Below are 72,089 nucleotides of genomic sequence, written 5' to 3' on the forward strand. Positions count from 1 at the left end.
GATAGCCAGATTTCATCCCTAAATACCACACAAAAAGCCTTTAGCAGAACTGCAAATATTGTTCTCTGCTTAAACCCTGGAGACGGGCCACCACAGTCTTCATTCCTCTAAAAATAATAATCTTTCAGCTTCGGAGAACGAGCCTCTAAACTCTGACTAAAGCACTTCCTTAGTCCAAAGTCCCAACATTTCCCACATTCTATGGTCATGCTCTTCAAAGCAATAGCCCAAACTCTTATACACATTTCTGTGTTGTTGACTTATCTATTGCTGTGGTAAAACACCATAAGCAAAAGCAGCTTATGGAAGAAAGAGTTTCTTTTAGCTTAGGTTGTTCATCATGGAAAAGAGACTTGGCAGAAAGCAGAATGCTAAGCAACCACATCTCCATTCACAGTCAGAATACAGAGAGAGCACACTAGAACTGGCATGAATCTATGAACTCTTAAACCCTGCCTCCAGTGATCCACTTCCTCATAAAACTCCCCAAATAGTACCATCAACCAAGGATCAAGTGTTCAAAGGCCTGAGCCTAAGGCAGGCATTTCTTATTTAAAGCATTCATGCTGCCCTTACTCACATTCCAGTTAAGCAAGCATGACTGTACAGAACACTGAGGCAAGTATTGAGATGGAGGAAATCACACTGCAAACCTGAAGAACGTTGAAAGATTCTCTGTGGTAAATAATTGCAAACCTCTATTTATCTGTGCACCCTCTAGCTACGGTTGTAGCACCAGCATTAAGTACCAGAGATGGCTTGCTTAAAAAGACGCTTTGTAACTACATTTTTATGCAACAGAAGAGTGAGTTAAATAAAAAGCAGGCACAGAGATTGACACATGACAAGATTAAATGTCAGAGATCCACATGACAGAAAAATGAACCTCAATGTCTATGACGAATTCGGGGATAATAGTGTATCAACATCAGTTCATCTTTCTAATGTTCAACACTCATAAAATATTAGTAACAGGACAGTGCATTGAGACTGGGAATGAGAAGAGGCCGTAGGAAATTGTTTTCCATTCTTTTTCTATAAATCTAAAGGTGTACTACTAGGAAGGATCCATTATCACTTTTAAATTATTTTATGATGCAGGGACATGTGCTACCATGCAGGTGCTTTACAGTGAGCTGCAATTAGCTCTACAGTTCATGATTTTTTAAATAAATTTACAGTGGAGATGCTATTGACACAATACAATGAAAGCATGTCAGCTTAGAATTTATACTTAAGGGAAGGACAGCACAAAAGGAATCTCAGAAGCAGATATAAACCCTGAAGACTCATATAAGGTATTCAAAGTATTAGAGTCAAAGACTCTAAGATACTGAATTATTTCATCTATGGTTGTAACATGGTCATGCTTGTATTTACTCTCTTTCTTCTGACATCCTTTGAGGAACTATTAAGAAACACAAAGAGAATACTCAAGAACGAAGGATGAGACGTCTCAGAGAAAATCCAGACAGCGGCCTTGCCAAAAAAAATAGTGAATTGGGTCTGGCTGTAGAAGTTAGTGAGAGCTTCATAAGCTAAGCTGAGTAAGAACATGTTACTACCTGGAGGAGCTGAGGACATCCGCTCTGCACTAGTCATTTTTTCTTTGTTGGGATAAAAATCAAACAAATGGACAAAAGAAAGAACTAATTAGAAACAACTTACCAGGAGGATTTTGTTAGCTCACGGACTTGTGACAGAGCAGGGGTTACCTCTGAACATGTATCTGAGCTGTGGTGGAAGATATTAGATAACCCCGCTGTATCTAAATGGTGAGGAGCATCGAGTAAAATTAGATCAGTCACAAAGGACCAAGCTATCACACATAAGCCTGTTTGGAGTGTGCTACACACCTGAGACAGACTTCACAGTTCTACAGCCTCCCAACTAAGAGCCACTAGCTATAGACTGTGATTTCTTTTATGTGAGGGTTTGAATGTGGGAAAGTGTGCAGTTGGGATGTGTTTCCGCCAAGATATCTAGCAGATATCTTGGGGCACTGCGGTGCAGGACCTAGCGAGGTAAAATAAAACATACTTTTTTATATTTATACTTTTACAACAACAGATGGCGAACCAATGTGATGGGCAAGAATCCACTTGTAATCCTAAGAGTTGGGAGAAAGTTTTTATTTTCTAAGTAAGAGGAGGCCGGCGCCATGTTAAGTCTTGTGATATCTTAAGGGCGGGATTTCAAACAAAGAAACAGGGAAGTAGCCTGGACTGGCTGACTGTAGGTCCCCTCCTGTGTGATAAGTAATGGAAGCTCAGAGAATTAAAGATTAAAAGCTGCTTTTTAAAGAAAATATTTTAGAAAGTCTTTCATGATACTCATATTCTTTTTAATGTGGGCTCCACAGGAATTTTGGGTTGAAATCCTAGTTAGATAAGCTACTTCTTAATTACAGGTGTTATTAAAAGGTGATTAAGTTTGTTTTTAGAAAGAAGAGAATAAAGAGATTACCTGAATCAGGTGGGGATTTTCATCCATGGTTCAGAACTTAGATAGGGAAAAATTAGTCACTACCTCCAAGTAGAGAGTTGTGATTAAATGTCTGTAACACCAGGGAGAGTGAATGCAGGCATATATTATAGAAGTTATTAAGGTTAGAGAAATCTGTGGCTCCAGGTAGAGAGCTAAACAGATGGATATATTTTGGGCTAAAGTCCTGAGTTTTAAGTTGCTTATTGTTTTTAGAATTGATAGAAGGTGTTTAAGTTTCTTTTAAGGAGAGTAAAGAGATTTACCTGAATCACGTGAGGATTTTCATCTATGGTTCGGAACTTAGATAGAGAAAAATTGGTCACTAACTCCAAGTAGAGGGTTGTGATAAATGTCTGTAATACCAGAGAGAGTGAATGCAGACATATATTATAGAAATTATTGAGGTTAGATAAAAATCTGTGGCTCCGGGTAGAGAGATTAACAGATTGAGATATTTTGGGCAGAAGTCCTGGTTTGATATGTTGCTTATTGATATTGGAATTGATAGAAGGTATTTGGTTTGTTTTATGAATTACCCTGCTACAGGCCATATGGCTCATTGATACTGGCTATCGAGGGTTTGTGGTTACTTTTGATATTTACCACAACAGGAAGCTTGGATACTCTTAACGTGGGCTCCACGGGAATTTTGGGTTAATTTCCTGATATCACAGAGGACAAAAGCCTATCAGACTCATTCTTTAGCTTACTTCCTTTTTAAAAAATTGTTTAGTCTCCATGATGGGTGTGACTTTGAGTTTTATGGCTATATTATTACTCTGGGAGGGAGTACAAGATAAAAGCTTTTCTGGTTTCGGACTATGGAACATAGTATTTTGGGAGAAAGATTTTGTCTTTGTGCTTTTAAAAAGTGTGATTAGGCTCTGGAATATGGAAAACCATCAACGCAATCCATTATATAGACAAACTGAAATAAAACCACATGATCATTTCATTAGATGCTGAGAAAGCATTTGACAAAATTCAACACCCCTTCATGATAAAAGTCATGGAAAGAACAGGAATTCAATGCCCATACCTAAACATAGTAAAAGCCATATACAGCAAACCAGTAGCTAACATCAAAGTAAATGGAGAAAAACTTGAAGCAATCCCACTAAAATCAGGGACTAGACAAGGCTGCCCACTCTCTCCCTACTTATTCAATATAGTTCTTGAAGTTCTAGTCAGAGCAATCAGACAACAAAAGGAGATCAAAGGGATACAGATTGGAAAAGAAGAAGTCAAAATATCACTATTTGCAGATGATATGATAGTATATTTAAGTGATCACAAAAGTTCAACCAGAGAACTACTAAACCTGATAAACACCTTCAGAAAAGTGGCTGGGTATAAAATTAACTCAAATAAATCAGTAGCCTTCCTCTACAAAAAAGAGAAACAAGCCAAAAAAGAAATTAGGGAAACGACACCCTTCATAATAGTCCCAGATAGTATAAAATACCTTGGTGTGACTTTAACCAAGCAAGTAAAAGATCTGTACAATAAGAACTTCAAGCCTCTGAAGAAAGAAATTGAAAAAAATCTCAGAAGATGGAAAGATCTCCCATGCTCATGGATTGGCAGGATTAATATAGTAAAAATGGCCATTTTACAAAAAGCAATCTACAGATTCAATGCAATCCCCATCAAAATACCAATCCAATTCTTCAGAGAGCTAGAAAAATTTGCAAATTCATCTGGTATAACAAAAAACCCAGGATAGCTAAAACTATCCTCAACAATAAAAGGACTTCAGGGGGAATCACTGTCCCTGAGCTCAAGCAGTATTACAGAGCAATAGTGATAAAAACTGCATGGTATTGGTACAGAGACAGACAGATAGACCAGTGGAATAGAATTGAAGACCCAGAAATGAACCCACACACCTAAGGTCACAAAGGAGCCAAAACCATCCAATGGAAAAAAAGATAGCATTTTCAGCAAATGGTGCTGGTTCAACTGGAGGTCAGCATGTAGAAGAATACAGATCGATCCATGCTTATTACCCTGTACAAAGCTTGAGTCCAAGTGGATCAAGGACCTGCACATCAAACCAGATACACTCAAACTAATAGAAGAAAAAGTGGGGAACTATCTCGAACACATGGGCACTGGAGAAAATTTCCTGAACAAAACACCAATGGCTTATGCTCTAAGATCAAGAATCGGCAAATGGGATCTCATAAAATTGCAAAGCTTCTGTAAGGCAAAGGACACTGTTGTTAGGACAAAATGGCAACCAACAGATTGGGAAAAGATCTTTACCAATCCTACAACTGATAGAGGCCTTATATCCAAAATATACCAAGAACTCAAGAAGTTAGACAGCAGGGAGACAAATAACCCTATTAAAAAATGGGGTTCAGAGGTAAACAAAGAATTCACAGCTCAGGAATGCCAAATGGCTGAGAAATACCTAAAGAAATGTTCAACATCTTTAGTCATAAGGGAAATGCAAATCAAAACAACCCTGAGATTTCACCTCACACCAGTGAGAATGGCTAAGATCAAAAACTCAGGGGACAGCAAATGCTGGCGAGGATGCGGAGAAAGAGGAACACTCCTCCATTGTTGGTGGGATTGCAGACTGGTACAACCATTCTGGAAATCAGTCTGGAGTTTCCTCAGAAAATTGGACATTGAACTACCTGAGGACCCAGGTATACCTCTCTCTTGGGCATATACCCAAAAGATGCCCCAACATGCTCCACTATGTTCATAACAGCCTTATTTATAATAGCCAGAAGCTGGAAAGGACCCAGATGCCCTTCAACAGAGGAATGGATACAGAAATGTGGTACATCTACACAATGGAATATTACTCAGCTATCAAAAACAATGACTTTATGAAATTCATAGGCAAATGGATGGAACTGGAAAATATCATCCTGAGTGAGGTAACCCAATCACAGAAAAACACACATGGTATTTACTCATTGATAAGTGGCTATTAGCCCAAATGCTCGAATTACCCTAGATGCACAGAACACATGAAACCCCAGAAGGATGACCAAAATGTGAATGCTCCACTCCTTCTTTAAAAGGGGAAAAAGAATACCCTTGGCAGGGAACAGGGAGGCAAAGTTTAGAACAGAAGCAGAAGGAACACCCATTCAGAGCCTGCCCCACCTGTGGCCCATACATATACAGCCACCACATTAGATAAGATGGATGAAGCAAAGAAGTGCAAGCCAACAAAAACTGGATGTAGATCTCTCCTGAGAGACACAGCCAGAATACAGCAAATACATAGGCGAATGCCAGCAGCAAACCACTGAACAGAGAACGGGGCCCACCGTTGAAGGAATCAGAGAAAGGACTGGAAGAGCTTGAAGGTGCTCGAGACCCCATATGAACAACAATGCGAAGCAACCAGAGCTTCCATGGACTAAGCCACTACCTAAAGACTATACATGGACTGACCCTGGACTCTGACCTCATAGGTAGCAATGAATAGCCTAGTAAGAGCACCAGTGGAAGGGGAAGCCCTTGGTCATGCCAAGACTGAACCCCCAGTGAATGTTATTGTTGGGGGGGAGGGCGATATTGGGGGGAGGATGCAGAGGGGATCACCCATAGAGAAGGGGAAGGGGAGGGGTTAGGAGGATGTTGGCCTGAAAACGGGGAAGGGGGATAACAATCAAAATGTAAGTAAGAAATACTCAAATACTCAAGTTAATAAAGATGAAAAAAAAAAAAAAACTAAAACAGAACTAGAAGCCTATAGGGTATACTTCTCATTCGAAGTATAGCAATGTCTAAGCAGTGTGCACATGCACGCACGTATACACACACACACACACACACACACACACACACACACACACACACACACACAAACGCCTGTATGCACACAGAGTTTCTCTCCCTTACTGTCCCCATGGTTCTCTTCCTCTCTGTGGTCATTCTAATTAGTAGACTTGATCCATACTATTTCAGTCGACACCAAACCCTGGGAAGTAGCTGCTTCAATTATATGTAGGTGTGGCAGGTCTGGCTCAGACCTGTTAACGATTTACTCAAATATTCAACAGAAATGAATTTCCATAGGCTATGATGCAGATGTCAAGAACTCAATTTAGACACTCACTATCTGATAAAAATGGATGCTAATAAACAACAAGCCATGTGCTCCATTAATGGAAAGGTCGATTGCGGTAATATCAATAAAATGTCCCCTCCCATATGCACAGGTATTTAAAGATTTTGTAGTACTCTTTGGGGCAATAAAATGGGATCTTTAGGATGTGAGTCCTGCTAGAAGAAGCGTATTGTTGAGGGTGGTCTTGAAGAGGTTATAGATTCCCCCCACTTCAAGTTGACTTTGTGTTTGTGGATGGAAATGGACTCTCTCACGTTCTGTGCTTCAGACACTTAGTGCCATGCATCAGTAACTATTATGAATTCTTCCTTCCTATGGAACTATAAGCCAAAATAAAATCGTTCTTCTAAAGGTCACAATTGGCCATGGTGTTTTATCACAGCAACAAAAACTCAACTAAAACACAGACCAAGTAAATTTCGGAAGGATTTCTATCTGTTCTTGCAATAAAGAGAGGGATTGCTAATGGAACTCAAGGAGCCTAAGACTAAAAATAGGATGCAAAGGACCTTAGGAGAGGAATGGGGATTCAAGGAGTGGGCAGAGAACAGACTCATGAAACCTCATATTTTGGCTGGAGAAAGAAGACAAAATTCTTGGGACACTTGAATGGGAAACTTTGATCCTAGTTTTAGGGTCACACAACCTCTGATAGCAAGGTGACATGGGAGTGCCTGACTATACAAAGGCAGTCAGCAATAAGAAAAAGGATGGGACCACCCACCCATCTCAACATTTTTAACCCAGAAGTATTCCTGTCTAAAGGAAAAACAGGGACAAAAGAAAAAAGAACAGAGACTGAAGGAAAGGCCATCCAGTGACAGGCCTACCTATCTACAGACACCAAATACCTACTCTATTGCTAGTGCCAAGAAGTGGTTGCTGACAGGAGCCTGGTATGGCTGTTCCCTGAGAGGTTCCACCAGCACCTGAGCAATATAGATGCAGATACTCAGTCAACCATCAGTCTGAGCCCCAGGGACCCCAGTAGAAGAACTAGGGAAAAGACTGAAGAGGATGAAGGGGATTGCAATGCCATACAAAGAACAATATCACTTAACTGGACCACCCAGAGCTCCCAGCAACTAAACACCAACCAAAGAGTATACCTAGAGGGAGCCAGGACTCCACATATATGTAGCAGGGGATGGCCTTATCTGATATCAATGGGAAGGGGAGAGAGGCTTGATGCCACAGCATAGTGGGATGCTAGAGGGGTGAGGAGAAAATGTGTGAATGGGTGAAGGAGCATCCTCATAGAGGTAAAGGGGATGAAGCAAGGGGGTATGGGATGGGGGTTGTAGAAGGGTAACTGGGATGAGAGATATCATTTGAAATATAAGTGAATAAAATGATTAATGAAAAATGTTATTCATAAACGTTAGTAAAGATATGTCAAAACCTTAAAACTAATAAACTCCTTGGTTTAGGAATTAGCAAGAAAAGAAAATTAGCAGCTACTTTGTGACAGAAAATCCATAGGGTGACTATTGGAAGAGAGGATGACAGTTGGCACTGACATTCGACTTGGGAAGTTTAAACAGAGCCTTAAGGATAAAGATTAAAGACTGTAGAGCTAGGTGACTAGACAGGATGTCCACTCCCAGGTGTGTGTCTAGTGTGTCTACCAACCACAGTGGCTGATAGATGCTATTGGGTCCACAGACTTGGGAATCAAATGGTTGTATAACCTTCCTGTCCAGCTACTAATCATGCAGTCTCAATTTCATTAGTAAACCTCGAAATCTTTTTATCTTAAAGTTAAGTTGACAATACATGGGTCTTAGGTTGTAGAAATTTAAAACATATATATATCCAAAAAGAGTTTCTACGTTTCTCAATGTTGCCCATTTTTCATTAAAAGTAATGTCTTGTTTATGGGAGTGACCACTTTACAAAGTCAGACTAAATACATATTTTTAGAAGAATGGATGAATGAGTGAATCAATGAATGAATGAACAAATGAATAATCTAAGAGTGTTCTAGCTGGTGTCTTTCACTTGACCTTGCAGCTTTGTCTGATCCCTTGGGCTCTGCCTGATTCACACTGTCAGTTCACTAGTACCGTGACTGCTTGTGGACAAATCTGGCAAAGTTGATACTTGTAGGCAACCATTTTGTACTTTTTGTCCTTTGATTGCAATTAATGAGATTAATTGTTTATCTGCTTCCCCATTATGCTTTGATGAGGCCCGCATGAGTGCATTTCCAGGAATGTAAGTATTCAGTATTAGTGTGTTGTCTTATTGGGAGAGCAATGTTATTATACTGCTTCATTAATGCCAGTACATGTGGTTCAATTAAGATTTACAAATTAGGTTTAATTAAGGTTTATAAGCAGAGAGGTGAACTCCTGGCTGCACTCGCGCTGCTGATCTCTTCTCTTTCTTCTCTTTTCTTGTACACAGTACTGTTTGTGATTATAAAAATCAGATAGTTTCTGGAGCTGGGAAACGAACGGTATTCTTTGAGCATCTGATTCCACCTACTGTCCCATTATTTCTTTTCCAAATGAGATCCGAGACTTTGGCAGCAGAAAGTATATTACATCTGGGAAATGCTAAATAGTCAATTCATATTAGCAATTAAAAAATTTAAAATGAAACAACAAAAAACAGACACTGCTGCCAAACAGCTTACAACGGTTGTGTTTTGTGTCAGTTATACCTCAGAGATTCTCAATGTCTAAGTATTGAGAGGAGAAGGACGCAGATGAAGGAGAAGGAGAGAGAGACAGAGAGAAGACACAGAGAAGGCTTTCTGATGTACTATTATTCAAAAAATGTATTATTATTCAAAAATGGTAAAATGGCTGAATTTTACATTTACGAAATGACAGCTATCATATTAAGAGAGAGTTTATTTTGGCTTACTGTTTCAAAAAGATGAGATCCACTATAGTAGGGGGTCATGGCCAGCACACGCCAGGCACAGCTTCAGTAACAAGAAGCTGAAAGAACATAGCTTCAACTGCAAACACAAAATGTGGACTCTCCTGGGTCCCCTGCAGTGTTTGACTCCTGCTGAAGCCCTGCTGATGTACTTAGAAGCCTTTTGTTCCTAACAAAGGAATGCCCTGGCCCAGTAGCAACACATGGGGTGGGTGTACACCTGGGTGATGGTCCATTCTTTCCTGTCTTTCGTTCTTAGTCTTTGTTCCTGGGACTTAGGCTGGTCTTCCTGGATTTCTCTTCAGTAAATTTGGGGCACAAATTTGGTCTTTTGTTCCTGAGGCCTTAAGCTGGTTTTCCCACTGTGCTTCCTGGAATTTTCCACCTGGTGAACTTGGGGTATATATTCAGTGAATAAAGCTACAGATTTGGCATTCTCTCTTAACACGAATGACCCAAATATGTGTGTTTTTTTAATCCCACAGGCTTACGCCCAGATCTTGGTGCCATGTTAGTGCAGACATCGACAACAAAGCAAAGAGAGAACTGGATATGGGATAGGTGCATAAACTCTCAATGCCTTCACTCAGTGATGTATTTACTATAGCTAGGCTGTACCTCCCCATAAACTCCCCAGACAAGGCCACCAATCTGGGACCAAGAGTCCAAATGCCTGAGCATATGGTGCATCACATGCTACAAATAATTAAACTTTGCTAGGTCTTAAGTTACTGAATTTAACTCTTTCATTTTTTTTAAAAGGCAATCTTGCTATGTAGTGGTCGTTGTCTGTAACTGCCTCTGCCAATCAAGTGCTGAGATTAAAGGCTTTTGCTATTATATCTGACTTAATTTTTCTTAAAATAGTGTCTTTAACTTTTCTTCCTCTGTGATGTTCAAAGGTACTTGATTCATTCATCAAGTCATTCATTAAAATGATAACATTTATTAAATGTATACCATTCATTAAAATGATAACAGGAAGATTCCTAGCCATGCCTTTCTAACTCATGTAACAGGTTTTTCTAGTTAGTATAGTTAACAAAGGATAATGACCTGATGAATGTTAGGAATCACAAAGCCCCGAGGGTTTGTTAATTCAGTTTACATCTCCTCACTGCCTCTATCCTAGTCACCAACTCTCACAATCCCCATCCTCCACCTCCTCTCTTCTGAGAGGGTGCATCTCCCCACCCCCCCCTCTATTAACATGAAGTCTCTGTCAGGCTCAACAAATGCTCTTCCACTGAGGCCACAAGGCAGTTCACCTAGAAGAACATATCCCACAGACATGCAACAACTTTTGGGATAGTCGTCTCCATGCCCCCATTATGGTTGTTAGGGACCAACATGAAGACCAAACTGCACATGTGGTACATAGGAACAGGAAGGCCTAGAAGAGACCTGGTGGTTCAGTCTTTGAGAGCCCCAAAGGTCCAGGATAATTGATCTTATTGGTCTTCCTGTGGGGAGTGTATCACCTTTAAGGTCCCACAATCCTTCACCCTACACTTCCATAAGAGTCCCAAAGTTCCATCCACTCTGCTGTGGGTGTTTGTATCTGTCCGAGTGGCTGCTAGGTGGAACCTCTCAGATGTCTGTCATGCTGTCTGCAAACATAATGGAGTACCATTAACAGTGTCAGAAATTGATGCTTGCCCATAGGGTGGGTCTCAAGATGAAAGGCCCCGAATTTATGTCACACTTTGAGTCTACTTGTTCACATTCGTACAGTCGCTTCTTAGTGCGTTTAGAGCGTAAGTAGAGGGAATTATATCACAGTTTATACTTGTCGTTTTGTATAAATATGAGAAGATGGTATGAATAGTGCTATACTGTGAATATTTCTCACCATAAAAACATCAACAAGAAGAGAAAGAAGTATGACTGATACATGGTTCCAGATGATGAGCAAAACAGCACCATGAATGAGATTGCTTTGAAAGACATGACCTGGACATGGTATTGCCCACTTCACAACCCTATGGCCTGAGAGTGCCTGTCTGTGAGTCATGAATTTCTTACCTCAATAAGAAAGAAATGTGGGGACATTGCTCACTGCCTTGCCTTCTCCTAAACATCATTAACAAAGTTGAGGGAGATAGTGAACTAACACTACGAAAGACGGAGAAATACTGGTTAAATTGTATATGGCTACATAAACATAAGGAGTTATTATTATGTTGATTATCACTGATGACAGTCCAGACAAATGTGCTAATTACACTCATAAAATGAAGGTGCTTTACTCCGGACATTCTAGAGAGGCTTATTCTTCTAAAAAGAGCGATTATAAGCTTAAAGTATTCCTTTTTATTAGTGCTGTAATAACTGTTCCATGTAATATTAATAACAATAATAAAATGTTAGCTACTTCCACATTATTTCCAAGGAAAATGAACAGAAGAGCTTAAAAGTTGAGTGAGCAAAAACTTGTTACTTTTAATGATATCAATAAAAATACAAGAGACGTTCAAACGAATCTGTTTCCAACATCCCTATGGTTTAATACTTCTGGGTCATTTGTTATCTCCTTTTGTTGTTGGGCACTATGGATGACTACAATAGATATGTTACTAAGAATCTCTATGATGAGTCTTGAAGCTGATGTGTTCTCTATGATCCAAATTTTCTCAGACATGTCTATTGGTATTTTATCACTGCTCTCATACGTTTTTATCAACAGACAAATTTTGATTTCATTAGACAAGATTTGGTTTGGAAGGTCTTGTCGAATTGAGGTTACATGCATGCAGGATGAAGTTGTTAATTAAAGAAACAACAATTATGCCTTTTTGCCCCTTCTCTGTGGGTTAATGTAAATTTGAAGGGAAAGCATATCTGTTTGGGCTTTCAATGATTAAGCTGATATCTTAAGTTACTCTTATTGTTGTTACAATAAAACACCATGACAAAAAAGCAAGTTGGGGAATAAAGGGTTTGTTTCGCTTACACTTCCACATTTGCCATTCAGTATCCAGGGTAGTAAGGACAGAAACTCACATAGGTCAAGAACCTGGAGGCAGCAGCTGATTCACAGGCTACAGGGGTGCTGCTTACTGGCTTGCTTCCATGGCCAACTCAACTTGCTCTCATATAAAATACAGAACCGGCAGACCAGGGATGACACCAACCACAATGATCTGGGTCCTTTCCCTTGATCTCACTGCCAGATCTTATGGAGGCATTTTATCAATTAAGATTTGCTCCTTTCTGGTAATTCTGCTTTCTGTTAAGTTGACATAAATCTAACCTGGAGAGTTGGAAAGTATACTCCTTTGCCCATATTGTGATAAGAGCCATATATGACTTTATGCTAGGCAGCAAGAGGGAAATAGCAAGAAATGCCTTGGGTTTTGTCCAAATGACTACTAAGTCAGTTGATCTAATATATACTTTCCTGTTACTTTACCGACTTAATATATTATCACAGCCTTAAATAACTGATTTATTATCACTCAGTCTTGTCATCAGAAGTCTGACATGTATATCCCAGAACTAAAGTGAAGATGTCAGCAGGCTACTCCTTCTGTAGCAATCAGGAGACAATCTATTCCCTCTGTTGTAGAGTACCTGCCTTCGTTCTGAGGCATGTGATCCATTCTCTAACACCAAACTCAATGGTCTACCCTTATCTAAACTTCCACTTTCCCACCTCGTTTTTATTTTATAATCACCTTTGTGATTAAGTTACAGCTAACAAGATAATCCATGGAACTCTCCTCACCTCAAGGCCAGCTGATCAGCAATTCTATCTGCAACCAAAAATGCTCAGCCCCATCAAAAATTACTCAAGTTAAATGAATAAATATGTTTTCCTCCTTTCTGTTATTCAAGTAAGGGTATGTTGTCTGAGAGAAATTAATGAGTGAATCATAACTTTGGCTTTCCCTGAACCATATTCCCTGTATGCAGTTACTGTAAGGGGAAAGAATGCTGGGAAGAATGTGTTAATCAGGCTTTTCTAGACTCTAGAGAACTCTTAGTTTCCCTAGAGTCTAGAAAAACACAAGTTATAATATATTATATATAAACATATATATGAAATAGATATGTAATATAGATATAAATGGAATTTATTGGAATGGGAATGGCTTACAGGCTGTGATTCAACTTAGTCTAACAGTGAATGACTAACCATCAACAGAAGGTCCAAGAATCCAATAGTTATTAAGTTTAGGAGGTGAGATATTTCAGTCTGCATTCAGTATTTACTGGAATCCAGAAGGAATAGGCTTGAGTGTCAGTGAAGGAATGAACTTTCTAGCAAGAATGAGAGCAAGCAGGAAAAGGAAAGACTGTTCTGCTGGTACGGTCAAGCATGTATCTTCCCACCACAAAGATCTGTATTAGAAGAGGGTCTTTCCACTTCCAAGAATTTAATTTAAAAGAAAGCCCTCACAGGTGTGCCCGATCATTTGCATCTTAGTTAATTCTAGATGTAGTCAAGTTGACAACCATGAAGAGCCATCCCAACGAGGGAACTTATTCTTCTGACATCCTGACTTCTGGCAGCATTTCTGCTCAAATTCTCTTTAACAGATGGTGGCCTCATGGTGTGGCCTAAAACCTGGAAGTAACTTTTTCAGGGAAAAAAGAATTATTCGGGCTGATGATTAAAAATGTTCAATCTATCACAGGAGAGAAAACATGGTCTGAGAAGATTGCATTAGTGTAAGCAGGAACCAGAGACAGAACAAGGAACAGTGAACCATGGATAATTTTCAAAGGCATGGACAGTGTCCTTCTTTCTCCATCCTTTAAAGAATACACTGTCTTCCATGATAGTGACAAGAACTGAGAGTGAAGTGTTCAAATCATAACCTTCAGAGGATATCTCAGATGCCAACCATAAGATTATATAACACCAGAAGAGAGCATGTGTCATGAAGTCTGATCAAGCCCTACCATCATTTTACTGCAGAGAAAGGCTGCTTTTCATAAGCCAAATAACAACTTCCCACGGACCTTAAATATCAGCATCCCACTGGCCACATTCTGTCCTTTCTTGCCTGCACAGTTTTCTCTATCCTGTTTTCATTATTACTTAGACAGCATAATATACCAGTGTGCTTTCTACTTTTAGACTTTTAAAACCCTTTGACATCAGTTGTGGCTCTGGAACATTAGCCACCAACATCCTTGTCACACAACTGATGCTACGAGAACAGAGCAGTGGGAACACTTAGAAACTTTGGAAGAACAACAATATCAACCAACCAGACCCCGCAGAGCTCCCAATGAATAAACCACCAACCAAAGAGTACACACATGGAGGGACCGATGGCTACAGCTGCATAAGTAGCAGAGGATGGCATTGTCAGGCATCAATAGGAGGGTAGGCCCTTGGTCCTCTGAAGGCTTGATGCCCCAGTGTAGGGGAATACCAGGGCAGTCAAGCAGGAGTGGGTAGGTGGGAGAGCACACTCATAGAAGCAGGAGGGAGGGGGATGGGATGAGGGTTTATGGAGGGGAAACCAGGAAAGAAGATAACATTTGAAATGTAAATAAATAAAATATCCAATAAAAAAGAAACTTGCATATACAAATGACCATGATTTAAATGACAAGAAGTAAAAGAAAGAAAAGGCAATGCAATTTGATTGACCTTTGTTATTTTTAAAGGCAAAGGACAAATAACATTAATATTCTTTGCCCTCACCTCTAAGACAAATACAATTTAATGTTCTTTGGGAATATGGTACATGGCTTATGATAGGTATATAAAAGCCCACAGTCGTTTGCACAGCAAATGGTAAGTCCTAAATAAACGATGTAGCTAACACCATCACTAGTCATATTACTTTGCTAATATGGTAATCCATCCTTTCTGTTGTTTTTTAAAGAGAGGAAATTAAATTGAAAAGATTAATAAGATCTAACTCGATGTGTTTTTCTCCTGTGCTAAACTGTAGGCTTTATCAGTGAGTTTTCAACATATATCTCTTAATGCAATTTTTTGTTGCTTAGACCATGAGCAAACAAATCAACATAGCATTAATAATTAAGGAGAGATTATCACTTCTGCAACTACCTTCTTGGGAAACCGAAAGATTGAAAATTACCTCTAGCCTAATCTTTTAGGGAGCAGACACGTACACACACACTTCTGTGTCTATATGCCATGGTTTATAAATAAACTTCTGGCTGGTGTGATCCAATAAATCCAGATTCCATCAATATCATGTTTTTGCACTATTTCAGAGATAAACAGAAGTACTCCACATTAGAAAATTTCAAATCAAGCTGATTTTAGTTTTTAGCTCCTAGATCATGCAGGAAGATTTGGTCAGACCTGGGCCTACATTTTTGAAACAACATCACCTAGTATTAGAAGTTTTTTGTCACAGGCTTCTCAAATGCATATATAGTCACTCCATTAATAACCGTGAAGAGTTTGCAGTTTCAGGATTCTTTCACATCAATTTTATCCATGCAAATTTGTGAGCTACCAATTAATTAGTTGTTTACTTAGTCAAAATGGATAGCTTAATGCATTTGTGTAAGGATTGATTAAAGTGGCATACTTACGATGTTGCTAACCATTAGTAGCTAGAAAACAAATTCATCTATATTCCAAGTTACCTAATATGAGGAAGGTACTGCATAGTGTTCATTTTCTCTTAGCAAGAAGCTTACACGTAGATTTCATTACAAGTGTACATTAATAAGACAATATTTAGAATTTCAAATACAATTTACTTATTGCTGAAAACTGCCAGCCTATGCAGAGCTAAGATAAAGCCTCAAATAATATTTTGTTCTAATTTTGTTGGGGAGTGGAGACCAATGCTCTTGAGAGTTATGTTGTCAGATTCATAATATTAGAGTGAATTAATGCATTTTAGGAGGCTGTCACTTGCTCATGAATATAGCATTAAAGGAGTACATGATCTCTCTGTGGTGACTTGCGTGAAATGTTTCCCACAAACTCCCATATTTGCACTCCTGCTCTGCAGGTGCTGAAACTGTTTTGGGAGGCGGTATCCCCTTGCTACAAGGAGTACATCTACTGACCTACGTTCTACTACTGGTTCCTTCTCTGTTTGTGTGTACTTGGAGATGCAAACTCTCTGCATCCTGCTCGAGACGCCATGCTTGCCGTTTAATTCCATGCCTTCATGGTAACTATAAGCCAAAATAAACTCTTGTGAGTTGTCTTTGACAACAGTGCTTTAACATTTATAACATATATCCCTGGATTCCATCCTGGGATATGCATAAATTTAGACAGATACAGTGGCTCAATACTGACGGGGAAAAAGAAGGGGACTAGGGAATAGAATCAAGACTTTAAGGTCCCCTGCTACTACACAGCTAAGTAGCTTGGCCAAGGTCAGTCTGTAGCACGTGAATCTGTGACTGAAAACTTATTATTCAAAATCAGATTAAATGTGATATGCTGTTTAAAGACAAAGTACATTGAGTTGAACCTTTGATTGTAGGTTATAACCAATTAATGATATCAAAGTTGTTCCTCAATTACAAATAGTTCCCTTAGGGCTTAAGTTGTAGTTCAGTTTGGGGCAGAACAGTTGACTAGCATGTGCAAGGGCCTTGCCTGTTTGTTAAATCTCTAAACAAAGAACAAATGAAATTTATTTTAAAAGTGGATTTGGACAATCCTCTTTTCACCTTGTTCAAATACCTCTCTATAGGATTTTTTTTCTCTAATCACACTTACTCTAGGAATTATTTTCTCATACACTAAATCAAATAAAAGTGTTCCTGAAAGTCATGGAACCTTCCACAGATTTTATTGCTGTTGCTTCACTGAGTAAAGCTGGGTAAGTGTTTGGAGACAGAAGATCCTGGTATTTTAGACTATGGACTCTGGAGTTCAATTTCATTTGATACCAGGTCACAGTATTTCTGTCACCTTAATAAAGAAGCTAAGTCTTCATCATCTTAATTTGTTTTCTCATTGGTGAAATGGGTCTTGAATTGTATTTCTCCTGTCTTTGAATAAAATACTCTATCCAACTATTCAGCTATATTTGCCTGGGATGATGATCCACTAAATGAATATTGATGACTCATGATCTTTTGTTTAACTACAACTACTACACTGGGATGCAAAATGGACGAACACATCTCTGTTACTAAAGCTTTCTGGGCTTACACAGGGATAAGAAATCCCTTAAAGGTACAAATGACACAAAACATAGTACTCTTGTTTTGATCATGACTATAAAGAGTATGGGCTGACGAAGTGACTTAGTGCTTAAGATAACCAGCTGTTCTTAGAAAGTGTGCAGGTTCAGTTTGAAGTATCCACTTGGAAGTTCACAACCATCTCTACTGTCAGGGGATCCAAAGTCCTCTTCTGGCCTCCAGAGGCACTGAACTAACATGATACACACAGATGCATGCAAGCAAATACTCTTACACATAAAATATAACTATAGATAGATTAGATAGATAGATAGATAGATAGATAGATAGATAGATGCAGACAGACAGACAGACAGATATTTAGCAATGGAAAATAGTGATCAAGAGAAAGAATAAAAGCTTTCCTGAGTCTTCTTAGTAATGTGATATAAAAGAGAAGGAAAAAATGAAATCAATGAAGCTTCTCGAAGGACTAAACTTCACTCTGCTTGCTGAAATATTCCAAGGCATAAATTTTGTCATTGCCTATTTACCAAGATTGATTTTATTAATTAATATTTCAAACCATTTGCTTTATTTAATAAGACAAAGTCAGCCCTACTGTATTTGAATTTTAGTTATAATTAATGATGGTATTATGAAAATTAATGATTTTTCCATTATCCATTATGACATCATCAGTACTAATGGCCTATTTACTGCTACTGTGCTGGTGGCAGCTAAAAAAATTAAAAAGTGGATTTAAAAAGGAAAGAAACAGCCAAAACAGTGGAATTTTTAATGTCTGTAAAATTTTTTAAATTACAGAATATTTGATTCTGAGATCATCAAGCAAGCAATTTTAAACAAGAATCCACAATTTCAAAAGGCCATATATCATTCATTGAGGTAACATTAAACATATAACTGGCCTTATGTAAGGACACTATCTAAATGTATCTTTCTAGGCTTGTTTTCCACTGGGATATTTCTTCCGTCTTTTGGGACTCTCTCCAAAGTCACGGGGAATGAATTTTATCATTTGCCCATTTTAGGACAAAGAAAACATTTAAGAAATAGTATGGAAATGAATTTCTATTTACATGTTTTGATTGCTTAATATCAACTGAACCTATGATACTAAAATCATAGGAAACTTTCATTGAAAACATCTGGATTCTGAACCTATGGAAATTAGTGTTACTGAGGTGCCAAGAATCCTCACCTGTGAACCCTTCTGGATATTAACTGTCAGCACCCCCTCTGTCTAAGAGAGTTCTTATGTTAAGCACTTGGATGTTCTAGCCCTGGGCTACTGCCCTTGTCTTCTACTATAAGTGAACATACTTTTGTAGCTGGTTGGTGTTCTTTGCTATCAGAAGGAGTCCAACTTCTGCCCCCCCAAAACTGCTATTCTCTCCACAGAGCAGTTTTTATCAGTGGTTTCCAGCTGTGCTGGCTTTTACTCCCTTACACAAATTGTTTTCTGCCTGTTTTTGTTGTTATTTTTTTGGTTATTGTTGTTGTTGTTTCTGCCTAGATCCAAGAACTGATTCATATGTTGGCACAATAGGAACCCCCCTCCTAACATCATTGACTGAGTCAGGTTCTAAGTTATATGTGACTGAGTCCCCTTCAATTTTAATCACCAAGCAAACATCATTTCTCAGGAAATGGATGACTGTTGGCTTCAGTCACATATCCCTGGTCAGTGGGCTTTCCTATTACACTGTAGAAACAATATCACTCATCTATGGATAAATATAAAGGACTAAAAGTTATAGTCCTTAATATCATTCTAAATGATACCCTTGAAGAAAATAAAGCACTTTGCTTATTCATGGGGACCTAATCTGACAATCAGTATACTGATTTAAAAGATCCAGCCTCTCACCAGCCTCTAGGTGACATATTAAGGTTCTCAGAGCCCTCCTGCCTCAAAAATACAGTAAGACTGATGAAGCCTCCACTGTAGGTTAGCAGAATATAGCCCAGAAAGCTTATCCGTGGATTAAATTTTAAGTGATACAATTCTAAGTAATTGAATGATAGAAATTGAGTTTGGAGATAGAAATGTCTGAAGCAATTGTTTTTCTGTCCTACTTATCTAACAATTTTAGAAAATTCTACAAACCGTAGGGGAAGAAAGTTGCCTATCTTGTTCATTTCCGTTTGCATAAAAAGGAAGTCTTAGATATACAGTGTTGACTTACAGACAATCCTACTAGAGTCTTCCCAGGGAACTAGAGATACTTAGCATCATCACTTGCCTTCATTGCCTGTCAGGCGTGAGTAGCAGCCTATAAAGAAGACACTACCTACCCCACCCCCACTTCTACTTCCTCTCTCCCTTCTCCCTTTTTCTCACTCTTTCCCTCTCTGTGTCCCCATATGGTCCCCACGGGCCTCTCTTTCTCTCTTTTTCTTCTCTGTCCCCCTTTCTCTGCCCTCATGGCTGGCTGGTTCTACCCCTTCTCCATTTCTTCACCCACCTTCCTTCTTCCAAATAAACTTGCCTCTTTCCAGGTCTGTTTTATAACATGATGTCCCAGGGAGTCACCTTGGCATGGGCTCACCAAGTACCCCACTACCTCCACCAGCACTGAATTACACTCATAACATACAATACATATACACATACATAATAATATAATACATACATAAATACATAGCATAAAATGAAAATTATAGTTACCTGATGAATATAACAGAATCAAATAAAGTATACATATGGAGTATTAAAAATACAGATGATATCCACCGTAAAAGGTATACTTGAGAATAACAATAATAAATATAATATAAATAAAATTTTGAAAACAAGTTACTTTCTTACTTTGTTATTCAGATTTTTTATGAACGAATGATGTGACTCTGCTTGAAAGCAGTAAAAGGAGTTAATTGACCTCAATGACTTCACAGTTTTGATAGTCAAGAAGAGTTTGATAATTTATGTTGTCAATCCAGGAATTAAAAAAATATTTTCTCACTTTCGTCTTTCCTATTTCCCCTCCTTCTCACTGGCCTCCTGCATTTCTTTTTCTCTCTTCTTCTTCTTTTTCTATCTCTGCTTCTCCCAAATCAACAGATAAATAAGAATTTGTGTTCTCAGCAACAGCCTCTGAAATCTAAAAAAAAATGTGTATTTAGAGGTGCAACCTCCTCCAGGGAGAAAAGGCAAGACAGTCAGATTGCTGACAAGAAAATTATAATCGATATCCATTCAGACAATACATCTTGAGACCAACAGAGTTAATTAACTGTAGGACGGCAGGCTGTGAAAGGTACCCTGATTCCTGGTGGAGATGGGTCGAATCCCTGGGGACTCTAAAAGGGATGGCAGGTGCATTCCCAGTCTCCCAGGAGATTAGGCCCTTTGTAGCTACAGCCCCCCACAGGAACCCCTACACACCCCTGTAGACAGGTTTAAGACAGATAAGTCATGTAGAGCAACACTCCAAGCCCCTCCTCCACAGGTGAGAACTTGACCTCAGGTCACATAGACTCAAGACAGATCAGTCCTACAAGCAGGATCATGCCCCCAATATGTAGGTGAGGTCTTCCCAAGCTCTCATGCCAAACCAATAGGAAGTACTTTCTGTCAGACACTGACCCATCCAAAAACTGTATTAAGAATTTTGTTCAGAAGGATTAATGGTGTGCAGGAATTATTCCATTATCTGAGAGCTTCTGTCATAAGAGCTGTAACATCACCTCTTGGGGAAGAGATCTGCTCTCCCAAAATCAATGCCAGAAGCTCCCCTCACCCCTCACGGGCTAGAATTCTGTTAGCTCAGCCTGGCCAAGCAATCAAAGTGGCAATGGCAGAAAGAGTGGCACCAGCTGTGGAGGCGGCAGAAGCTGTCTCCCCTCCCTGCCTGTGCTCTCTCCCCCTCGCCCGAACCTGAGCACCTAACCAGGCCAGAGATCTCTGTGGGAGGCCCTGGCACATAGCCCCACAATTAACCTGTAATCTTGGACTCTCAGAGTCTGAACCACCAACTAAATAACATACACAGGCTTATTCAAGGCTTCCCCACACATATGTAGCAGATAAGGAGCGTGGTCTTCATGTGGGTCCTCAACAACTAGTCTATCTCAAAAGCTGTTGTCTGCGGGATATGTTCTTCTAGCTGGGCTGCCTTGGCTGGCCTCAGTGGGATAGGAAGCGCCTAGCTTCACAAAGAATTGAAGTTCCAAGGGAGGGTGGGGAGGCTGCCCAGGCTTATAGTAGAAGGGGAGTGAGAGGGAGGAAGTGTTGTAGGAGGGTGACCAGGAGGGAGGCCATGAGCAGGATGTAAAGTGAATAAATAAAATTTATTTTATAAATTTATTTTAATAAATTTAAATAAGATTTAAATTTTAAAAAAATTTTAAATTTTAAAAAAAGAAAGGAAATCATGGATGCTGCCATCAGTGAGTATCACTGTAGGATCTGAGGATATACTTGCCACAAAGCACCTCCTGCCAGCAGTAGTAGTTGCTCCTCCAGAACTTTCAGGCATACCCACTGTGGTCCACAAGTTGGTAAACCTCCTGTAACCACCAAAGGAACATAGTAACATCCATTGTACTTTTCCAAGGTCATGTCCCTCATAGCCAAGCACCTTACCTATCAACAGCATCTCTCTGTGTAGGACTGTGGAAGAGGCCCTGGTTACCAGGTGAGGAGGTTTGGGGAGGAGCTTCGCCTGACTCCCAGAAAACCAGGCTGGTCACTAGCCCACAGCCTTCCACACATTTGTGGTCATCAGTCACTTACGGGCAACATCCCAAGCCGCTTCACCAGTAGAGACTATGACCAAGGTCATGTAGGCTCAAGACAGATCTCCATTATAATGAGATGCTTAAAGGCCTGGAAGCTTAGTCAATGAAGCTCTCCTCCCTGCAAAAAGTATTAAATCTCATGCCCACTCTGAGAAGTGGGGTACAGTTTTACTCATCTGCCATGATAATAAATGCCATGAAACTATGAACTACCTCTTTTTATGGGATCCACCAGGGGGAGCTGTAGAGAAGCCTTTTGCCTACAGAGTCACCACCTAATCTCCCGCGCAGAAGACCTCCCTGTGCTCTCAGTGGCAGCCACCATCAAGCTCAAGCCCAACCCTGTCAAGGCAAGGACTACTCCCAGGGGTACTAGCTCTTCTGCAGCATCCCTGCGGTGCCTGAATGCTCAAGAGCCTAAGAACCTGACAGCTCCAGCCTCCTCTCAGGCCCGCCTGAGCTGTGTTCTGTGCTCAGACTAAGCTCACCCCACCCATCGAGAGAGAGAGAGAGAGAGAGAGAGAGAGAGAGAGAGAGAGAGAGAGAGAGAGAGCGCACCAGAAAGGTGTGTACTTTGCAATGTAAAAGGATAAAGACTTGCTTACATTTTACCCATCTTATATACGTCATAAAAGGAAAATTACAAAGTTTGACATAAATATTTCAAAAGCATTATTCTAAAAAATAAGTAATCCAGGAAGTTCTATGAAGTTAAGTAAATGATTTGTGGTATAAACAAACAAACAAACAAATTAATTAAAAACTTGCAGAAGAAAAAGAGCTCATGAAATGTAACCAAAGAGAAATTTTGAAGAGCCTAATAATCAAGTAAACACAACAAAAGAATAGACTAATCAGAATAAATCTTCAAACTTGAAGTTAAGTCCATTTACATATTCCAGTTAGACTAAAGTTTAACCAAAAAAGAGAGGAAGAGGAAATGAAAATAAAGAAAGCCTACACCCATGAGTCTATACAATAAATGAATGTTTAGCTTAAAGAGACTCTTTCAAGGAATGGGAAAAAAACATGTTAAAGGCAATCAGGAATAACTCATGTTGCAGAAGGCATGGAGATGTGGGCCCAGAACCCTACAAATTATAGCATTGAATAAGTAACATTCTTTGCTTTGCATATTATGACCAATTAGTAAAGTATTTAACAAAGAGAAAATATAAAAGTAGTGATAGAAAAAACACTGAGTTACATTTAAGGAAACTCCTCAGCAGAAATAAAAAATGGGGGACAGTTCAATATATTCACTGTTTTGAAATAAAGGGGGGGGGGGACAAGAACTTGTTAGACCAAAATACTACATACAGAAATGATCTACCTTTGAAAAGAAGAAAGTGCTTCCAAGCAAAGCTCAAACTGAGGAAACTCATCATTGCCAGACTGAAAGTGAGAGGGTGAAAACAATTATGTTTACAAAACATGGAAAAACAGAGTATGTGATAAATGATATGTACACAAAGGAGAAGTGGATAAGGTCGCCAAAGACCACCAAATCAAGCCATAAAATAACTTAGAAATGTAAATTGAAATCAACCAACAATGTCAAGGGCAGATTCTTCCTTGTTAATAATAAACGTGAGAGCCTACTCCATCCAGCAACCAGTGGAAAAAGATGCAGAAACCCACAGCCAAACATTAGATGGAGCTCAGGCAGTCTTATGGAAGAGTTGGGGGAAAGATTGAGGGATCCAAAGAGAAGACAGGGACGCCATAGGAAGATCAACAGGGTCAACTAACCACCACTCTTGGGACCCCCAGGTACTGAATCAGCAACCAAAGAGAAAGCTCAGCTGGACCTAAGACCCAGGCACTCATGTAGTAGATGTGCAGCTTAATCTTCATGCTGGTCCTTCAACTGGAGCAGGGGCTGTCACTGAATCTGCTGCCTGCCTGTGGATCCTATTCCCCATAGGGGCTGCCTTGTCTGGGCTCAGTGGCAGAGGGTGTGCCTAGTCCTGCAATGCACTGATGTGTAGGGTGAGTGAGGAGGATGATACCCAGAGGGGGGCTTCCTCTTTTCAGAGGAGAAGGGGTGGGGGAATTGGGGAAGAATCTGTAAAGGGGTACTTGGAGAAGGGGGGCTGGTACTGGGATATAAAGTCAATAAATAAACAATTTTCTTAAAAACCCTTGAATGTCCATACTGAGGTACCCAAAAAGGAGGTATAAATGAATGAGCCAATGGTGGAAGATCCAACTGGACACAGTATGCAAAAACTCACTTCAATAATTTAAACACTTACAGACTAAGGCTACAGTGTGAGGAAAAGATATCCCACACAAGTAAAAATGAAAGATAATCAAGACAGTTTATCCATACGTGAGATAAATATTTTCATTGGGAAACTGTAGAAAGACAAAAAGCCACTGCATTAATAAAAGAGTCATTTCAAGGACATAACACAGAAGGATTTCTCTTAGTTGACTAGAAAAGTGAGCAAAATATCCAGCGATTGTAGCCACTGCTAATGTGTTTCCAGCAGTTGCAGCTGTCTTCAGGCCAATAGAGTTGTGGTTATATTAATCATACACTGTCCTTCTACCATCACATCAGTCCCTGGCTCAAGACAGTTGAGGCATCAGAAAGGATTCAAATACCTGCAAATTAGGTAGTTTAATGCTCTCAGGTTCCAAGGAATGTGTTTCTTTATACACTAAAAAACAAAGTGGAAGGAGCATTTTAATACAAATGCATTATTAAAATTAATGTAGTCCTTCTTATGCTTAAAGGTGCTTTAACCCTGCTCAGTACACGCCAGTCACCTCAAGGGGAGGTGCTTCATCTTCATCTTCCTCGGTTACTTTTATTTATGGAAACTAATTTTCAAATATAGGTTGCTTACAATAAAGACTGTTAAAAAGGTCAACATAAAACTAACATTCTTAGTGGCATTATGTAGTTTCCACATATAACATTAACACTGCTTCATTTCTTTCTATTTCCTCATATATATATATATGTATATAATATGCATATATTAAATTAGTAAGGATTAAAAATATCGACTATAATTTTGACTACAAGCAGAAGGCCTAAACAAAAGAGAAAACGTCATCAAAGAAGCATGCATATCGTCTTCCTTGATGGTTAACTCATAGTTTCCAAAAATGCATCAGAGTCATTGAGGAAAGAAATAAAAGCACTTCCTCAGTGGAATCACTTAACTAAGACAGAGTCTAGATTTGAATTCTGTGCTTCCTGCTTCCTGCATCCTGCCTCTTCTATCACCTCGCTGTCTGTTGCCTGAGTCTGAATCTCTGCTTGCCAGAAGTCTGTCTTTGGGAATCTGTTAGACCCTGTGTCTATGTCCATTTCTGTATGATTGTGTGTTTGTTGTATGAGCTTTGTGTGTGAGTGGGATACGTTGTAGGAGCTGTATCTTTCCCAAGCAAAGGGCTTCCCTTTATGTTTTTAAACAATGCAGAAAGAAGCATCATACAGGAAAGAAATTAAATACTTTATAGAAATCTTTAATAGAGTTTTATAAGGAATAGGTCACAGGCTCTAACTGACACCAATGGGCCCAGATAACGAGCATTATTGTTTATCAACTAACGTCTATAAATGGATGCTTTCAAGCTTTATTGTAGATTGTAGGAAGGTGTTTTCAACTTCTGAATTTGCTGCTTTCGGCAAATGATACACACACGTGATTGAGGAGCTTAGAAGAGCATGTGTTTTAAGATTAAGCTCCACTTTAGTTTAAGCTAAATGCTGATTATAAGGGAAGTGATTTTGGTTGTGACCTTGGGTTTCAGTCACTTAGAATGTAAAAAATAGGAATAAAAATATTTTTAGACTATTGTATCTTCACAAAGAATGCGGTTTTATTTTGGGGGGAAAAGTGAATCAGCCAAATTAGTAAAGATTGTAAGAAGATATAGGGTGAATTCAATCGCAATGTCCAAAACTGACAAAATGCTTTGAATAGTGACTATCATCATTAACAATGGTAAACAGACACTAGTACCCCAGGATTATGTGGGTCCCTCTGGTCTGCACCAGTGGGATTGCTTTTTGACTGTTTAAACTTTCTTAAAATAATATGATTATCAGCTGAGAGTGCAGATTACAGTAGGACACTTCAGGCTGGTGTCAAAAGAGATCAAGCTATAAAAAGTCTAAGAACCAGAGCGATGGAGTTTGTATGTCTAATTAATGAGAAGAGAGAAATCTCTACCATGGTACACTGAGGTAAGATAAAGCCAGTCCAAGCATGTGTAGGTTTTCTCAGCTGCATCCTGTTGAGAAGAGTGGTAAAAAAAGATGAGAATTAGGCTCGATTAATTTGAGATTTTTCCAGGAAATGAAGAAGTAAAGCTGGTTCTTTTTGCTATTCTGTGAGGGTGTCAGGTAGAGGCTCCCAGGGCTGTTTTCCTCAGAAGCTTTAAATATGGCAGAAATTCTACATCCGTATTCTCATGTACTCATTAAATTTTTGTGAAGGTTTCTCTCTAATCTTGAACATGTCTAACTCCCTGAGTGGGTCAATTCTCCCTTTCACTGAAACCTCAACCATTTATAATTGTTCTTGAAGGTTGTTACATAGGTTTTTCAAAGAAAATTCAACAGATAATTCTTGTTACATAGCTGTGTCTTAAAAGTCAAGTAATAGCATCCACTTTTATAGCATTAACAATTAGCAGACCTTTTAGCTTTAGGTGTGATAAAAATGCTCTTGTAATCATTTCACAGTCACAGCTTTGTATAAGTATGATGTTAACATGTATAATAAAATTGGTGTCAAGGAAAAAGGGGTTCAATGCAGGCATTATTCATTGACAAATACAAAGGAAGAAATGTATTCAATAAGTAAACAGAGAAACAAAGAGGTTCTTTGTTCAATAGTATAGATCCTTTTAATACTCCACATACATTTCTTGATTGATTGAAAATATATTTATTAAAGACAAGGCCGGGGTTGGGGATTTAGCTCAGTGGTAGAGCGCTTGCCTAGCAAGCACAAGGCCCTGGGTTCGGTCCCCAGCTCTGAAAAAAAAAAAATTAAAGACAAGGCCACATCTTTGAAGTTGATAAAGATGCTAAAATTTATCTCAATGGTCACAAAGTCAAAAAGCATTGAGTAACAGAAGAATCAAAAATTATTGTAAAATGCCAGACACAATATAAAGCAAGATAGAAAATATATATGAGGTATAAAGATATACTTAATATTTTATATATACATGAATATGTTGCTAACAAATATAGAAAAGAGATTATGAGAGAGGAAGAAATAGAATAATGCAAGACATATAACAAGTTGATCAAAAGTGAGTGACTGAGAAAGAAATTAGGTCAATAAAGAGGGGAACAGTTGAGAACAAAGGGGAAATGAAACATAAGTGTGAAGATATCATAATTGAACACTGTATGCTAAGCTAAAAATTTATTTAAGATATTATTCAAAGGCCAATAAAATGGCTTATTCAAGGGATAACCTAAAATTTTACTTATTTATTTACATAAAAGAGTATTCAAGAGATAATCTAATATTTTAATTAAAAATTATTTAACGGATGATAAGACGTCTTAAGAGATGAGAGTGTTATCCACCAAGACTGACAGAAATCTTCCCTGATTTCTGCATGGGAAGAGAGAACAGATTCCTGAATGTTGTGCTCTGACATCTTGACATGCTCTGTGGGATGTGTGAGCACACACAATGAGACATACATACAGAGAGAAAGACAGAGAGAGAGAGAGAGAGAGAGAGAGAGAGAGAGAGAGAGAGAGAGAGAGAGAGAGAGGGAGGGAGGGAGAGGGAGAGAGAGAGAGAGAGAGAGAGAGAGAGAGAGAGAGAAAGAGAGAGAGAGAAATGAAATGAACAAACCTACCACCCTTTTTACCTAGGATAAAACAGCTATAATCATCTGGGCAAAACCATCTAGTAAGGAAGGTAGGCCAACTGTTAGTAGATCTTCTCCTTGTCAAAACAGTTTCTAGAATAACTGAAAATTTTTCTAAAAGTGTGTATTTATATAAGAATTTTTATATTTGACTTCTAATGAGTGTGCACACACTGACAACATTGACAAAAAGATGTATTTAGGACTCAAGTCATGAGTTTGCTACTGATCTAGTCTAATTGAGAGCAACTGAATCCCAAAGAAATAATTATGACTTACTCAGTGGAATCCCAAAAATATAAGTACCAAGTTAACTAGATTTTATAGATAATGTGTTTATCTTGATCAAGGAATATGCTCTACATTGCAAATTTTATCATAGAATCAATTCAGCAATTTATTAGAATCAATTCAGAAAATTTTATTAAATTATTCTGGCTCAACTTTGGTTGCCTAAATTTAATGTTTGTGTCCTGCAGAGTCTCTGTGTTTTATGATGATGACGCATGAAAATGAGAGACAGAGATATTCCTATAAATTGTTCTCCATGTTTTCTTGAATTTCTAATTATATGTATCGGGAAGGCAGAAGAAAAGGTTTTGGGGTATATGCCTTGACCTTAAGTGCTTTTGATGCTAAAGCTCAGGGTATGAGATAAGAGGCCTAATGACATATCTGTACTCAGGATAGACTGAAGGCTAGGTTTCCCTGTAAATCCACGAAAGAGGCCCAAGAAACCCTTGAGCTTTACTTTTGGAATGTTGACAACATTACATTAGGCAGCTTAGCAGTTACTTTTCTGGGCTTCTACCTGCTTCTCATGGCAGTGACTCTAATCCTCCTTGAAGTTCATAGTTAAACTCCAATTCCAGACAAATTCACTTTTTATCAAATTATCTTCATCTCTTGAGTAACTTACCAAAAGACATGCCAATGATTTCATGAGAAAGAATAGAATCAGGGTCACATACATAAGCAAAGAAAATGTGAGGTATAGAACCTATGTGTTTGCCAAAGGTACTCTCTGGAGGTCTTCTGAGGAACAGAAATGAAACATGTCAGGACCTTTGAAATGTGATGGTTTCTCTCCCTTAGAATAATGAATGCAAGGACGATTGGAGAAAGTGGAGGGAGGCTGTATTGATGACCAGAGGACCATGTGGTGTCACCTGTAACTTAGTAGATATGTCTAAGATTAGAATATATACAACACACTTCAGAAAGGATGGAGTGAGTCCAATGTTTCCATCTTTCTTCTTCGATTTCATTTTCCCCAATCCATTGCTGCCATTCCACATGCAGCCCTTTCTGAGGACCATTGTGGTTGCATCTCTGTTTGGATTTCCTGACAAGAAATCTGTGACATGCACTTAACCTGACCCTGCCCCAGTGTCAACTGGTAATTTTTCCCTTGGCTTATTTTTTCTTTCTTGATTGATGTTTGTCCCTGGAGCAAAACACTTAACTTTCACTAGAAGGCACTCAGGAAACTAGTCCAGACTTCTGGACAGCCTTCTCATTCAAGCTGACATTAAGCTACAGCCGCAAAACAAAACATAAACCTCAAAGTTGCTGGAGTAAGTCAGTTGCCCACATTTCTAAATCAGAGTGACTCAGCACACTTCCCTCTGGAGACATTTGGCTCTAGCCGAATTTTATTTATAAGTTTAGAATAAACCAGATGGTATTGACAAAGATAGTCCTGAGATTTCAACAGACATTTACTGTCCCCTTTGTCTCTATCTCTTTTCTCTTGCAATGACCTCTTTTTAACTCTGCAAGCTCAAGACACTGTGCTAGGTGGAGCAGGAGGAATTTGATTTTTAGAGATGCACAGATTTGATGCCTAAGCACATGGACAGTATTTTCAGTTGTGTAAACACAAGTGATAGTAGATGTTCTCCAGGGCTTCCCTAAGATTTGTGGAAACACAAGCCAGTGGGCTATGTCACTTCTTATCCTTGACTTAAATACCATGCTGGTTATTTACTTCTGCTTGTTTTGTTGCTGGTGAACATTTTAGGTGCCTCTGGTGGCATCTTCCTTCTCTGCGCCCCCTTGTCTGGTTGACATTTCCTTCCTGTCACTCTTTGCTCACAGGAATGATTCCACTGCACTTATCTTGTTCTTTTCTTCCAACTCGTTGTTCAGGGAATTTCTAGTCTTTAGCCCGGTTTTCCTTTACTCATTGGTTTCTCCTCATGTTTCATCCTGTGATTCAGTATTTCTCCCCCGGTCCCTGATTGTCTTCCTTTTTCTCTCCATATTGTGATACATTTCCTTTGCCTCTGTCCTTCTGACAGTGTGGCCTTCTCGATTACTACTGCCTTATTCTCTCTCCTTTGAGCCTAAACTCAAACAACCTTCCTTCTTGACTCGGTTCAGTTGGCTATTTCTAAAACATTTGATTGTTTGAATCTCACTGTATTTTATCATCTTTCTTATTTCTTCTCTTTTTTAACTTAATCTACCCTACATTAAAATCACTATATATATATATGTATATGTATATACATATGTATGTATTCCCAAAGTGAAACTGAGGCTATGCTGTGTAAGGAACTGTACATACTCTATCCACCACAGGTTGATTTTGACCTTGACTCTCCCTTGGATGACCTACAAGCTTTTGCCCCATTTGCATAAGTCAAGTCTCTGTTGATGCCACGCTAACGATCCACAACACTGCTTCTCAGTCATTGGCATCATATTTTACTCACCGTGAGCACTGTTCCCAGAAGCTCACAATCTTTCATTGCAATACAGCAGGTGACACAAGCAGAATTTGTTATAAAAGAAAGCAAACTGAGAAATAGGTCACTGTTGAATTAATAAGAAAAGGTCAAAAATCTTGTGGAAGAAAGATGAAAACTTGGAGGTTTGGGAAAACAAAACCTTCTTGTGTGCCTTCTTGTTGGAGGTCACATTCAGTGAAATATCAACATCATTTTGTATAGCAAAAGACTAATGTGTAGGTTGAAATAGTTTGCTCAGTGTCAATGCTGATACATGCATGAGTCTGAATTTAAATACATATCTCAGCCTAGCTGTTTCTGATTAGATGGAAGTATTAATGTCAGACAAGATTCATTCTTCAACGAGTTAGATAAATATATTGAAAAGTGAAGCAATTATCAAACTTACAATTTTATAATTAGTGAAAATGTGGCCATAGACCAATGTGAAAATGAGTGGAGAATAGAAAAGGGCCCTTTAAAGTGAACTGGTAGACTCCTCCTGCTTTTCTTCAGCTTGCCTTTGTCCTCATACTTTTCTTTCTTTGCTAATTTTATTTTGACATGTGTTGACTCTGTGTCGACTGCTAGGCTTATTGCCCATTATCTCCAAGACAAGTCAGTCATTAGAAGATCTGCTATTAACCACTTAGATCCAAAATGACGCCTACTACATGCAAACTACAGTGGCAAGGCATGGGAGGCTGCTGCTGGCCTGGGCACACAGTGTAAAGTCACAGATGACAAGGAAAAGTGTGCATTGTTAGAGGTCTACAGTAAGTGCTTGCACCCTCTGACCTCGAGAAGTTTCTTCAAATTAGAAACTGCACAATGCAGACAAATAAATATAAATTCAAATTTACTGGTTCATGAAGCTCTCAGGAATGAAAAAAGCAGAAGTAAAAATTCAAGGAGAAATACCAGACGAGGAGGATGTTTCATGGTAGGTAGAACTCAGCTGTAGTTCCATATTAGGACAAGGGCAGTGAGACCTGGACAGGCCTTCTGCATAGGATAGAATTTACCCTCTTGTCAGGTCACCCAAATAGAGACATAAAACAGAATTCTTTTAGTTGAGTAAGACTCATAGGGGATCACAGAGATTACAGCTACAATCACAGAACCTGCTTGGGTCTGAGCTAGGTCCTCTGCATATATTAACATACATGTATAACTTGGAGTTTTGTGGGACTGTATGGTGTCTCTGACTCTTTTGTTTCTTTTTGAGAACCTTTTCCTCCTACTCGGTTGCCATGTCCAACCTTGATATGAAGGTATATTACTATTCTTATTCTATCTTAAAAATCCATGTTTGGCAGATATTCCTACAAGGCCTGCTCTTATCTGAAAAGAAATAGAGGACAAGTGGATCTGGGGAAGGGGGGGGTGACTAGGAGGAATAAGAGGGGGGAAAACTGCAGTTAGAATGTAATGTAGGAGAAAATAATTTAAAAAAAATAAATGCATTTAAAACAATCTGAAATTGTAATTCTATTTTGACCGGATAAAATTTCTGAACTGCCCCTAAAAGAGTCTTTTTTGGGCAGGGGAAAGATTGCCTTCACTTTATGTAGTTTATAACTGGGAATATACAATTCAAATTTTCCAGAATCATCATGTCTTACAGCAAGAGAGCAAGATATACAAGAGCTTCAGTGAGGATATACAGAATTCTATCAAGGTAGGTCACTTGGAATACAATAAGTGAACGAATGGGTAATTGATGAATGTGTGACTACCTGGTCCAATATTAAAGTGGTAACAGGTAGATAGGATGATAACTGGATGTGCAAATATGGTCATTCTCCAAAGAGATCTATCTCCCATTGTGTAACGAATAGATCATTCATAACCTTGGTTTCAGGTTGAGGCTCATTCTCAAAGTTAGGGCAGGATGAAAAGACTGTATCTAAGGATCCTTTGTCTAATGGGTACCACACAAGGACTCAAGAAAGACCCACATGAGTAGGAGGCATTAAAGGAAGAGGGAATTATAAGTGAAAATAGACAAAACAGGACAAAGGCAGTCAATCACATCCACTTATCCACCCAACCAAAAAGATGGATTTTAAAAATAAGTGTTAAAATGTGACAACTGAAAAAGTTTAATAGAAAAATCATATAGACTCTATATGCAACTGAACTATTATTAAATGCAGAATTAAGTGGATAAAATGGCAAAGACATACCTATAAATATCCAAATTGGGTTGATGAAGAAAATTAAGATTAAACCAAATGTAAGAGAAGGCTTGCTCATAGATGAATTTTCTAGTGTTTATGACGAGAGTCATCAGAACAACCATTTAAAGATCCATAAAAATGATGAGAAATTTTAATCCATGCATATGATGAGAAATTTTAGTCCATGCATTTAAGATAATTTTCAGAAATTTCTTCAAATTTTTTTCTTTAAAAAGCCTACCTGACCCAGAACTCAAGAAGGTTAATAAGCCCAAGGGCCCAAGTGAGGATGCCTCAATTCCACTTGGGAGGGAAACAAAAGCAATCACAAGGGGCAGAGGGAGGGATGGACCAGGGTGGGGAAGGAGACAGGGAAGGGAAAAGGGGAACATGATAAGGTGTTGGGGGACAAGACTGACGTCCTGATGGCCAATAAAAAGAGTGGAAACAGGTAAACTCGGAGGTAGGAGGTGGTAGGGGGACCCTCTAGAATGTAACAGAAACCTGAGAAGTGAGATGCTCTCAGTACTCAAAAGGAGGGACCTCGGATGAAATACTCTGCAGTGGGGAGGGGGAACTTGTAGAGTTCACCTCCTATAGAAAGAAAGGACATCAAGTGGAGGGATGGGGTTGCCATTCCACAGTCAAAACTCTGACCCAGAATTGTTCCTGTCTGAAAGAACTGCAGGGACAAAACTGGAGAAGAACCGGAGAGAAAGGAGGTCCAGTGACAACACCAAAGTGGGATCCATCTCACGGGGAGGCCCCAAGGCCTGACACTACTACTGATGCTATGGGTACTTAAATTGGGAGCCTAGCATGACTGCCCTTTCACAGGCCCAGCAGGCAGCTGAAAGAGTCAGATGCAGATCCTTATACCCAACCAATTGACAGAACCTGTGATTGAATTAGGAAAAAGCTAGAACAAGCTGAGGAGGAGGTTGACCCCATAAGAAGACAAGCAGTCTCGACTAAACTGGACGCCCCCTGAGATCTCTTAGACATTGAGCCATCGATCAGGCACCATACACCAGTTGATAGGAGGCCCCTGATATTTATAGCAGAGGACTGCCTGGTCTGACCTCAGTGAGAGAACATGTACCTAACCCTTGAGAGACTGGAGACATCAGGGAATGGGGAGGCCTGGTAGGGCCAGGGTGTGGAGGTGGGGACATACTCTTAGAGATAGGGTTGGGGGGAAGAGGTATGGGGTGAGGAACATTCAGAGGTTGGACCAGGAGGGGGATAAAGACAGGACTGTAAAAAAGATTAAAGAAGAATTTAAAAAAAGCCAACCTGAATCAGCCTCTTGAAATCAAGATTAATGAGGAAATGATATGAAATAAACCCGGGAAAAATTACATCCTGTTTTCCGGAACCTTAACAGTGTGATCGACTTTGCTTATAACAAACCAACGAAGTGTAGAAGCCAGAAGAAGGTGATGTCTTTTAAAATGAAGAAAATGTCATGTCTATAAGTCTAAACCTTGGCCTTAGTTTTTCTGACTGTATCTACGATGATTATAAGTCTACACTGTCATTTTATAAAAGCAGAGTTTGTGTCTATCACAGCATCGGCTGTAGGCTGGCCTCAGTGCAGAGGAAAACATGGACCCTCCTCTCTCATAAGCTCCTTCCAGCCCTGTGTCTTCCCAAGAAAATTGCATCCGGGTATGTCGTTCTGTGGAAGTCATGGATTGACCCTATTTAGACAAATGAGGATTTCTATAATGACAAAGAACATGTCTATGGATAGATGCATTGGTTCTTCATGGACTATTTCCTATCCTGAACCAAGCCTACAGAAATCACATGTTACGCTAAGACAAGTCACTGAAAAGGTGAGACCATACTTCAAACTCCCAGCTCTGCCATTCTTCCATAACGATAGAGGGAGCAGGAAAAATATCTCGTGTTAAGCTCCTTTCCTGAGCTTAAGGTACACATTCTTTCAGAAATGAAAACTAAAGAAAAAGAAGAAACAAATAGACTAGTACAGCCACTTGTGGGGGAGCTTCACCATTTAGTTGTTTTTCTTTATAAGATTATTTAAGATAGAATTATGCAATCATGAACAACTTCAAAGACATCCTTAGTACAGAGCAAACAGCTGGGGAAAAGGAGCTGGTCCTTAATGGGGTGTAGGTCAGTCCTGTTAACTAAAGCCAAAGTGACAAGGTAGGCGTTGCCTAGCAGTAGTTCTTTTCAAAGAACAGGGAGTGATGTGAGTGTGTGTTTGTGTTTGTGTGTGTGTGTGCGCGCGCGTGTGTGTGTGTACTGTGCTTGATGGGACTAATCAAGCTACTCACTCTCTGTCTGATTGAGCAAAAGCAACCGAAAATAGCATTTATTTTTCCAATGCACAAAGTAAATCTCTACAAAGTATATCTTGACTCCTCTTATTCTATTTTTCTTTCATTCTAAATTGGAATATGTTTCTAAATATTGTGATAGATTGATTGTCTTTATTTTGTAGGTTTTTATCATTCATTTGTATAGAAGTCATCAGGCAGGATCTATAAATTAAGAATATCATGAATCACATTGTCTAGGATTATATTGTATATTTACACTCATTTTATCTAAAACATAAAAATATGTTGTATATTTTATAACTTCATATTAAAATGTCTTTATAAGGGATAAATCAGGAGTAATAGTGGTCTAATAAATCATAAATTCTTTCCCTGGCTCTTGGGTGGTTTCTCCTGTCAGAATTGTGCTTATCTCCAGAGCTTAGCTTGCACATTTTACTTATACATGAATATCTGAGATGAGAAGATACACACACACACACACACCGAGGGAGAGAGATTACCTGAATAGAGGAAAGGACTGAGCTTTGAGAGTCAATGAGCATATAAGGAGGTCAATGAACGTCATACAAAATCATAGAAGGAAAAAAGTTTATTGGCAATAACCTGTTATTCCTTCAATGGAGGTATAATTGTCAGAATTTTTACAGTCAATTATATAGCTAAACTATAAAATTGTAGGCCACATAGAATCACATTAAAATTAATCATTTCCAACTGACAACACCACTTTGAGTCATGTGGTAAAATCTGAAGTATGAAGGTTCTGTCCTGACTCATTTGGTGTGCATTAAAAAGTGATTAGCATTCTCTATCTCATTTCTCTTTTCTCTAAGCAGTTGGAACTTACCCTGATGCCTTTGAAGCTGAAGCCCTGACAAGCTGCTGTTTTTCTCCATTGTGTTTGTGACAGAAATGGTGGGAAGCTTTGGGATCAAGAGTGTCATACAACCTCAGAGATGTAGTTGCTACTCTCTGTGGAAGTTGCTTTAGACCACTTTGCAGTTTGCATCTGATGGTTCTGATCTCCTCTGGCATTCTAACCACTTGTTTCAAAATTAGGGCATTAAGCATAACAGACTATATTTAAGCTTACTTCCAGGTTGTGAATTACATCCACGAAAGAAAACGGGATTTGTAAGAACTTGTAGTTTGCCCTCAAATATGAAGCAAGACAGATCACTGAAATTATTTTTGCATATTTGGATTTGATAAGTCACCAAGCCAAAACCACAAAATTTTGAGCCACACCCAGACAGAAATGAGAAAGTGAAATTTGAATCTTAAGATCTTTTTTGTTTTTAAAAAAAATTCTTACTTTCAAAAGGTTGATATGTCACTGAATGTAGGAATTGATTGCTAAGTCAGTCAGGATAACAATTCTGTTAGCAATACTCTTGTTTCCCTGTCTTTCATAGACACAGAGAAATAAAGAAACATCTCTGAGAATGATATTGGGAGAGTCTGATAACATGTGAACAATCTGTACCTTCATCTACATTCCATACAAAAGGCCATACATCTATGTTCATGATTTCTCTGGGGAGAAGTATATGAATCTCACTGTGTCCAATTGCTGACTTGTCTAGGGCCAGAGATAGCTGCTAAGTTGGCCATGTAAGCAACCAGAGCTTCCAGGGACTAAGCCACTACCCAAAGACTATACATGGACTGACCTTGGACTCTGACCTCATAGGTAGCAATGAATATCCTAGTAAGAGCACCAGTGGAAGGGGAAGCCCTGGGTCCTGCTAAGACTGAACCCCCAGTGAACGTGATTGTTGGGGGGAGGGCAACAATGGGGGGAGGATGGGGAGGGGAACACCCATAAAGAAGGGGAGGGGGAGGGATTAGGGGGATGTTTGCCTGGAAACCGGGAAAGGGAATAACACTCGAAATGTATATAAGAAATACTCAAGTTAATAAAAAAAAATCGCAGACTTACTTGAAACACTGTTGGATTTTAATTTTTTAAATGTGATTTTGTTGGTGTTGTTCTGTTTGTTTCTATAACTCTGTGGCATGACTGTTCAGCATGAAATTTATAGGGGACAATACTGAGTTCCAAAGTCTGTAGGTAGGACACTATTGGTAGGCTATTTGTTTTTCGTTTCTGCCACTGACCCTTGACAGTTGAAGCCCATTATTACGGATCCCAGGAATGAATGACTTAATCTTGTAAGATTCATTCTTTTCTGAGCTTCTATTCTTTCAGAAGAATGCGTTTCCCTAAGATCTTAGCATCAGTCAGCATGTCTCAGACCATAGTTTACTGAAAAGACAACTAACTGGGCATATGCCCCCAATGAACATTCTTCTCCTCTGGGTTTGAGATTTCTCCATCGTTAAATAATTCAGTAATACAGTTTACATGTGAACTATCCCTCACAGGCTTATGCATTTGAATATTTGATCTGGAATATGATACAATTTCAGAAGGATGTGAAACCTTTGGCGTGGTGTGCCCAGCTGGCTGACAGATCCTAAGCATGGATCTTAAAGATGATTTTTTTTTATTTTTTCACATTGTTTTGTTTTTTGAGTGGAAGCTCTGAGTTGATGTCATGACATCAGAAATAAGACTTTAGAGCCTAGAAAGGATACATCTTCACAGAATCTCTATGTTCCAGCTCGTATACCACAAAATCTGAACTTTTCAGTTATATCTCAAGATGCTTCTAGAAGTACATTTGTCTTCCTCCCAGTGTATCAATAGGATACTTTACAGTCTTACAGACATTTCAGCTACTGAATATTCTGATAGCTTTTAGAAATTCAAATATAAGGCAATCATTTAAGGGACACCAGCACTTAAGAGTTACAAAAGGTCCCCACTGTCACTAGTTATACTACGAAGTCGGCCTGTATATTCTCCAGACTGATCAGCAATAATTCCTACACAACTGCATCTCCTAGGGTTGAGCATAAAATTCTAAGATAAGGTGAATATCACAAAAGTGGTCCCTGCGTGAATGACAGTGACTCATTCAAATTATACCAAAACTCATTTTTTCTTTTTCTTTTTTTTTTGTTTGCTTGCTTTTGTTTATTTAAAAGGAATCAATTTCCCTTGAAAATATGATTTCATATTCAGGCTCAGACCTAGCCCAGATTATATTGTTTCAGATATTGAAGATCTATTCTCAGATTTTAGACTGTTTTTAAATGGAGATCTCTAGAGAAACAGAATAGACAGTGTACCGAAAGTGAAAAATGTTTAATGAATTATTTTATTAATTTGCACACCAAATGTTCAGAGATCAGAGTTCTTCACCCCATCCTCCTCTTCTTCATCTCTGAGAGGGTGCTCACCTGTGCAGGGCATCTTCCTTCCCTGGGTCATCAAGTGTCTACAGGATTAGGCACATCCTCTCCCACAGAACCCAGACAAGATAGTCCTCAGCTACAGATGTGCCAAGAGGCTCAGACCATCCTGGGTGTGTGCCTTGGTTAGTAGCTTAGTCTCGGGAAGCTCCCAGCAATCTATGTTCATTGAATTTGTTAGTCTTCCTATGGAGTTACCATTCCTTTTAGCCCCTTCAATACATTTATTTTAAGAAATTAATTTATGAGATAAAAGAAGGGTGGAACATTTATAGGACATCCAACATGGTGAAGGACTGGGAAGGTCCAGTGTTGCAATTTAAGCCCCAAGGCTATTTTCTGGTACAGTAAGATCTTTGTTTCTTAGGAAATGCCAATGTGTTCTATTCAAACCTAACTGGGGCAAAGGCAGCTTACCCTCTGAAGGACTATATGCTTTCAAAGTTCACTGATTTAATTGTTAATCACATCAAAAAATGCTTATAAATGTAGTAATAACAGCATTTGAAAATGTGTCTTGGTTTTTTTGCATACTGAAAGTGACATAAAACATCAAATGTCATATATGTAGCATCTCGAGCAGTGTTAATCAAACTCTCTAATGTTGTGACCCTTTAATACAGTTTCTCATGTTGTGGCAACCCCCAACCACAAAATTACTTTTGTTGCTATTTCATAATTGTAATTTTGCTATTGTTATGAATCATAATGTAGATATTTTTAAAAATAGAGGTTTGCTAAATGGGGTTGTAACACATAAACTGAGAACTGCTACTTTAGAATTAAAAATATCTTGATATTGTCAGATTAAAATATGAGTGTTATTCATAAATGGTCATATTTACCTAGTATAAACACATAGTGCTTGGTGAGTGACCAATTTTAGATTGTGTTTTATGAGGCTGATTTCACCCAATCTAAACTGTGTTCTTGTCTAGACTCTTCATTTTATAGTAATAGCATTAACCTTTGAATTTGAAGACTCATCCTGCTGCTACTCCTGTAGGTAGCACGAAACATAAACACTGAGTAAAAGGGCATGCCAGTGAGGTTTACTTACTCTACCAGGATTGATGACAGGATCAGGGAATGAATATCTAGTTATGCTACTTTTATTCATTATCTGTACAAGTTTAGGTTAAGAATACAATCACTTTATTAAACTGTCGTTTACTAAACTGTAACTTAAAAATAGCATGCCTTTTCCACAGAGCTATTTTGAAGATCAAGACCGAGAGAGAGAGAGAGAGAGAGAGAGAGAGAGAGAGAGAGAGAGAGAATATCTTTAAGGATAGTTTTTAAAAATCTATAATGAGTCTTCCAACTTAATTATTTTAAAATAGTTCTCACTGGTTAAATTGAATTTAAAAATCAGTTTTAGTCACTAAACATTGAATTTCTTAGATAGAAAGCTAATGTCTTATTCTTTTACACATCTCTAACACTCAAGGTAAAAACATTACGTCAATATTTATTTGATGCACTTAATTCAACCAGAACTTAGGCCTAGACTATGGTTTAGCCACTTCACCCATTTAAAATGTTTGTCAAATGTACACATGTCATTAGAAAGGTTTCTCTGAGAGTTCTAAAGGAAGGAGATGTGATGCTCCTATATTATAGTTTTATTAGCACTTCAATTGTCTGACACTTAAATCCATCATCCCTTCAGTTGCCCACAGCAGGGGATATTTGGTTAATAGAAAGCTCTGGCTTCCTATTCATTGCTTGTAGCATCAGCACCAAACTCAGACATCAATGATTACATGTGTCAAAACATAAATGGTCTAATTGACACCCACGCTTATTCCCTTGCTTTTTCAAAGATATTCTCAGATATCTTTAATGTTATACAGCTTTGTCATACTGGGTCCTACTCTCAACTCTATTGTATAATAACTTCAATCTCTCTCTCTCTCTCTCTCTCTCTCTCTATATATATATATATATATATATATATATATATATATATATAGGCAGACAGACAGAAACAGTTGGCTATTTCATGATGCAGTTTTAATACTATAGACACATCCCACATTTCCAGAAGTACAAGACATACTCTACTGGAAAAATGTGCACAGGGCCAAGCAAATTCCAAGAATATATTTTATCATGGGTCATTATGTCAAATAGAGAAAGAACAAAACATACACTTTCCTTGATTTTTCTCAAGAAATCATTAAGAAAAATATATCACAGTGTTATTCTCAGATATGAAGTAAATCAGTAAAAGTATTCCAGATGATGTACTCTTTTATAGGGGAAAATGATAGTATGGAAAATGTGTGTAAGTCAGAAGTCAACTTGCAGGATTTGGTTTTCTCCTTCCAACATCTCTGAATTCTGAGGATCAAACTCAGGTCACCAGGATAGGTTCCGAGTGCCTTCTCTGCCAAGCTGTCTCTCCAGTCCTGAACATTTTGTATTAAGTAGATCTAGGTTACTTCACCACAGTCCACTTGGGTTTCCTATGTGATTTGGGAGTTTCGTTATTGTGTCCTTTTTAAAATCCAAAACTGCCTCTGTTCTGAGATGTTCCACTCAATTTAGATGCTTGGGACTCAAACAGAGAGAGAAAAAGATGTGATGGGTAAAAATAACAACCATTAGAAGTTGGAAGGGGAGAAAAGAGTTTGAGTCAATCAGATTGCAACCCTGTCCAGCAAAATATTTATATCAGCACATGAAGATCTTATTCAGGATCCAATAAATGCAACTCATAAATGTTTAATCCATAATGAAAAAAAAGTGTGTGATTTAAATTCACAAGGAAATTCTTTTGCCAAGCGCAGCAGTCTCTAGACATTCATAGTTAGGAGTCTTGAATTTCATAAATTTCTATGCAATTCCTAAGTCATTTTTAATAATGTACTATCATTCCATATCTTCATTCACCAAGCTCCTAAACAAAAGTGCTTCCTTCTCCTGCCAACCACGTGTCTGTTTAGTTATGGGTCTTTCCCCAGAGCACAATGTTTCTGAGCTCTTGCTGTGAAATTAGTTCATAATGTATGTGTGGATATATGAAAGCATTGTGAACTGCTGTGAGGAAAGGATTGGAAAGCTCTGTTTGCAAGGAAACATAGCACCTTAAACTGTTGCTACTTCAATTTTTTATCCTTCTGTTTACAATATAGAGTGCATGTGCACAGAGATAAATGCCAAATGAGGAAGAGTTTGATGTAAACGGGAGTAAGGGAAATACAGTTTGTGGACACCTACTGTGTGTATGGTGGTGTAGGCGGGAATTAGAATATCTGTTGAATAAGCAATTCTTTTACGGAGATTCTTCCTTCTGTCACTGAAGAGCAACTTTGCTTCATAGATTACTCCTTTGCTTTGCAATCTAGAAGCTATGCTCAAGAACACTAAGTATGATGCATAAATTCATCAATCAAAGTTCGCAGTGTCATTTAATATTTCTGTTAAGATTTGAGTCAGCATTTATTTAACTCTTACCATATTCCACTGTGTCGTACACATTTCCTATCATAGACTGCCTTCAGCTGCTTCTCTATACTTTTATTGCTATTTGTTTTCAACTTGGCAATGAGGAAAAAAAATGACAAAATTCCACCATGTCTAGAAAACACCCAGACTTGTGATAATTTTGCAAATTGTTTTTTTTTGTTTCAGAAGTGTGTCTATAGCGTAGAGGTTGTGGGCGCCTGAAATGAATTGAAAGTAGATTTGTATTTGTTTAAAATCACTATACCAGCCTTTCTTGACATTTGCTGTTAATTATTCACTGGGAAATGCAGAAATGTGTCAGCACGATGTTTGTCACTGGTTATTTAGAGGCTCAGGTTGACAGATCTTGGCAGAATCTTTGAACGATGTATCTGCCATGGCTGCTTTCAGTCTCCTTATTTATTTTATATTCTCACAAGTGTAAAACAAAATAATGTCTTCTGATGAGGAGTCACTTAACAAAGATAACCATTTTCTGTGTGATTAGCAGTCCTGCAACCTTAATTGACAAGAAATATAGACTTATACTGTGCCTTGCCCTCCACTATCCAAGAAGAGATTCGAAGAGAGTGAAACAAATCCACTACATCCATGATGGGGGCATGGTAAGAAGAGGCAAATGCTAATGACCCCAAAGATGGCCTCGAGGAGAATGCTCGGTTCCTCTGTCTACCCTTGATGAGCTATGTAACTACAAAATTTAAAATAAAACCTAATAAGTACAAATCATAACCCCTTCTCTGGTGGAAAGCAAGTGTCCTGATAAGGCTTTCTTGTGTTGTCTCATTATATCAGATGCATGTCAGAATCAAGTCTGCATTTCTAAGAAATCTGTTCAGATGATGCTATGCAGATCCAGAAGACCCTTGTGGAAAAGATGCTAACACTGACAGAGTCAGTTATGCGAATCCACTTAAGCACACAGAATCAGTTTCTTCCTGTAGTTTTAATTACAAAACAAAGATTTAAACCACACATCCCATTGTTAAAAGCTACCTATATTCCCTGTTCTATATATCAAATACCAGTACTAAATAGTAAGATTCAAGTTGCAAAGCACAGTCAAGTTCTAAAATGACAAATTCAAACCCATCATTATGTGTAAAAATTCTTATTTTTCTATTGTAATTAAAGTGACTTATTAATTCCTTAAGAATTGAAAAAAAATGAAAAGCTTCTGAAGGCGAAGGACACTGTCATTAGGTCAAAATGGCAACCTGCAAATTGGGAAAAGATCTTTACCAATCCTATATCCGATACAGGGCTAATATCCAATATATTCAAAGAATTCAAGAAGTTAGACTCCAAAGAGCCAAACAATGCTATAAAAAAGGGGGTACAGAACTAAACAAAGAATTCTCAACTGAGGAATCTCAAATCTCAAAAACAACAACAGCAACAACAACAACAAAAAAAACAAAAAACAAAAAAAAATCTAAAGTAATGTTCAACATCCTTTGTCATCAAGGAAATGCAAATCAAAACAATCCTGAGAGGCTGGCAAGGATGTGGAGAAAGAGGAACACTCCTCCATTTTTGGTGGCACTGCAAGCTGGTACAATTTTTTTTGGAAATCAATCTGGTGGTTCCTCAGAAAACTGGACATAGTGCTACCTGAGAGCCCAGCTATACTACTCCTTGGAATATACCCAAAACATAGTCCAACATAACAAGAACACATGCTCCACTATCTTCATAACAGCCTTATTTATAATAGCCAGGAGCTCAGAAGCTAGAATAGAGAAATGGATACAGAAAATGTGATACATTTATACAATAGTGTATTACTCAGCTATTAAAAACAATGGCTTCATGAAATTCTTAAGCAAATGTATGGCACTAGAAAATATCATCCTGAGTGAGGTAATCCAATCACAAAAGAACACACATGAAGTGTACTCACTGATAAGTGGATATTAGTCCCAAAACTAGGAATACCCAAGATACAATTTATGACAACATGAAGCCCAAAAAAGAAGGAAGACCAAAGTGTGGATGCTTCAGTCCTTCATAGAAGGGAGAACAAAATACTCACAAGAAGAAATAAGGAGATGAAGTGTGGAGTAGTGACTGAAGGAAAGGCCATCCAGAGACTACGCCATCGGGGGACCCATCCCACATACAGTCACCAAACCCAAACACTATTGTGGATGCTAAGTGCGTGCCAACAGGAGCCTGATATAGCTGTCTCCTGAGAGGCTCTGCTAGACCCTGACAGACACAGAGGCAGCTGCTCAAAGCCAACCATTTGACTGAGAATGCGGTCCCCAATGTAGGAGTTATAGAAAGGACTGAAGGAGCTGAAGGGGTTTTCAACACCATAGGAAGAATAATTCCAACAACCAGACACCCTAGAATTCTCAGGGACTAAACCACTAACCAAACTACACGTGGGGTGACCCATGGCTCCAGCTGCATATATAGCAGAGGGTAGCCTAGTTAGGAATCAATGGGAGGAGAGGTCCTTGGTCCTGTCAAGGCTTGATGCCCCAGTGTAGGGAAATGCCAGGGCAAGGAGGCAGTAGTGAGTGGTGGGAGGCAGGGTGGGTGGGTGGGTGGGAGAGCATCCTCATAGAAGCAGTGGGACAGAGGATGGTATAGGGGATTTCTGGATGAGAAGCCGGAGAAGGGGAGAACATTTGAAATGTAAATAAAGAAAATATTCGATAAAAGAAAAGAAAAAATGAAACGATTTAAAAGAAAGAATTTTATACTATTCTTTTCGATCATATTCACCCCAAACCCCTTCCACTAAGTTTTCCCAAATACTTCCACATCTTACATGCTACCATACTTTCTTTGTTTTATATCCTAATAAGTCTATTTTGTGCTGTTCTCATACTCTCATATTGTGTCGAACCATCAACTGGATTGGGGTTGACCTATCAGGTCCACAACCTTAAAGAATAGTGACCCTCTCCCAGAAGCACAGTTTGGGGCAGGAACTCATAAATCTTCCCTTACACTGTAATATTTATTTGACTTTATTTTGTGCAGGTATTATGAAGGCAACCATTTGATACCTTGAACTCATGAGTTTTAAGGTCCCATCCTGTCCAAAAGACACCATTTCTCTGTGGTAACTTTAACCTTTAGCTATTACAACCTTCTTGCCTCCTCTTCCACTCTAGTTTTTGAGCCTTGAGGGTACCATATGGGTCTCTCTTTTATGGTTGAGAACTCCAATCACATTCATACTTTATATTTTCACTAGTTCTGAATTCTTGAGTTAACTACCATCCACTTTACAATGCTGCTTTGATGAAGTCTAGAATTGCACTAATCTATGAGTATAAAACTAAGAATTTAGAGGGCAATTTAATACTACATACATTTGACAGAATAGCATTAGTAGACTCATAACTGAGACCTGTGAGACCAAATCCAAGCATCTTCTCCAGATAGTACCAGACATAATTTTCCTCCTGTAGATCAGGTTTCGATTCAATCAGAAAGTAATTGGTTACCTCCATAATATTCAAGCTACGGTTGCATCCATGGGTATATTCTGATGTACCAATTACCATGATGGTTCACAGGTAGGTAAGACTATTGATGATGTTCCCCCTGCAATCTAAATAGAGCATCCAAGTATCATGAGAACTAGTTACCAGTAAGGAAGTATTTTTGGTGTGACAACTTGATTCTTAATATCCTATGATGAAAATGTGCGGTTGTCTTCAGCAACAGAATTTTATGATAAAGTTTCGGTATTCTTCAAATTCTTAGTAAGTGTGCTATTTTCTCCAATTTGACCTATTTTTTTCTCTCTGCATTTCTTTTTTTTCTAACACTGGACCCCATGTCATTTCTGAAAACATGAAGCGTATTTTACTCAAAGATATTTTTCTGAGTTCTTCTTCTGCCTGAGTTGTCTTTTCTTTTACAGCCATATGGTTTTCTCCACTTCCTCAGTGAAATTGTGTTCCGTTGTCACACAAGGATCTTCCAGCACCTATTCCATTTAAGTGGTTCTACTTCTGTAGCTTGTAGTCCTTAGCAGCCTTACCCTTTGTCAATATAAAGGTCTACACCATCAGTCATTCAGACCACAGACATGGAAGAGAAAAGAAAGACTGAACTGAAGCCTTCTGATGATGCATAGAGGTCATGAGAAAGGCTGGAGTCATATTCGTAGATCCTTGTTTATCATGGTGAGACACTGACTTTTATCCTGACTTTCATTAAAATGTATTTAAGACTATTGTGAAAGAAGAACAGCATAACATAATTTACATATTTAGCAGATTGTTTTGACACTAGATAAAAAATCAAAAAGATCAAAAGATGAAATGATAAAAACAACAACAACAACAACAACAATAACAAAAGACCTTTGAGAAGACTGGGGACTTTTACCATGCCAAGACTTACTAGATGCTGCATTGAGGAATGACTTGCAGAACCATTTCAAGGAAAAATAACTGAAAGCAATGGATGATGACTCTAATAAGCCACCAAGAAATGAAATGACTAAAATTTCATCCTAGCGAAATTTTAACAAATTTGTAGTAAATTCTTTCTCAAGGGACCCTGGAAGCTACATAGGTTAATGCCAGAATTCAGCCTCATTTTCTAGGCTACAAACAATTTGCAGAGTAATTCATCCAAAAGTAATGTATATAACCCAGAGAAAAGAGACAGAAAAGTGTGTTTTAAAGAGACATCTATTTCCAAGACAGCATGCCACAGGTCACCAATGAAAAGTTAATACTTGTTCAAGATTCTTTTGAAAGCTAAAAAAATGAAAGAATAAAACATGGAAGATATGAGAGGAGTTTATTACTGGAAAAGTAGTACAGAAAGCAAAGAGAAAATTGGATTTATCCAGGAGCCTTAAGATTTTGGCTACAAGTACTTCTACTTGACCCAGGATGGGTCATTTGAGAGAATGAAAAGGAACAAAATTTAAGTTCCTTCTGTTTTCACATTGTGGTTTTTTTGTTTGGTTTTTTTTTTTTTTTTTTTTTTTTTTTTTTTTTTTTGCTTGGGCCAAGGCATGAAGTACTCTTCAATGAACTGTGCTCATCAGGTATAACACATGAGGTCAGTGTGGATACAAAACATGATATTGTTTTTTCCTTAGAGGCAGGATCTTGAGTGAACCAGAACTCCATGTCCATGGCTTCAGTTCTATTTTATCTTGCATTAAAATACCTTTAAGATTTCATGTTTATACTCATTGAATGTGACCACAGAGGAAGTGGGAGATGTACTGAGGTGAATATCCTGGAAGATGATTATACTTCTTAAGAGGTACGTCCTTCTAAACAGAATGTTAATTTTTCTCTTTCTCTATGATTTTCAGATGGCTGAGTAGTCTTTCCATAGTGTGGCAGATGACATAAAATTATAAGATTTACAGGCTGGAATTAATTATATTTAAGACAAATGTAGGGTTTTTATTGTATGTATTGCTCCATGATATAACTCATTTACCTGAATGTCCAACAAGTATTGCTAGAGGCTTTCTCTTAATCTGTTCCAGCTGATGTAGGAAGGGTGCTTTAAGTAACAAAAATGTATGTCACTAAATGCTGGAGGATAAAAAAATCCAAGATCAAGGTACTGGTTTATGTGTGGTTCGCTGACCTATTTTCTTCTGTCTTTTGGGCAGAAATCTCACTGCGTGTTCATGTGGACTTTTTCTAGTTTATAAACTTGGATGTTGAGAAAGTGGATTAGAGTGGGAGGAAGAGAGAAAAATGGAGGTGTCATATGTCCTGATTTTGTGGTTTTGGGATGTTTTGTGGGGAGCTTGAAATATAATTTAATTCCTCAAACATAAAGAAGGGTCCCCATGCTGAGCTACATCCCTACTCCCTCTTCCTTTATTAAAAAATGATATTGATCCCATTGTTGGAGACATTCCTTCATGACCTGATATATAAAGAAGCTGCTGATGTTATGGTTTTTGGAATATCATATGCAAATTAATAACAGATGGGATTAATAAAATTAAGATTATAAATACAAATATAAGTACTGAATACACTGTATTTGGTGATACAATGTAAGCTGTCAGAGATGAGATTAGGTGAGTCAAAGATGACAAATGGAGAAAAAGGTGCGCATGACGTTGAAATTATTATCTCTGGCTAATCAAGTGTCCTCCATGAGAATCCTGGAAATTGGCCTGAAAGTTGTAGCAGAATATGCCAAAAGGTTGAATGAAACAGCCTCGAGGAACACCTACATTGAGATCACACCTGAAGAAGACCTCATAAAAGAAAGACTGTGAAATAGCATCAAGGAAACACCTGAACATGAAGATAAAGAAGTTTACTTAAGTCCTAGAATAACTTAATTTCTTGTGTGGAAGCACTATATACAAGCTAAACCCCACAAATGAATCTCAACAGTCCAGAGAAAAACAGGCTAAATTGTTATTGGTCTTTTGAAATGTTCGTGATGATGTCTTTCAGAAAACTACAGGTCTCCTTGTACTCAAATGCATTGGTGGGTAGAGAAGTGCCACTAACATCTAGCAGTAAATGGTAAACAAATATATTCATACATTTTTAAAATTTTTTTTACAAATTTTATACAAGTGTACTATAAGATATTATTATATATACACTTCTAACTCTTCCCATAACCTTTACTACATACCTTACTCCAAACTTCACATCTTTTAATTGTTTATAGAGTCTGTTAAGTTCAGTTAGTGGTGGTAATATGTGAACATGCATAAGGCATCTACTAAGCAAAGGAAACTCTCAGAGACTACATCATCAACAGGTATCATTCTCTCTTCCACGGCAAGTATCTACTGCCAGCAGCTCCTCAGGAAGGGGTGGTACTGGAGGTCATCTACCACATCTGGAACTTTGGCTGGCTTAATCTTGTATAGGCCTTGCACAGGGAAGCATAGCTGCTGTGAGTTCATGATATTGATAGGAATTTTTTGCCTAGAAGATATCATTTCAATCCTCCCTATCCTCCAGCTTTTACATTCGTTTTGCGTCCTCTTCCCTAATATTCCCTGAGCTTCAGAGGTGGTGAAGCTATTATAGATGTTTCATTTTTAGATGAGTACCCAGTCTCATATTGTTAACATTTAGGAAAAAATATTTTTGTTGTTGTTATTTTATTTACCAAGCTACATGGGACAATCAGCATATACCATGCCTCTACTTAGTAATGAAAATAAAACAAAACAAAATAAAAGAAATTGCTGAATAGTCTTGGCATCTCCAAATCAGTGGCTGTTTCTTACCTGTGCATTTAGTTTGATAAAAATCTACTTTACAAATTAAGACCTAAACACTTTGTACAAAAATACCAAAGAGTCTATACATTATACTGGATGTTATTAGATCTGAAAAAGCTTTGGTTAACAGAACTTATACTGATGACGTAGATGCTGAAGAAAAACAGTTTGCTGCCGAGCTACAAACAAACCCATACATATAAGTGTAGAAAAATTTTAAATGGTTTAAACTTTATTTTCAACCATTTCTTGTGAGTAATGGCTGTCCTATGAAGCATACCAGTGGCCATACTTGAGTCTTATGAATCCTGAGACACATAACAGGTATCATCTTTATCTTAAGTGGGAAAAAGCAGCAGATGCAGAAATAGGATGCAATCACTATATAAATTGTTCCCAGACAGTTCTCGGCCTTGCACTTGTCACTGTCCCTTTCGATGCTATTGCAAATGGAGTGTGAAGCTATGATAACCTTGAGAATTATAGAGGCTTTTTCCTTGTTGGTGGTAAGCAGTTTCTGCCAGAAATTAATCTGAAAAGGGCTCTACCTTGGAGTCACTGTCTTCCATTTTCTCCTTACCCTCTTTCCAAGTCTAAGCACTCAGCTGAGATGCTAATATTTTTTTTTCCATTTGCTTGCATCTGTAGCCTTAGGAAGAAGCATTAAGTAAGCATGGCTAAGCCAGGAGATCAGAATTCATATAGTTTATTCACCGTCTGAACAAAATAAAACAAAACAAAAACCTTTGATTACATATGAAATGGGAGACCTCCACTTTTATGAAGTAAAATATGTTTTATAATAAGGCAACTGTAGATACAAGTTAGAGCTTGTTCAATAATAGAATAAGTAGAAAATACTTGAACTAGAAGTTAACTTGTAGAAGAAAAACTTGATCCATCAGACCCAACTCTGAAAGTGGAGATAATGATCTTGAGAGAAATATCATTTTTCGAGCATTCTGAATTCTCATCTTTCACAAAAACATCACTTGGCCAAGTATATGATGTTAAGCTCAAATGTCAGGATTTTGCACATATGGAAAGGTCATGTGAAGTCAATGAAACCTGTCACTGGTACACCGGCTCTCTGCAAATTATGAATGGTTGGTTTCATCAAATGAACCATTCAAGATGAAAATGTCAGCTATCACAGATGACAGTTTCTGTTTTGATGAGAGTAGCAAGAGGTATGAGTTCCATAAAGATTGAATTAAATTACATTCATTTAAATGTTTTCATTTTAGGTTTACCATATAGTCTATTTAAAACAGATTCCATGATTCTAGAAGAAAGGAGTTAAAAAGTTATCATTTTGTTTTATTACAAAATATCATTATTTTTTAGTATGAGTTCTGCAGGTTAACATGTGTCATTTCCTTGCTATAATACCCATCATGCTTCACAGCTGGCTAAGACAGGATTTGACTTTTCGATTTCACTTGCACTTTCTAGTGGTTGGAAAGATAGCCAGTGGAGTGGAAGGTTCAAGATCAATACCAAAGAGTATATCTTTGATCAAGACCCTTCATAAATACAGTCTTGACATCAAGTTCTGGAGGATAATGAAGAACAGTGAAAGTAGCCTATAATGTTTGGGGGGATCTATGGGATGCCACTGATCAAAATTTAAAATTAGGCAACCTGTACCAGGCATTTAAATTGTTATCTGATAGTCTCTGATGTCTGGGAAAGGCATTCTGGCCCCAGTTATTTTGAACATAAACCACAAGAATATTGGGCAAAAATGTGAAGGTAACAGACTAAAAAAATGTTTCTTTTTCTAAAATTCCAATATTTATATGATGAGGGCAGTTGCAATAATGCCAACGCCTAATCTTACGTTTGGATCCTAACCCATGTTCTTCTGATTATAGTTCACTTGGTCTACTGTTCTTCCACACGATATAAGATAGCTTAGAATGTGCATGTGTTTGTAACCTTATCATTCAAAGGTGACAGATGCTATTATGGGAAGAATTGAAGATTGAGTAGACCTCATCCCCATTGTTTGTTACAACTGCATTCTATCCTCAAGTTTTCTCAAATTTTAACAAAAAGTCATTTGCACAGGTGCACTGTGTTAATAGTTTAATGCCTGTGTGTTTATTACTTCATATTTTAGTTATCCTGATGATTAGAAAATATTACTTTTTAATTTATCTTTAGTAGCCGTAAACTCCACTTTTTCAAAAACGATGGAGTTAATACTATGGATATTTAGATTAATACTCTATGTTTTACCCTGACATTATGATCATGCAAGAAATGCTACAGAGATGACACTATGGATACTTACATTGATACTGAGTGCTTATCCTTGAAATTAAACCTATGCAAGTAACACTGTGGAGAAGGGACTGTTTGCATATACGTTACTACTGAGTGGTCAGTGGTGAAATCACAGACATAAGAGCAACACTAAATGGACTGTGAAGATTGTAATTATATGTATACATATGTATGCATATGTATGAATGAATGTATGTATGCATGTATATATGCACATGTGTGTGAGGTGTGTGTGTGTGTGTATGTGTGTGTGTGTGTTAACAATTATAAAATAATCATGATTACTAGAGTGAGCAAAGAGTACATAGAAGAGATTGGAGGAAGGAAAAAGAAAATGATGTGATTATATTTTAATTTAAAAATTAATTCCAATATATTTTATTAAAATAATTTTAAATAGAAAAAGAATAGTTAAAGTTCACCCTGACTGAGGTCAGAAAACTAATGCAAGAGAAAGCCCCTGCACAGGACCATGCTTCCCATTGACTCTTTTACAAGGTTGAGAAGCCGACTACAACTTCAATGTGGATGGGATGGAATCTTGGAAGCCCAAAGCCAAACTGTATTGGAGCATCTTCAACTCCTTTGATAGCCTTTTCTTTTCTTCTTCTATAACTGATGTAAATGTAACAATTAAGAAAATCTAGCTTCCAAGTGTCCAAAACAGACAGGAATGATATCAGACAGCAGAGGGATCTGCCTTGGCTGTATCTATTTAGGTTTTCAAGGGTGTATATGAAAGATGTCTATATTTATGAATTTTTTGTTTTGGTAGCATAAAAATGAACAAACCATTAACACGTTAGAAGAAATTTGGGGTAACGGCATTCTGTGTTCTTAGCCCCTGATCACTTATATTTGATTACATCTTCCCTGAAGCAAGAGTTCAGGTTTTATGTTGACGCTAGTAACTTGCAGAGCTTGATTGGAAGTAGAGCTTTTTTTTTGTTCGTTTTTGTTTCTTATTGTTATACAAGTTTTATGCTGCATGCTACAACATATGACAATCACCTCAGTGTCAGTGAGCAAAGCAACTCAGCTCATCCATGACCTTAAGGCAAACGTATAACGGAACCTAAGGTAAATTTCCCTGTTTATCCCAGCTATAGTACGCACTGTCTACATGTCCTCCGAAATACATATGAACCCCTTTCTTCCTCTTTCATGAAAGTTTTGTGATCTCTTTCCATGCTAACTTCGCCCACAGAATATATGTTACCTCAGTCAGATAACATTGTAACTCGTTGGCCTAAGACCCGGTATTTATATTTCCCTATTTCAGGCCTTGCTTCTTTTTGGTGACATGCAAGCCCCTTCAGCTCAAATAAGAGCAGAAAATAAGTTAATATATGCCAGTTTCAGGAAGACTACAGCAAGCAGCAGTTTTGGGATATATTTATCAACTGTATACAAGCAGAGGGGAAGCGTTCTTCTTTTATTTCCTGTTGTCCTTAACAGATCAGATTCTACTCTGCTCTGAGGGTACATGGCCACATGCAGGACTCGCTGCATATCCCGTAGTGTGAGTGTGCTTGTACATGTGTAAATACTTCTCATTTGTCTGGAAACTGAACTAACTCAGAATGTTCTAGAATGTCCTCTTTCTCTCCCTCCCTCCCTCCCTTTCTCAGTCCCCCTGTGTCTGTTTATGTGTCTCACACACATGTACACACATATGAACACGCATCTGAACACGCACACACACACACACACACACACACACCATATTTTTTAAAAAAGAGAAAGAAATAATGAGGTTTGAACCTCAAATATGTCTTAAGGATTGACTGTTAAGCTTGTTAACCATAAGATTTACTTATACATCAGTCATATCAGTCATTATTTTGCATCATGTACATGTTTTAAGGAGTCTGCAAGTTACTTTAGTGTGGGTTGGTCAGGATTCAGGTTGGAGTCAGCAATTTGTTTTTCTAATTCCGTCTTAATAATAATAATTCTTCATGCATAGAAATTTCAGTTTCGGTTTTGTAAAATAATTCAATTCCCATTAAAAGGTAAGGGTCATGACCAGGCCATTTTTCTTGCAGTTTTTCAGGAGTTCAAAGTGGACAACACAAAGCAGGTTTCCAAAAATCCCAGATGTTTATGTTGAAATTTTTCTTTCATCTTCTTTAGACAAAATGAACTTCAAAATGTCCCTTAACCACCTTCTTCCCAACAATACATCTCAGGACAGAAGTCTGAGGAGGCATCATTCTGACGAAAATTGACACAGACAGTATTCTGGGTTAGAAAGAAGAAAACGCCTCTGTCCAAACTTCACAATTCCCCAAATGCAGTTGGAAGAATTTCATTATTCTGGGTAAAAAATAAACTAAACTAAAATAAGTGTTACTATCTCTCACATCCCTGATGGTAGCCTTAGTGCGCATGGGCATTTTATTGTTCCATATGTCTGTGCTGAACTCAGACATAGCGATCTCCAAATTACAGCAACTAAGAAGTTTTCTTGCCCTGCCGTTCTGTCTATGACAAAGCCCCATTTCACACTAAACTTCACAACCAGGAAGTAATGTTGCATATCAAATTTGACAATGGAGAAAGAATTCTTCCACATAGCAGTATCCAGGGCACCTGCCTGCTTCCCAACAGAATTTGTTCCATTTGGCAATATCCCCACCCCATCTAATTCCCATCACCAGTACTCATGCAAACTGCTGCATTTTTCGGCAATAATATGTCATCATTAACCATATGTCTTCCTTCCACTACTTTTTTCTTTCTTTAGCAATTCTCCACCATTAATTTTTAGTGCAGTTTCCAGAAGACAGTTGGCTCCCATCCAAATGTAATGAGGTTGAGATTCGTAAAGTTCGATAATTGTCAGGGGAAGAATATAAATGCAATAAAATTCAAGTTTCCTTTTGGGCATGCCTTTTAGCAATCATGGATGGACATAGGCTGTCCTGTCTGACACTCCATTGGGGTAGAGATTATTGGGGTAATAAGAGGACCTGAGCGCAATGCCTGCTAACTAGAGATCATCTTTGATAAATATGAGGAATAAACCAATAAAGATCCAGGAATTTCATCAGTTTTTACAGAATAACCACAATTTCATTATTTAATTTAGTTCACAATATACTGAAAGCCTGAATGTGGCAAATGTTGTGCTAAAATCCATGAGAATGAATTTTAAGGTGTTAAGAAAATTGAGGTTTCCTCTTTGAAGTCTGCTCCATACTGTCCCAATTCTGCTGAAGAGGAGGATGCTACATTCATCAGAAATTCCCCAGGCTGTAGGAGGAAATGAAAGCAGTCCTAAATGCACTCCCAGTGCCTGAACATAAACATAAGTCTCTCATTCTGTGTAATGTTACTTGTACTCTGTTTTCTGGACTGGCCACTTGGAATTGGACAACCAGTTGGTGTGCTCCTTCCTTGGTAAAGTATTTCTCCCCCTGTCAGCCTTCCTTAGTTCCTGGAGTTCTGTGTGTAGGGAGAAGCCTCATGATCATTCCCGGTCCACTTTGGCATGTTTATTATTGCTGTCTTTCAACTCCTCCTTAGGCAGTCAGGATAGCAAGACATGGTGGGTGTGTAGCGTCTGATGTTACGCAGACACACAGCAAACTCCCTGGTGGTCTGTTCTTACAGTCTTCTCATCCCTTCCCTACAATGTTCCCTGAGCCATAGATGCATTAGTTGTCTTGCAGATGTATCCATTTGGACTGGACTCCGCAACTCTGCATTTTGAATGGTTGTTGTGTTATGTAATGGTCTCCATCTGCTGCAAAGAAAAGTTCCCTTGATAAGGGCTGAGACTCTATCAGTGGGTACAGAAATAAGTATTTAGTATACAGTTAGTGATTGGGGAGGTTTGGTAAAGTTGTAGTTAAAGGGACCTTTCCCAGGTTAAGAAAGCAATAGGAAAAGACGGAGACTTTAATTCGGGAAGGGATGAGGGATAAGCACAAAATAAGTAGAGAGGAAGTTAAAATAACACTAAGAATATCTGGATATGTCCTAAGGAATCATACTGTTAACTACTTATCCCTCAAAAGAACCTGTAATGTATGTAACTGTATATAAGTAAGCATATATGGTTTAACTAAATTTTTCTTATGTAGGCAGATAATGCACTGTCCAAGAGACAAAGCCTAACTGTCTAAGAAAAACCTCAACACCAAGTATGAGAAACTCTTGAGTTTCTGGTCAAAGTTGACCAAGAGATTATCAAACTGTCGCAGACTATTGCCACTGCCCTTGGCATGCCCCCTAGAGGTAGAAGATGGGTGCCTACTGCTGAAGGTACCATGGACTTCCGACACAAGGCCAGAGGCCCCTGAACTGGAACTGACCTGAGTGTCTTCTTCCTTGGGACCAGATTTGTTTTGTATCAGAAGGTACCTCACAAGTTTCCAAAGGAAGGATGCAAGCAACAGCCATACCCAACTATGAAACGCAAGGACACCCAGCATGGCATGATAATCTGGAGGGCACAGTAGCACCACCAGTAAGCACCAGAAGCTTATCTTACTGATAAGCACCAGCTCTGTAATCGGACTTAGAACCCATTCCCCAAGAGGTAAACCTGGCCAACTACCTAAGTCTAATGAAGCTGTTCACTCTGGAGAACCTACAAACTTATTACTTTTAATCATAAAGGTACTAAATGATAGGCATATATGTACCATGTTTGGGATTATAATATTAGTGACAATGTAAAAGCAAAAAAAGGTTGCTGTCAGGTAGCAAACTGAATAACATAGTTGAAAATTACCTAACAAGATCAACTACTGATATTGTTGCTAGGAAAAGAACTCATAAGAACCTTCGTGTATTATGTGGTAAGGACAGATATTCTTATGACTAATAGTCTTTGTAAGACTCTGCCACCCTTAGGAGAGTTGAAATTGCTAATCAACTCACCTGCTTAGAAAAGAACTCATGTACCTGTCCAGGAGTTTTTATGGATATTACTCGAGCACCAGAACACTGCGTGGAAGAGAGCCTTTTCCCTAGAATGCGGGGCAACACCTCCACCTAGCGGCTGCTTTTCCAAGTTCAAAACAGTCTCCTAGACTTAAGCGTAAACTCGGAGTGTATCTTTGCTCCGTCCTTCTAGCCTTCCATTTACACTACAACAAAGATGGTCTTACTATCTGAGGACATATAATGAAAAGAACGATAAGGGTCTAAGAAAATTTAACAATATAACCATGCTATTAGAATCATTTTGAATTAAGGTGCCACATATTTTTTAAAAAATGTCCTTTGTAATTCCAGACAGGTCTTTAGGTAGAGGGTATCTTCGTGTCTGACCTTTTGATTGGCAGAATAGGAAGCACTAAGAGTAGATTCAGAAACATTGCTTTGTCTTTGCTAAAAGGAGCTGAAATACTACATTGTTTCTGGCTGACTTATCTATCCTTTAAATTTGTATAATAACCTAGAATTGATATTTGTAAACAGAGAAATAAAAGAACCAGCACCAATTACAAACAAACCAATGTAGTATGTAGCTGATAGGTTGGCAAGAAGATCATGGAGAAGCACAGACATTTACTACTTCTATGTTTTGGGGTGAAGGGTGCTAAGAAGCCACAGTCTCCAGCCAGCGTGGGAAACTGTAGAGCGTCCAGCATTAGTCGGATGCTGCATGGTTTAGGTTACACGCCTTCAATATGTTGTCATTTTACTTCATGGACTACATGCTTTTATCTTTATGATTACAGAATTAGAGATGCAGATCCTTGAAATAATAGGTTGCCAGACACTTAGAGTCATTTGTCTGTAGTTCCAGTTTTGGAGCAGTCTAGAAGGTATTCTCTCCTCTTTGTGCCAGCTGAAGTTGAACTGCTTATTTCTTATGGAGAGTATCACGAATAGGTGTTTTATCTGAGGCGAGAGTGGAGGTGTTCTTATGTATTTACATGAGTCCATTAGTGTTTATATGTATGTATATTAGCATGTGTGTAGGTGAGCAGACCAGTGTGTGTACGCGTGCTCACGCGTACGTGTGTGTGTGCATGTGTGTGTGTGAGTGTGAGTGTGTGTGAGTGTGTGTGAGTGTGTCTATTTTGTGTGTAAAACAAGGTGGTGTTAGGTGTCTTCCCGGATTACCCTTCATTTATTTTTAGGTAGCTAATGCATAATTAACAGCACATGGGTAATCAAAGAAAGCAAAATTAAGAAGAAACCTTAAAAAAGAACAGGGGAAAGTTTCTAAGCAGAACCAATAAAAGAAAGAGGAGGATGTAGGACCCCAATAAAATACCAAGGTCAGCATCAAATGAATTTCTAGTCGTACACTTCACTCTCTTGGATGGGATCAAGCTGCTACCCATCTTCTGTGGTTTGATGTTCTGTCTATGCTAGTCTTTTGTCCTCACCAAGAAACATGCTCGAGACCCCCAGACAACCACCAGGACCTCTATTGAAATAATGTCTGTTACCTAAACCAAGAGCTCACTGATTGTGTGAGTTTAACTTAGCCAGCTTCCTCCCAAGATCCTCTGTCTTCCAACATTTTGATTGTTGGCAGGCTACCTATTCTAACCTGGGACTTATATGGGCTCTCTGGATCACAGTGGCATGGCAAGTTCTTTAACCCCTAAACCCTGTTCTCAGTTCCTAATTGACATAACCTTTAAAAGTTGTCTTCTCCCTCCCCTCTCCCACATCCTCCTCCTCCTCATCCTCCTTCTTCTTCTTGTTCCTTTGTCTTTCCTCCTCCTCTGCCTCTTCTTTCTCTAGTGTATCAAAGGCAGAAATGATTGGTGGGGAATCTTTATAGATAATTTCAGTAGAAAAGAATGTCAGTCTTTAGGATGCTAAGAAAAGGTGGTGACGTTAGTAACTAGCTCTGTCACAATGAAGTAGACTGGAACTCACATCTACACTAATAAGACCAGCAAAGTTATCTGTATATTCATCCACACACAGACATGTTTACTGTGATAATTAGGAATTGGCTTGTTACCTGTACATGAGAAGGGAATGGAGAGAGGCGTTGAAGGAGCAAGGATGCGAGGCACGGCTGCAGCACTAACGGCACTCACTTGGCATCTCATGAGCTCAGTCATTAGAAGCACCACAACCACTACCCTGTGACATTACTTTTCCTATAAGAGTCTGAAGTTCAGAACACTTGGAAGAACAAGATCAAAAAGCTGCAAATGAGGTTCTAGGACCTTCCATGAAGATCTTACTATAAGCATTGTCTCTAAGTCCTGGGGCAGGCAGCAGCACAGTTACAAAGGACATGTGTGTTCAGTAGATAGTCCTGGGATTAATATCCAGCTCCAATAGAAACCAGACAGAGAAAAGAATGATAAAACTGCCCACTGTCCCCAATGCACCTGTAATCAATTCCATATCCCTAATACTCACCCTGCAACCAGCCATTCTTTCATTTTCCTTGATGGGAGATCTTAGGTCTGAAGGCCCTGGGGAGGCAGCTGATAGGGAGACAACACAGAGGCTTTTATTTGGCTTAGTTCAAGGCTCCACGATCTACCTCCTGAAACCATTCCATGCAGGCAATAGTCTGAATTGTATTATATTACATACTTTTATCTTGGCCCTCAGTAATTTCCCTCATTTTCTTGAAATCTGACAAATGTATCCAAAGAAAATATAATTAGGAAAAATATCCCTCTAATGCCATTCTCCAAAGCCAAAAGGAAAATTGAATTAGAAAAAGGCCAGAGAGGGTAGAACCAGGATGAAATGCCCTCCCTTGCTGTTTCCTTTTTCCACATTCATAAAGCCTTACAGGACCCCCTGTGGGGGTTACAGAAGGCACAGATCTTATCCCGCTAACAGTTGTTCATTTTGTCATTCTCATCCAAACACCTTAGTCACAAGTAATTGGATTTCCTCAGAACAGAGGAGTTGGCATTTTTATGATAATGAAGTTGTGTGCTCAGGCTCATTTGACATTAAAGGTGCTTTGCGAATACATTCCGAAAACCCTGCTTATTCACTTAGAAGAGTACATTAAGGAATTACAGCTTTAATTTCCAAGAGATACACTGAAGTGTCCAGGGGATACTTACTAAGAAGTGGCAGGTGAGAAGGCTCTTAGCATGTCATTGTGTCACCTGAATCTTGGATAAAATTGGAAAGAAAGAAAGAAAGAAAGAAAGAAAGAAAGAAAGAAAGAAAGAAAGAAGAGAGGTGGTTTTATTTTATATTTCAGGGGCATTTTACAATTTCCTTATATCTATATGCCAGAAGAAACAGACTTTACTTCCAGAGAAAAAATAAAGCAGACAAAGGGGATGAAGAAAGGCAAGAACAAAAACAAGCACACAGTCCCAGGAAGTAAAACCAATCTAAATTAAGATGCAATTATGTATAGAAAGGTCTAATCTGCTAAAAGGAAAGCACAGATGTATGAAAAAGATGGAAATATGGAAAGTATCATTGCAGATTTCATTTAAATAAATTATTTGAAGATGCCTGACATTTAGAACAAATGCAATTTGCATTCGTATTTGAGTTGAGTTGGATCTTTGAAGGATAGGTTAATTTGGATGGAAATAACAAAGAATACTCCTTACATTGTTTAAGAAATCCATTTCCAGAACATTTATCACTATTATAAATGAATAACCCAACCGAGATGCTCAGTGAGAAATACAGGATGCATGACATTTTCAAATATTCAAATCTCACTTTAAAATACACATGTTCTATGTAGCAGATGTGCAGCTCTTTCTCCATGTGGCTCCCCCAACAACTGGAGAGGGCACTATCCAAAAATCTGTTGACTGTCTGTGGGATATGTTCTTCTAGCAGGGCTGCCTCGTTTGGCCTTGGGAGAAGATGTACCTAAACCTGTAGAGACTTGATTGCCAGGGTTGGGGAAAATCCAGGGAGGGGCCTCCACCCTATCAGAGAAAAAGGGGAGGAGAAATGGGTAAAGGGCATATTTGGCAAGAACTCAGAGGAAGGAAGGGCAGGGATCTGAATGTGAAGTAAATACTTAATTAATGGAGAAAAACAAAAAAACACATATACCCGTTGAGATGGGTGTGGTGGATTGCATTTGTAATCGCTGATTTTGGAAAGCAGAGGCAGAGGGATTGCCTCAAATTCAAAGCCAAAGTTTGTGCTACAAATGCTTTATAAACTTGACTAAATTATAGGGTAAGTAAGACCTGTCTTCAATCAATGCACAAGCAAACAAAAACCCACAACAATTTATTTGTGAATGGAAATTATCAGGTAGACATCTTCAGGGAACTCTTTGTAACAAGAAAAATACAGAAAAGAGAAAGAAATAGAAAATGGGAAACTGTACATTTAACTGTTTACTTTCAATAACATAATACTTCAATAAAAGTATACAACTTTTAATTTTTTGAAAATATAAAGATAGCTGTATGTATAATACATCATAACACATGCACTTTCCAACAAAATGAGGAATTATAGACCTGAAACATGAAGTATGTCAGAATACCATACAGTGGGTCAGTCTTTGAATCATACCTTGATCTTAGGTTGGCTGTGCACTCTTTTTAATATACAGTACTTAAAACATAGTTGTGTTTAATTGTATACTAATGTCTTATTGAACTATTATATCATTTATCATACAAAAATATTCTCAACAATCTCAATTTTTAAAATCTCAAATGTGCATTCTTCTAAAAATTATAATCACTAAGAATAAGTGTGAACATAATTATTTTTTTAGAAAAACAAAATATTCTTCTAAAACATACTAATATTTAATTTTTTAAATCCACTTATTCATTCATCCCTTCTACCTTTTCTCATGATATGAGAAATTCACTGACCAGTATTTCGTTTCTCTCAAATTGTTCCATGTTTGTATTTAAGGACACAACTTTTGCATACCAAACTTGACTTTTCTTGCTCAAATACTTTCAATTTTTTTATTATTGCTTCAAAAATAACTTATTTAACACGCACTCTCTCTCTCTCTCTCTCTCTCTCTCTGTATGTGTGCGTGTGTGTGTGTGTGTGTGTGTGTGTGTGTGTGTGTGTGTGTATGTATACAGGCATCATGTGCTGTTAGGGTCTGAAAATCACTGAAGGAAAACCCCAGTCTCAGATAATATGCAAAAACAAAGAATGTAGAATGTTTACTCTGCAGAAACAACCAGCATGTTGGGGGTCAACCATTTTATGAAATGTTGACCCCAGACAAAGGCATGGAAACCTTCTCATAGGAAATCAGGGAAATTCTCTGGAAGGATTTGGTAGTCTAAAATTTCATTGGTGAGTGCTAGGGGTTCACAGGGTTGGTGGTCTGCACTCCTATGTCATGACCATTTACCCATAGGATGAAATAGGACTGCCCAGCACAGATGGCCCATCCTGAGACATCTCCCCATTTCTCTGTTATCACCAGGCTGTTCTTTGGGAAGGGGTTTTATGATTTTGTTTCTGGATTTTAGGGTCTGTTCCTGGAGTTGATGCCCCATGGCCTTCCTTTTGAAATCAGGCTGATCCTTAGAAGGAGACAAATGGGTTTTATGTTAACGTTTCGATGCCATAGCATTGGGAGTTAAAACTTACGGGATATTAGATTAAACTTGGAGCATGAATCCTACATCTCATTGGCCCCATTATTGCTTTTCAAAAACATCATTTTTTATTTTTAAAAAAATACACAGAGCTGTTTTTTTTTCAAAAGCTTATGAATCGTTTCTCATCCTTGTTTTTAAATGGTCTAGTGGTGGCTTGCCCTGGACTACTCACCGTCTGACCCTACCTGCCCTTGGGGGGTTGGAGGTGAGGTGGCATAGAGTCACACTCCCGGAGCAAGTAAGAAAAGCTGCAGCAAGCTCTCTGAACACTGCTGCAAGCTCCTTTAACACTTTCCACCCGCACCCCCATTGGTCCCAAGAGAGCGTTTCTTCTAAACAGCAGTTCCTGATAGGTTGATATTGTCTGCACCAGCAATCCTTTGTCTCCCAGGCAGTCCTCAATTAGGTCCTCCTGCAGGAGATGCTTTTGAGGCTGCACATGCCCTGGCATTTACATAAAGGTGGCCCCGCCTTTGCTGGTACAGTGGAGGGCCTGGAATACATGGTTTAATGTTAGGCATTTGTTTCTGAAAACAAGCAGGAGTTCAGCTCCGTGTGATTAGATGTGAGAGGGAAACAGCTGTCTGTCATAGCAGCTACAGGCTTTACAAACAAGCCTTAGGAGAACACGAGAAAATACCCGTTGCTCTGACTGCATGTTGATATTTCCAAGTGTTCTTTATGTTCCTGTAGAATGGGTTGTCCTCTTCCTTCTGTCAAGGTAGTGATTTACATTGACTTACTTTTTAAAAAAATATTAAAATGGGTATATTGTCCTCGACTCCTCTTGGCCATGGTGTATCCTGTTATTGATAGATTATCGAGGCCTTTTTCTAGTATTTTTTTTATTAACTTGAGTATTTCTTATATACATTTCGAGTGTTATTCCCTTTCCCGGTTTCCGGGCAAACATCCCCCTCCCCCCTCCCCTTCTTTATGGGCGTTCCCCTCCCAACCCTCCCCACCCTTGCCGCCCTCCCCCCAACAGTCTAGTTCACTGGGGGTTCAGTCTTAGCAGGACCCAGGGCTTCCCCTTCCACTGGTGCTCTTACTAGGATATTCATTGCTACCTAATTTTTAATTCTGTGTACGGGGTGAAAGAGTTTGGTGGGGAACATCTGTTCACATGTGAATGCAGGTGTCTATGAAGTTCGAAGAGGGCACTGGCGTTCGGGAGCAGGCTCCGCACGAGTGCTGAGCACCTGACTCCTGTCATCTGCCCTAGCAGGAAGTACTTGTGACCACTGAGCCATCTCTCCAGTCCAGCTGCACTTTTGCTTTGGAACAGTGTTAGTCTAGAATAGTCTTTTCATTTTCATGGTATTCTTCTGATTTATTTTGCTTTTTTGAGAATTTCACAAGTGCTTATAATATGTTTTGATGAAATCTAACCCCTTCCTTCTCTCCTCTTCAATACGAGCATTCTTTCCCAGTTTCACGTGCTCCTTCTAAAGGCACCCAATCCACTCAGTTCTGCCTGTAACTGGGTGGAAGCAGGAAATTCTCCTGGAACGTGAGTAGCTACTCTTGGGCAGATTCACTCAAGAAACTGCCTCTTCCTTTTTCAGTGGGGTCTGCCACTAGCTCTAGTCAGGGACAGAACTTGATGAGCCCCTCTGTGCCCATGGTGAAATTTTGATTGGCTTGATCCTGTGCTGGTCTTCGTGCACGCACATCTATTTTAGCCTGGTCTCAGTAAACCAGTAGAGCAATGGTCACTCTTTCTCTAGACTTTTCTTATTTTATGTTACATTTCAGTCCTTAATCATTCAATAGAATTGGATATAGAAACCAAATTACTCTGCAAACATCTTTTAAAAAAGGTTTTGATAGCAACCTCATCTCCTTTAATAAAATTGTCTTTATTTTTTCCCCTTGTACTAGTTTAGATATTGGCATTGTTTTTAATAAATTACCCATACAAAGCCTTTGAAAAATTGTCTTTTGGGTCCTTGACTGTTCATAGGATTTAAGTAATAACCACTTCCTCCCTCTTGACAATGATAACTTTAATTCTTTCTGTGGTCAGTTCAGCTCAACAATTGACAAGTTCATTGATATTATCAGAGAATCCCTGACTCTGCCTATTTCCTTCTTGTTTGTTTCTGTTTCATTGATATCTGTTCTAGTTTAATTATTTAGATTCTTCTAGTTCTGTGGAATATTTTTATTTGTATTTTTCCTTCCTAATGTATATTTTTAGATCATTGCTTTGTAACTTTCTCTTTCTGCTCCTTAAATAATTTAGTGAGCATTCGTTCATCAGAATTATGGGATAAGATAATTTCACTTGTTTTCTTCTTTAGGTGTTCAATATTAATTTATAATATAACAACACAGGTATTTCTTTTTATCATCACCCCCACTTTCCTTAGACTGCTTTCCAGATCAACAAATATTTTAATTTCCCTTGTAATATCATCTGGAGGTCATGAATAGCTTGACTGATGTCCTGCTTAATTTCAGGTATTTGGAAGTTGTTTGAATGTCTTTCTATTGAAATGATTTCATTGTGGCTGGTGCATGCCCTTAACACAAGGAGCTTGTATGTATCTGCACTAGTCATATGGTCCATCACAGCTAAGTTTTCCATGCATTCTTCAGTCAATCATTATTATTTACATCAAGGAAGAATAGCAGCTAGTGCAAATTCACAGATCTGTGGTGATCCATTCATTTTTATTATTTTTGGTATCAATCACTTATAGAGAGGAATCTAAAACGTTCTGTGTTCTACTTTACTTAACTTCATAGTTTTTATGTCCATGGACCCCCTATAATAGTTATATATTGCTGATTGTTCCTTCACCGTGTGATATGCTGCTACTCTTTATCTCTGTGAACTGCTTTCTCGATCTCCACACTATCCAGTATTAAAATACTCTCGCCAAGCACTTTTTGTGCTTACTGGGCAAAGTGGATATGCTCTGGACTTGCATTTCATCTTATCTCTGTCTTGCAATTAAAGGCCCTTGTAACTAGGTGTAATAGAGTTTGTATTTTTGGTGTTCAGTTATCTTCTCCCTTTTCTTTAGCTGAGATTTATTGTATAATATGGTTATTGACATTTTTGGATTTTAGTAGCTGTTTTTATTTGCTTTGTTTCTTTATTTAGCACTTTTGTCTTCGTATGTATTATTGGAGTCATTGTAATTTTCCTACTGCCATTTTAATATACCTACTGGCATTTTTAAATTATTTCTATGGAGGTGGGGGTATGTGTGTTATATGACAAACTTTTCCTTGGTAGTGGGGTGCCACATACCTCACATAGGGAGTCCATGAGAGACCAAAATATAAGTATAACTAAAGTTTAACTTGGTGAATCAATGGATTTTATTGAGGCTACTTACAAGAATACGGGTAAGAGATTACTTACAGGAGCAAAAATGTCTCAAAGACAGCTGCATCCCCAAAACATAAAATCTGGGAACCTAGAGCACACTGCACAGCCTTCAGGCAGCTCAACAGGTTGGGGGATGTCACTTGTATGTGACTCACTTGTTCTACACCTCTTCCAGGCAACTCTCCTGTTTCTTTTTCTTCCAGGAGGATGCTCTGGTCTGAGTCTTCTCTGCAGCATAGCCTAACTGAGAGTAACTCTCAGAAGTCTTCATTGCTTGCACTAGGACCAGGGAGCCTAGTGAATCTGGTCCAGTTTGGGAACTGTATGAACATATTTTGACACGTTTATCTTCCTGTTTAAGAAGCTTTCCTATAGGACAGAATGTTCCAATCTCAGAAGAAACTGCTACCCAATAGTCCTGTGACCAGAGGTAACCACAAAGGCCAGAAGAAAGAGCAAGAGTTCCTGGAACAGGAGGTACAAATGTCTAAGGCCACCTTATATGAGTGCTTGCATGGATTGTGGTAAGTGAATTGGGGTCTTTATAAGAACAGTGCATGCTCCTCTTAACCGTTGAGCAATCTCTCTGGCCCCATATTTCCACTGTGGTAGTCCCTTCATTTTATATTGTGTTAAGAGTATGCATGTTTAACTTTTAACATTACATTAATGATATGATTTCATTACTTCACAGAAAATGTTGATAATGTTGCACACATCTTCTTTATTTCTCTCACACACTGTGATAGCTCCTGTACTTTGGTCACTCTTGAACATACTTCACATCTCACTAGAGAATGTTAAAATGTGTTCCCCAAGACACACATGCATTTAGAAGATTTAAGATATGTTTTTCATCCGGTTTGCCAATTATTGAAATGGTATAATACTATTAAGTAATATCTAAACTAATATGAATGCAAAATCATTTCATTTCTATGGAAACTAAGTTAAATGCCTATAAACCTTAAATAAACCTTAAAGATCATTTTGAAAAAAAACAAAAAAAGATATGCTTTTCATATTTACTTGATGTTTATCTTTATTTTTCAGCTGTTTGTCTTCAGAGTTCCTTATTACTCTATGACATATTTAAGTGCAGCTTGCATAAGTTTTCTGAAATTTATTTTCAAGCTGCATATGCTGGTTCACACTTGTAATAAAAGCCAGTATCCAACACATGGAGGCAGGACTGCTTCTCTGAGTTCCAGTTATCCTGAGTTACCCAGTAAGACTCACAAAACAATAACATATCTTCACAAGAAGGTCTACACTTGATGTAATATGTACTTTTGCTTCATAAAAAAATAAAGAAACAAAATCTGATATTATTTGTCTAGCCCTGAAAGACTGTGCATGTAGAACATTGCATTTGAGTCTAACATGCCTTTCCTTCAATAATTGAAACTTATTTTTTCATATTCTCTTTTTTCTTTATGATTTCTGATTAGAACTTGCAGTCATTTGACCCACTGTATCTCATCTAGCATATGCCCTTTTTCCTGGCTGCTTCCTTCTACATTTGTTGTGTTTTAAACTAGTTAACCTTTCATTGGTCTGATATTCTTTAAATTATGAATATAAATATTTCAGATTTGTAATTTTATTTAAAATCTGTATTTTAGCTGAATAGAAATAACCAATAAATGCCAAATGCCTTAGGAGGAATCAGCAAAGATTATATAGAAAAGAACTCTAAAACTCGTGAAAACTGATACAAATGTTACAGAGAGCCTGTCTGAGATTATCATTTAGACATAGTCCATAGCCAGTTGAAAGTCTTTATTATGACTAGGTGAGACTACACTCTGGTATTCAGAAGCTATGTGTAGTCTCAAGAATTTAGACAAGAGGTTTATTTTTTATTTTTTTATTGGATATTTTATTTGTTTACATTTCAAATGTTTTCCCCACCAGGTTTCCAATCTGGAAAACCTCTATCCCATCCTCCTTTCTCTTGATTCTATAAGGGTGCTTCCCCACCCACTCCTCACTCTGGCATTTCCCTACGCGGGGGCATGGAGCCTTCCCAGGACCAAGGACTTCTCTTCACATTGATGTCCAACAAAGCCATCCTCTGCTACACATATGGCTTGAGCCTTGGGTCCCTCTAATTTATAATGGCCAGAAATTTGAAAGAACCCAGATGTCCTTCAAAAGAGGAATGGATACAGAAAATATAGTACATTTACACAATGGAATACTACTCAGCTATTAAAAACAATGACTTCATGAAATTCATAGGCAAATGGATGGAATTAGAAAATATCATCCTGAATGAGGTAACCCAGTCACAAAAGAACACACGTAGTGTTCACTCACTGATTAGTGGGTATTAGCCCCAAAGCTTGGAATGCCCAAGATACAATTCACAGATTTGTGCTCAAGGAGAAGGAAGACCAAAGTGCTTCAGTCCTTCTTAGAAGGGGGTATAAAAAATCAATAAAATATGGAGACAAAGTGTGGAGCAGAGACTGAAGGAAAGGCCATCCAGAGACCACCTGGGGATCCATCCCATATACAGTCACCAAACCCACACACTATTGTGGATGACAAGAAGTGCTTGATGACAGGAGGCTGGTATAACTGTTTCCTGAAAGGCTCTGCCAGAGCATGACAGATACAGAGGTAGATGCTCAGAGCCAACCATTGGACTGAGCACCGCATCCCCAATGAAGGAGTTAGAGAAAGGACTGAAGGCGCTGAATCCGTTTATAATCCACAGGAAGAACAGCAATATCAACCAACCAGATTCCCCAAAGCTCCCAGGGACTAAACCACCAACCAACGAACGAGGGGTTTTAGTGGCAAGTACCACCTCCTGGCATCTCAGGAGCTGCAGGGGAGTTTTTTTTCCCAGCAAGCAGTTTATCAGAAGCTAAGCAATTAGCTAGAGGGGGAGCCTTGCACAAGCAGACAGTTTAACTGATGCTGAGGCATCTTGACCTTTGGTTCTTAGAAGAGAGGTGGAGAAGTTCCCACAGGATTCATCAAAGAGATCAAATCCACCTTAAACCTGAAATGACCTCAGCAAAAATGCTAGCTCGAGGAACCTCTGCATTGTTTTGTTCTATCCTACCAGTCATCATAATAACTTTTCAGAAGTCTTAGTACAAAAATTTGGTGGCAATCTGAAACATGTCCATTAAAAACCTTTTGGGAATTCTAACTATAGCTGATCTATAGACACTGCTAGGTTTTGGTAATTCTAATCTTAATTTGTTTTTCGGTTTGGCATCTATTTTTCAAAAGCAGAAGAAACTCTCAATGAGTATATATTATTGACATGAGGACAGACATATGGAGGACCTCAGTGTGTCAGATCTATAGCCTTGGCAATGCTTTCTTCTGTTTTTTTGTCAGGAAAAGGTTGACCTTTAGCTAACTCAGACTGTGTAGTATCAACTGGAGTTTCCTCCTCCAAGATGACTATGACATGAGGTTGCTTCTATGCAGAGACCTTCTCCAGAGATTATATAGTCCTTAAGGAGCTACATATTTAATAATACATGTTTCCATATGCATGCATAACATATGTATCCTGTTAGGCTTCCTGACATTATATGAGAACTATTAAAGGTATCTCTATGGAGGATTGCGTCCAGTGGAATTCAACACTCTTTATACTGCAAGGGGTTCAACAGAAGCCTAAAATCCTAGCAAACAAAACTCTGAACATTTTTTACTTAGGAGAAAAAAATACAGAGTTAAAAACAGGTGGTCAAGAAAGGAGGAGTGAGAAAAGATTCATTCAGATGGCTACAGAATTATAAGCGAAGGAGAGAAGGTTTCCAGGAAGGAAAGAGTCCACTGACCATGCCAAAACAGAGCTAGCATCTCACCTTCTGCACAAAGGTAGGTGATAGGGAATCGTTAAAATTTGCAGCTAAAATCTTCAAGATTTAAAATGAAATATATAAATGCACTTTTTACTTATTCCTTAATAACCCAGCAAACACTTTGTAGGGCCATTTACTAGATTTGTGCTGGCTTCCTGCTAGGTGCCAGGTGCAGAGGCAACGTCTTCCTAAATCTACTGCAACCTGTAAAGTGATGTATAGCCTCAGACAGACTTCCTTATGGTTACTATGGTGCTTGGCTTTTTAATTTTCCTGTTCATCATCATTATTTGTTTCTGGAAACAGAATTCTGGATTCACATTTGTTTCTACTATAAAATTCAGATTTACTGATGGAACAAAAGAAACAGAAGAAAATATTTCCCAAGAACATCAACTTATTCGGGGCAGGTGTAGGCATTTTCCATTCAGTTTGTGCTTACACCTAGAGGACTCTGAGCTTTCCACAGCCCTCACTTATTTCTTATTTCAGCATTTAACCCTATTCATTCTTTGCTATGGCATGTATGGAGTGAGTGTTTGCTCAACAAACTTGTGTACTTAGACACAATTTCCAAAGACATTCTACATGATATGGGAGTCATAAACTACTCTTTTCCGCTGAGCTTTGTTTGTAAAATGGATTTTTAGTTTGCTGGAAGCAATTTTGAGACTAATTAAAAGTTTAATAAATAAACATAATCTATTATTAGTCAAATTATAATGCAGTGATGTTTTAGAACTGGAGCAACTATGCTGCCTTGTGAATTCCTCAATAAATTATGCATGAGCGATTTGGAATTGCTTACCTCAATTTGGACAGTGCCCGATATTAAAGCATACTCTGTAATTCATTTTGTAGTTTGAGGGTATAATAGGGCGAGAGAAACACAGCTTATGTTAAATTCAGTTTATTCTGGCATCGGCCTTACTTTTTAATTGTGTTTTAAAACAGTTATTTATCAGTTTACTTTTTATTTTTCTATTAATTGTGGCCTTCACAGTATGAGAAAAGAGATCCACTTCAGTGGAAGTGAAAATAAAATCGGCTTTTTGAAAAAGCAATTTTTCCCCATGAGTTTCATCGTCTCTCAAGGTTCTGAAGGAATTTGTTCGCTTACATATTTGTTTCAAAATAATCTATTTTAAGCTTTAACCTAAAGGCATTATGTTAGTTATTGGTGAAATGATTATAAATAGGGGAATACTATTATTAATTTTTGTATGTATATGTGGGCATGCACATTTACATGTACACTAGGAACAAAGCCTGATATGTAAAACAGGGAAAATAAGGCACAATGAAGTAAATGCTTTAATAAAGATAGAGGCTTCAGTACATAAAAGTCTTCCCAACTGAGGACTGAAGCATCAGGGAGTGGGGAGAGACACTGGTCTGTTACAAGTAGAACAGAGGTAACACTGGAAACCAGGTAGCATCTTAGACATATTAAATAGAGATCCTGATTAAACATTTTCCTCCACGGCGGTGGGGGGGGCATTTTTCCTTCAAGTTGACTTGGCATTAAGATGTAAGCATCCACCCGATTTTTCAGTCCATCTCCATTTCAATGTATGCGTTCATGCACCACTGAGTCACAACTACTGTCGTTCATATTCTGAGCTGAGATAGCTGTTAGCTCCGTGTTCTAATTTAACAGATATTAGCACATCTATGTCAGCGATATTGGTCCGCTTCTCTGTGGAAGGTCTTGAAAACTTCACTATGACCTACACCCAGGTCCAGCTGAAGACAATAAAGGCACAAAGAACATTCTGGCAAAGATAAGAGAATTTGCACGGCTATGTTAAAGATTTTAAGGTAGCTCCCCATGAAACTAGAAGAGGTATTGAAAGCATTCATCCAGGGATGTAAACCTCTCACAGTATTTTGAGATTCTAGGAAATGGTCACATATACAGCCTTGTATGTACTGCATTTAACAACCCACAACCTCTTTCATCTGGAGATAAATACTTTGTAAGAGAAAAGTATCATGGGTAGGAAGATGAGATTTCTATTTTCTCAGGGCAGATCTTGAGGTGTATGAAAAAAAAACAGAAAAACAAATTGGCAAACCACTTCTGCAATGAGAGAGGCCACATAGGGGAAAGCAAGGTTACCTCTGTGCCAGCTGGGGTTAGGGTCATCCTGATCTGTGGGGATGAAGGACAATGAGAGACACAATTTGGTGTGACCTTTACCTAGCCATCACACAAGCACCAGGAGACAGGAATCACCCTACGCATAGATTTTAGAGCCAGGCTTTCCACATCTGCAAAAATGCATTGGCCAGACAGGTCAATAGTCCAAGCCATTTATGGGAGAGGAGAAAACATTCTACACACTACCACGTGAAGGTAAGGGTAAGAATGAATAATAGTTCTATATTACCCACAAGCATCGTTGGTGACTGTTCACTCCATCAGCAGTATGTATGGAAAACTTAATTTATAACACAAACTACTAAAGACTGGAAATTTTCTACAAAGGATGTGAAAGAGTTGGTCATCAGATGGTAAAGATCTGATCTATAGATCACACAGTTGATTTTGTGTCTGTGTTCTTCCCAGCAAGAATCATTAATCAATGCTGAAAGTAATCTCAAGGTACAGAGTCCCTCAAGC

This window comes from Rattus norvegicus, chromosome 7, assembly GCF_036323735.1.
Source record: "Rattus norvegicus strain BN/NHsdMcwi chromosome 7, GRCr8, whole genome shotgun sequence".
Lineage (NCBI taxonomy): Eukaryota > Metazoa > Chordata > Mammalia > Rodentia > Muridae > Rattus > Rattus norvegicus.